Below are 72,089 nucleotides of genomic sequence, written 5' to 3'. Positions count from 1 at the left end.
TTTTTTAATACCACTTTTAGACTATGTTTTTATGATGTTATTGTTGATAGAATGAGATGGACTATTTTATTTGACATTTGGAAAAGTAGATGTTCAACCATGTTTTCTAATCATATTTCGCATTGAGAAATAGAAATTCCAAGATTCTATTCTAATATCATGCTATAGGTTTTGTCTCAACGTTTGCAATTGAAGAATGATGTCCATTATGACAAGCAATTAGAAGAAATATTAGTCTATGCATTTCTATGACAAAGGCATATGTTTTACAAGTTAGCATCAAAGACTTTTCTAGTTTAAATTGGAATAGTTTATACATTATGCATGATACTTTGACTGATTTCATTGTATGTTTGAATCAATTTTGTATTAATCCTCTAGTCCATAATAAATAGATCTATTTTTCCCATTCCTGCTATCCAATTCCATGACCATATTAGAAAAGTAGATTTCCATCCCTTCCTCAGAATGAATAATATTGACTTGACTAAACTCTAAGGTATTGTTATGTGGTCTCATTTTCCACGACACCACTCCAATTCATTTTTTAGGCACCCTCTTCAGTGCTTTCATCATCCTTTGTGAAGACCCCAATTAGACATTTGTACACATTTGTTGGTTCCCCACATTCTTCATGTACATATCCAAAAATCTTCATGTACATAACCAAAAATAGAGGGGTCTAGAAACTTTTTTGCATTGGGTGGAAGCCCAGGTCATGGGGGCCAAAACCCACTCTGAAATCTGCAATGGTTTGAGTGAGAGTTGCAGAGCGAATCTTGGGTTTTTTTCAATACCACTTTTAGATTGTTTTTATGATGTTATTCTTGATAGAATGAGATGGACTATTTTATTTAACATTTGGAAAAGTAGTGTTCATCCATGTTTTCTAATCATATTTCGCATTAAGAAATGGAAATTCTAGGATTCTATTCTAATATCATGCTATAGGTTTTGTCTCAATGTTTGCAATTGAAGAATGATGTCCATAATGAGAAGCAACCAGAAGAAATATTAGTCTATGCAATTCTATGACAAAGGCAAGTTAACTTCAAAGACTTTTCTAGTTTAAATTGGAATAGTTTATATGTTATGCATGATACTTTGACTGATCTCATTGTATATTTGAATCAATTTTGTATTAATCCTCTAATCCTTAATAAACAGATCTATTTCTTTCTAATATATATAGTAAAAGAGTGCTCAAGCATAACCAACATTTCAAAAATAAACACCAAATAATCAATGGCTGCTGAAATGGAACACTAACAACTATTACATTTCTTTTTTAATGTATGAATGCTCTTTTGTAAGGTTGATGAATACCTATTGGTATTTGATTGAAAAAACAAGACTGAAAGCCTCGAACCCTGTTTAAGAAACAGCCCATGAGAGATTTCTTTATGGTCTGCTTACCAATTCAAATATTAAAAGGAAAAAGTTTCATCTTTTCACACCGCACGACATGATAAAGGACAATGCGAGGCAGTCACTTCTCTTTTATAAAGTAACGTTTAGATCCACTTTTGACAAAGTTCTGAACAAAAGTTTAAATTTAATGACCGTATGGACGTATACACTGTTTCTTATAATTAATTTTGAAATGTCTTCATAAAGATTTAGCTTTGCATCACATCATATATTTTATGTTAGGAGGTAATTTTATTATTATTTTATATTTTGTATGACTTTGAAGATAGGTAATATACCTGGAATTTATGCGGATAAATTGCAAGTCAAATTTTGACAAACTGGTGGCAAGTGGTTAGAGCTGCATCACATCAAGTTATATCACAATTTATGCGCACTGAGACATCAATATGAGTAGGTCTTTCTTTTCAATGAGTCAGTCTTTCATTTCAATCCAAACTCTTACCCATAAAAGCAACAACTCCAATTTGCAAAGACCAAATTTAGAAACCTACTAATTTAAAAATAATATTGTTTCGAAAATAATCAATGAGGATAATGAACAATGCTAGTTATTTGGTTTTTATTTTTTATTATTTAATAAATTTTTTTAGTTTTAATTAAAACTAATAGTTTCTATATCTTATTTTATGGTTATATAAAGGTTTACTTTATTATCTATGAACAAATGTTTGTTATATATATATATATATATATGTCACTATTTTATTACTTAAAGTCATTTTTGTGAATGCAAGATTAAATTTATGAAGTTGGATTTGATCTTCTAAATTTTTAATTACAATTACATTCATTTGTCATAATAGGGGAAAAAAAAATCATTTAGATGCAATAAGCATAGTAAAGACACTAAATTTTATGCACACAAAAAATCAAAATATGCATAATTATATTGTAAATTCACTATTAGAATTCAACAACATGATTATTTATAATAATATTTTCAAAATATTTGCATTATTAAATCTTATGTTCAATAAATAATACAATGATAATATTTGTCGTGAGGATATTAATAAATGTTGTTACCTAGATAATAGTAATTAAAGGCAAATTGAAGAAATGAGTGAAGAGGGAGACATAATGATATGATCACAAGCATAAATGCATACATGATCTAAAGGATGCAAACTAAGTACAAGTATTAAGATTCATTCTAAGTTAAAAGAAAATCATATTCAAAAAGATTATTCATTATTCAAGTAATTGAACTAATTACCCTATATGTTTGGCAAAATGACAATTTAAAATTGCATATTTTATGCTCTGTGTTTACACCATATTGGATTACCTTATCTATTTGACAAAATAATACTTAATCTTAAATTGCATGTGTTCATAGCTATCATTTAATAAGATTTAGATATTTTATGCTCGTGTGTTTACATCATTTTGCATTAGCTTAGACGTAGGAAAGCTTATTTTCTATTGCACTTTTTATAATTAGATGATAATATTAATTTTGGATTATGTTGTGTAAAGGAATTTTTTTTTAATAATTAAATAAATATAATTAGTTCAACGTAAATTTATTTCAATTATTAAAGTGAATGATAGTTGAAATATGATAAAATATATAAATTAAATTGAACTAAGAAAATAAATATGAGGGGTAAAGATATTTAGTTTTAAAATAGGGATGGGGAATAAATTTGTTAATATACTAAAAGTCACTTGTTCTAAGATTGTTAATAGATGCTATTTATTTTACCTCACATCAAAATAAATTATCTCCTACTTATCAACTGATGAGCTTAAGGGGCTTTCTAATGAATGGTTCATAACGCAAAACACTTGGTGAAGGTTTCACAAATGGGGTTGCAAGCTTTGGATTTAACCATGGAGGAAACTCTATAGTTAAGCGCACTCAGGCTGGAGTAGTACTGGGATGAGTGACCTCCCGAGAAGTCTCGGTGCTTCACCCCTGTGAGCATCACCTAGATCTAATGAGTGCTAAGTGTTTCATTTATTCTCATGAGAGATGGATTTGTGTTGAATCACTACTCATGAAACATGGGTCAATGAGTTTGACTCAAAATTACACAGTTAAATCTTGATAGCAATATCACAATTTGACTTGCTGTGGAAATTATCTCCTACTTATCAACTGATGAGCTTAAGGGGCTTTCTAATGAATGGTTCATAACGTACAACACTTGGTGAAGGTTTTGCAAATGGGGTTGCAAGCTTTGGATTTAACCATGGAGGAAACTCTATAGTTAAGCGCACTCAGGCTGGAGTAGTACTAGGATGGGTGACCTCCCGAGAAGTCCCGGTGCTTCACCCTTGTGAGCATCACCTAGATCCAATGAGTGCTAAGTGTTTCATTTATTCTCACGAGAGATGGATTCGTGTTGAATCACTACTCATGAAACATGGGTCAATGAGTTTGACTCAAAATTACACAGTTAAATCCGGATAGCAATATCACAATTTGACTTGCTGTGGAAATTATCTCCTACTTATCAACTGATGAGCTTAAGGGGCTTTCTAATGAATGGTTCATAAGGCACAACACTTGGTGAAGGTTTTGCAAATGGGGTTGCAAGCTTTGGATTTAACCATGGAGGAAACTCTATAGTTAAGCGCACTCAGGCTGGTGTAGTACTGGGATGGGTGACCTCCCGAGAAGTCCCAGTGCTTCACCCCTGTGAGCATCACCTAGATCCAATGAATGCTAAGTGTTTCATTTATTCTCACAAGAGATGGATTCGTGTTGAATCACTACTCATGAAACATGGGTCAATGAGTTTGACTCAAAATTACACAGTTAAATCTTGATAGCAATATCACAATTTGACTTGCTGTGGAAATTATCTCCTACTTATCATATCTTTGATTATGTTATGAGATGGATTTTATACTATGGTGATTTACTTCATTCTTGTTTCATTATGCCTTATGCAAACATGAGTGATGTAAATGGATTGTTTAGGTATAAATTATATAAATGGTTAAATTAGTTATTTAATGTATTTATTACTTCGGCTATGATATTTCATGCAATTGCACTTGATCATGTGTTTTAGTGTGCAAGAATTATATCCTTGGTAGTGGCACATGGAGTTAGTGATTTAGCTATTCATACTTTACCAATGTCATCATTGTATGGTCGACATATCCTTATTTTCATTTTTTAATTAAATCTTTCAGTGATTATTAAATTGGAACTCATCTGCATTTTGTGATTAGACTAGTGAGCATGTCTGTGCATTTAGAGGTTCTTATTGTCTCGAAAGTTGTTAAGGAAATTTTTGTGATTTTGGGTTTTTAGGCTTTAATTTTTATTGAATTTAATTTCTGGCATCTTTCCCTTAGGTGAATTCCTATTGCAATGGATAACCTATTTTCGTTTGGGTCGATTTGGAGTCTAGCTAGTCTAACTAGATATTTACCCTAGTCGATTATTCACTTGAAAAGTGAATAAGTATTGAAAACGGATTTGTTTTCTCACTTCTCACTTTTGAAAAACACAAATTTGAGATCTTTTTTTAGAATCCTCTTCTAGAGGATCATGTCTTTGTTCATTGAGTGAGCTGTGGTCGTGGAATCTTTATGAGGTTAGTCTTATTGGATCTATCTTGGGTAGACCTTACTTTGTAGCAGTTTCAACAAGCAATTTATTTTGTTGTGTTCTTTTCGGTTTCAGCTCCTTTTGTTGTCAGGGAGGGCTCTCCTATTTTCTTGTTTTAGCCCAGATATTGTATCTATTTTTGGTAGTTGTTAGTCTAGAGGCTGAGAACTAGTGTTCCCCTCTATTTCTGTTTGTTGGTTCTACCTAGTTGGTTGGGTACAAACATTTTCCCTATTTTTAGGATAAGGGTTTAGGGTTTCATACTGTTATGCTGGCCATTTTTGCATATGGTGTCCCAACCCAAATTTTATTAGGTTTTTGAGGCTTTTGTGCCCAAAGACCAAATGGGTTTTAATTTCAAAATTTTCCAATTTTTGGGGTTTCTACCTCGTTTTACATGCCACCCTATTTTTTTAGGTTTTCTCAGCATTAATTTAGTCATGGACCTAGATCATCCATTTGGATGTCAGTCTGACCATTATGGAACTTTTATATTGCATTGGGATGTGTGCCACATATATTTTTCTAAGCTATTTGGTTGAGTGTTAATTGTGTATTCATCCATTCCTTCTGTTATGATCTTTGTGATGGTGGTGCAACACACACAAGTATGTGTGTATACATTTGTCAGGTGACTTGTGAGGCTTGATCTTTTGTGGTACTTTCAAAAGTTATGATCATTAGGATTGGGTTAGGAATATGCATGTGTACGAGCACTCATTGTTGGATGAGCATGGGTAAGGTAGGGTAGCATATGGAGGGGGCTTCTATCTCATAGCTTGGTGATCATTGTACCTAGACGTTGGCAGAGGAAGTTTTAATTAAGAGATAACTAAATAAAAATACTGGGTGGTAATAAATTTAAGATAATTAAAACTAGACTATGTGCCTTCTGTTGAGGAGAGCAATTGCCAAAACTAGCTTGGGCTTGTCGATGCCAAGCGACTCTCCATGATATCAGCCCCTACTTAATAGCCCATTGATTGTCTAACCAAGACCTGTAGTTTATGCATTATCTTTGATCTAGGTTTTAGTCATCATACTATCTGACATGAGTGTTAGCCATGGACATTGTGCTTTAAGTGTGTTTGTGGTTTGATCATTATCTTCATTAGCACAATGGGAGTGGACCCACGGGTTTCATGTGGTTGGGAGGCATAGCTACCTATACCACTGTTGGGGACCAATGTACAAAGATGGTCTATTATCCTAGTGTGACCATTGGTGGATGTTTTCACTTGGTACTTTGGGTTGTGGAGTATGCTTTCTTATGATTTATGAGCTTTCATTGGAATGCTTATATATCATGTTTAGATTATGCTAGTTTTGATGCATTTCCTAATGATGATGTTTGGCATATGTTTAGATGTTGTATCTGCTTAGTTGGAGTATCTATTTCTTTTAGTTTAGCATGTTAGATTTTTAGTTCTTATGATTTATTACGCTTTAGTAGTGATGTCCTTATAAGACAACTTTGACTATCTAGTTGGCGGTTTGGGATGTTATGCATGGGGGATGGCTAGGACCTTCAAGGTCTCATGATGCTATTATGGTTGGGAGGAATTAGGCACTTATTTTGTTGTTTCAGCTCATTGCAATGTTGTTTCTATACACTGCAATATCGCTTTCAGTTATTTTTCTTTACTACGATGTTTACATGTTTAGTTTTAGATTTTGGCTTCCCATCTTTTGGTTATTTGATTGAGTGTCCTTGCCTCGATGTGTGGATTTGGTACTCCCCATGTGTGGAGGAATTTTCTTTTCCTTAATTTTTACCTTTTTGTTTTTTGGCATGTTGTTTTGGATTCTCATGTGAAATTATATATTCTCGTGTGAGAATGCAAAATCTTGCATGGTGTTAGGTCTTCTAGCATGGCTTTTGACACTTTCTCACATGAAATCCCACACCAATGTTGGGATACTTTGGCTATTGCACCAAGTACTTCCTTGTGCCCTTTATTGAATTTCCTCTCATGAAAGTCAATTTCTCGCATGGCATCATGTACTTACTCGCATGAGATTTCTGTCTACTGTTGGTCCTTGCACAGAAAATAGGGGACATCTTTGTTGGTCTTTGGGAAATGCAATTTGGTGTTTCTAGTAACCTTTGGGTTTGCTAGTATTTCCTTGTCTGTACAGTTTAGAGATTTTAGGTTCTAATTGTTGGATACAATTGTTCAATTGTGTGTTGTCTTTGATGTTACACAAATGTCATATCAATTAGTAGACAGAGTCTACTGAGCTCAGTTGGTCAACAAAGTGAATTACAATTTCTACTGAGATCACTTGGGCATCAAAGGTTTTTGTGGTAGAAGTCAATTTCTACCGAGTTCACAAGGTCAGTGAAGGAAAGTTAGTGTCTATCAAGTTCACTCGGTCTCTAAAGGATTTTGTAGAGTTCACAGTGTTTATTGAGCTTTAGTTGGTTAACACTAGAAACTATTTTTGGAGTAGCGTTTACCAAGCAGGGTCGGCCAATGAAGGATTTCATTGTTTTGGGAAATTAAGTTTAATTACTTCATGTAATGATTGTAGCCGACTGATGTAATGATTGTTGGTAATTGTAACTTGTAAATGAGCTAACTTAACAATTTGTAAGGTATAAATAAAAGGTCAAGTTGTGGATTCTAATTGTAATGAGTGAGCATGCAAGTGAGATGATTGTGTGAAGAGGAAAGTGTGAGTGAATTTTGAAGAAGGATCAAATATCCTTGAGGAGTAGCAAAGATGTATTCGATCAGAGAGGATCTAGTGAAGCAGAATAGAGATCTGTATCGGCAAAGTTCAGTTGCATCTCATTCAGGTCAGCTCATTGTTACTTTCTCACAATTGTAGTAGTGATTTCTAAATATCTTAATAGAGTTGGTCTAATAGCCATTTTGTAAATCCTCTAACAAGGTGGATAGTTCTATTGAATTTTTCTAAAGTCCTCTAGCAAGGCCACTCCTAGCAGGGTGATTAAATCCTCTAACAAGGTCACACCTAACAATGTGTTTTGTAACCTTTAATAGGGGTGGCTCCTAACAGGGCTCACTTTAGAAGAGTGAAAATTAGTAGCTAGTTACTTGTTGGTTTTTCCCATATTGGGTTTCCACGTTAAATCTAGTGTCTCTTGTGTTGATGTTATTTCTTTTATGCATGCATGTTAAATCTTTGTGAATGCTTAAATATCAGTAATAAGTTAACATACATCTATCGAGTTACAACATTTATCTGTGTGGCTACTAAGTGATAGCAGTAACTAAGTTTATAAGACCTCTAAGGGATCTGTGGATTTGTTTTTGTGGTAACTAATTCACCCTAGCGCTCCCCTCCCCTTAGTTACTCCATCTATATTTCCAACAATTGGTATCAGAGCTTTGGGTGCTTGTAGGAAGGATTTCAAGGATCTAAGCTAAAGATCAAGATGTCTTACAAGAGGGAAATTCCAAGACTTATCAAGGATAACTTTTCAACATGGCAAGGTCTCATGAGACTTCATTTGGCTTCCATTAGAGATATAGGATTGAAATATCTTGATGAAGCATATGTAACTCCTTTTGGTACACTATCTATCAATGACATTGCTAAGAAGAAGACTCATAACACCATGATGATAGACATTGCACCTACCCTAAGCTATGAAGAATTTGATGATGTCAAGGACTGCAAAATTGCCTTTGAAATGTGGAACAAGCTGAAGGATATCTATGGAGGTGATGACAATGTGAGAAGAACCAAAGCAAAAAGTCTAAGAGAAAAATTTGACCAAATGAGGATGAGAGAGGATGAAACATTGCCAAATATGTTCAAAGAGTCAAAGTAGTCATTAGTGCAATTAAGGCTTCTGGAGGAGATATCGAGGAGGAAATAGTTGTAAGTAAAGATCTTAGAACATTACTTCCCATTTATGCAATTAGAGTTTCTACAATTCAAGAAAGATGTGAAGCAAATCATAAGATACATTTAGAGGCCAAAGTAGGAAGATTGACTGTAGTTGAGCTAGATAACTATGACAACTATGTTCCAACTTCTAAGAACATTGAATCAGCATTTGAAGCCAAGCTTTCACTTAAAGAAAAAGGAAAGAAGATAAAGGATTCTCGGTCAGAAAGTGAAAAAGAATCAGAATAGAGTTATGACAATGATCTTGAGGTAGTTGAAGCTCTACTAGCAAGGAAATATTCTAGAGGCAAAGGAAAATACAAAGGTAAAATTCCTTTAATCTATTTTTCATGTGAGAAAATTGGTCATATTGCTGCTAGGTGTCCAAACAAGTAATTTAACAAGGATGAGAAGAAAGGTTACAAGTGCAATGGTAAGAAAGATTTCAAATCATTCAAAGACAAAGGTAAGAAAACATGTTTCATGGCTAAGGATTCTAATGATTTTGATGATGGTGAAGATGAAATTGTTTACATTGCTATGAAAGATGAATCTGACAATGATGAGGAAGATAAAAATGGCACTTATCTCTCATCTAAGAAAAAATGATACACGGATCATAGACAGTGGTTGTTCACATCATATGACTGGTGACAAAACAAAGTTTGAATATTTTGAAGAATATGATGGTCGTAGTGTGAAGTTTGGTAATAATGAACCTTGTTGCATGAAAGGAAGAGGAAGAATCTCACTAACCAAAGAGCTTATATGTGATAATGCCTATTGGGTTGAAGGACTAAAACATAATTTGTTGAGTGTGGCACAACTAATCAATATTGGATTCAAGGTGGAATTCATGCATGAAAAAGAAAGACTGCTGGATGACAAAGGAAAGATGATTCGATTTGGCATACAAAAAAAAGGTAACTTGTTCTATCTTGAACTTGGTGAATGTTCATGTTTTATTGCTCAAGTTGAAGAAAGTTGGTTATGGCATAGAAGGTTATGTCATGTGAACTTTGATAACTTGGTGAAAATAAGAAATTTCAGAAAAGTAAGAGGCATTCCTAGTATAAAGAAACCTGATGTTGGTCTATGCAAGAATTGTGAGATTGGTAAGATGGGAAAGACTAGCTTTAAAAGTAAGAACTATCAGTTTGAAGAAGTTTTGGAAATTGTACATACTGATTTTTGTGGACCTATTGGAATTGAGAGCTCTACTGAAGAAAAGTTCTTTATTCTTTTTGTTGATGATTACTCTAGAATGATGACTGTCATGTATCTAAGAGAGAAATCAGAAGCATTTGAGAAGTTCAAATGGCATTTTGCTAGAGTAGAGAAGGAAACAGGGAAAAGACTAAAATGCTTGAGGTTAGACAGAGGTGGTGAATTCATCTCCCATGAATTCAATAACTTTTGCATTGAAAGGGGAATTAAAAGATAGGTATAAGCCCCTGGAACTCCCAAGAAAAATGGAATAGCTGAAAGGAGGAACAAATCTATCATGGACTATGCAAGAACTTTAATGATTGAAAAGAACATTGCTATCAAATACTGGAAGGAAGCTATCAACACTATAGTTCATACCTTGAACCAAGTACAGTTGAAGAAGGACTCAATCAAAACCCCCTATGAGTTATGGTATGGCTATAAACCCAATGTAAGTTACCTAAGAGTATTTGGAAGTAAATGTTACATTTTGAAAGAATCTAGAAAAGGTAAAGTTGATGTGAAGGGTGATGAAGGCATATTTTTGGGATATTCTTGCAAGAGTAAAGCATATAGATGTTTGAATTTGTCTACTCACAAAGTCACAGAAAGTGCACATGTGAAAGTTGATGAGTTTGCAAAAAGGACTAAAGAAGAAAGCAAAAAGGAACTAGAAGATTACAAGAGATTTTTTTTTATTGAACTTGATACAGTGCTAGATACATCTATCAATCAGGAATCTTCAACTCTCGAGTCTTCAATCACCAAGTTGCAAGAAGTTCAAACCTAGTCACAGGAACCCAAGTCACATTTAGATGCTATCGAGTCAATGCCTACCAAGTTTGAAGGACCCAAGCAATAGTCAGATCAACTAGAGCCAAAAATTAAAATTCAAAATGAAGACAATAGAACTTAGTCAAAAGGAAAGGAACTTGTATTAGCCAAGTATGTCAAGAGACATCATGCACCAGATCAGATTATTGGAGATAAATCTAAAGGTACTATGACAAGAAGTAAGTTAAAAGGTACTTGTTTACTTGCTGATTTTGAACTTAGAAATGTCAAAGATGCATTAGAAAATGATAGTTGGATTGAAGCTATGAATGAAGAGATAGAGAAAATAGAGAAGAGTAAAACATGGACTCTTGTACCTAGGCCTAAAGATAAGAATGTGATTGGAACTAAGTGGGTATTTAGGAATAAGTTGAATGAAGATGGTAAGGTATAAATAAACAAAGCTAGACAGGTATGTAAAGGCTACTCTCAAGAAGAAGGAATAGACTATGGAGAGACTTTTGCTCCTATTGAAAGATTGGAAGGTGTTAGGACCCTACTTGCATATGCTGCATACAAAGAATTTAAAGTTTATCAGATGGATGTCAAATCAAAATTTCTCAATGGTATTCTAGATAAAGAAGTCTACATTGAGAAACTTGAAGGTTTTCTTGATCTAGACAAGAAGGACATGGTCTGCAAATTACACAAAGTATTGTATGGTCTGAAACAAGCCCCTAGAGCATGGTATGAAAGATTGCATAACTATCTTATTCAGATTGGTTTTTAGAAAACTAATGATAACAATAGCTTGTATATCAAGGAAGGACTAGATAACAAGATTTTTTTGGTAGAAATATTTGTGGATGACACTTTGTTTACAGGAAATGATGATCTATGCAAAGAATTTTTAAGGAATTTGAGATGTCAATATTTGGAGAGATTAAATTCTTCGTTGGTCTTCAAATTTAGCAAAGAAAGAATGGTATTTACATCACTCAATCTAAATACATTAAGGAGATACTCAAAAGGTTTGGTATGGAAAATTGTAAACCAATTGGAACTCCTATGTGCACTAAACTAAAGCTTACCAAGGATGATGAATCAAAAGAAGTAGATTAGACATTATATAGATCAATGATTGGAAAGTTGCAGTATGTAGTTCATACAAGGCTAGATATTGCTCTTGCAGTTGGTATTGTAGCAAGATTTTCAGCAAAACCAAGAGAAAATCACATGATGGCAATCAAAAGGATCATGAGATAATTGAAAGGCACTAAAGATTATGGATTATGGTACAAATTTGGAGGCAATCTGGACTTGAAAGTGTTTACTGATGCATATTGGGTAGGAACCATTGATGACAAAAAGAGTACAAGTGGAGGAGCATTCTTTCTTGGAAAGAGGTTGGTTTCTTGGACAAGCAAAAACTAGAATTGCACATCCCAAGCCACAACAGAAGTAGAGTATGTTGTAGTAGCAGTAAACTATTCTAATATTGTTTGGTTTAAGAAGTTGTTGGAAGGCATGAAGGTGGAAATCAAAGAACTAGTTGTTATGTTTTGTGACAATACAAGTTCAATCGACATATCTAAAATTCTAGCGATGCATTCAAAAACCAAGAAAATTGCAATAAAATATCATTTTGTTAGAGAATTGGTGCAAGATAAGGAGATCAAATTGGAATATGTCCATACAAAAGAACAAATTTTTGACATATTCACTAAGCTATTACCTAAGGATGCATTCTTGTATCTAAGAGGTAAGTTAGGGGTCATTCCCCTATCTAAAGCTCACTAAAATGAAGTTTTAGTGATGCATCAATAGGTACCAAGTTGAAGATCTATCAGTTGATGTAGCATAATCATGAGAACATTGCATATGAATTAGTACTCAAGGTACATTGTTACTCATTTGGTTTGTGTTGTCTTTAGCATGTGTTGTCAAAGAGGGAGAGTGTACTGTCATATCCTTTTGAAATTTGAATTTGTTTGTGAAGAGTTTGTTGTTTGAAAAGAAGCTATGTAATTCCTTCACAGAGGGAGATTACTGTATTTGAGAAACTTGTGGCATAAAATCTAAGAGGGAGAAATACTCTGTCAAAAAAATACTTGTTCTCAAATTTCATTCTGCTATGACATGTTGCATTGCCATCAATGCCAAAGAGGGAGATTTTTGGATACAATTGTTCAATTGTGTGTTGTCTTTGATGTTAGACAAATGTCATATTAGTTAGTAGATAGAGTCTACCAAGCTTAGTTGGTTAGCAAAGTGAATTACAGTTTCTATTGAGTTCACTCGGGCATCAAAGGTTTTTGTGGTAGAAGTTAGTTTCTATCAAGTTCACAAGGTTAGTGAAGGAAAGTTAGTGTCTACTGAGTTCACTCGGTCTCCAAAGGATTTTGCGGAGTTTGCAGTGTTTACTGAGCTTTAGTTGGTTAACACTAGAAATCATTTTTGGAGCAGTGCTTATCAAGCAGGGTCAGCCAATGAAGGATTTCATTGTTTTAGGAAATTAAGTTTAATTACTTCATGTAATGATTATACTCGACTGATGTAATGATTGTTGGTAATTGTAACTTGTAAATGAGTTGACTTGAAAATTTTTAAGGTATAAATAAAAGGTCAAGTTGTGGATTCTAATTGTAATGAGCAAGCATGCAAGTGAGATGATTGTGTGAAGAGGAAAGTGTGAGCAAATTTTGAAGAAGGATTAGATGTCCCTGAGCAGCAGCAAAGGTGTATTAAATTAGAGAGGATCTAGTGAAGCAGAACAGAGATCTGTATCAGCAAATTTTAGTTGCATCTCATTTAGGTCAAGTCATTGTTACTTTTTGACAATTGTAGCAGTGATTTCTAAATCTCTTAACAGAGTTGGTCTAATAGCCATTTTGTAAATCCTCTAATAAGGCGGACAGTTCTATTGAATTTTTTTAAAGTCCTCTAGCAAGGCCACTCCTAGCAGGGTGATTAAATCCTCTAACAAGGTCACACCTAATAGTGTGTTTTGTAACCTTTAATAGGGTTGGATGCTAACAACACTCACTTCAGAAGAGTGAAAATTAGTAGCTAGTTACTTGGTGGGTTTTTCCATATTAGGTTTCTACGTTAAATTTAGTGTCTCTTGTGCTGATGCTATTTCTTGTATGCATGCATGTTAAATCTTTGTGAATGCTTAAAGATCAGTAATAAGTTAACATACATCTACCAAGTTACAACATTTTTCTGTGTGGCTATCGAGTGACAGTAGTAACTAAGTTTATAAGACATCTAAGGGATCTATGGATTTGTTTTTGTGGTAACTAATTCACCTCCCTTGCCCCCCCACCCCCACCCCACCTTAGTTAGTCCATCTATATTTCCAACACTAATGAAGTCTTGGGTTTTCTTCATTCTTTGGTAGGTCATGTTAGTTTGGTAGTGGCATTTGGAGGTTCGTTGGATCTGGATAGTTGGTTAGTCTTCTATTGTGATCTTTTTGACCCCTATATGATGTTGTTGTGTGTACTCATACTTGTAAAAAAAAATGATCTTGGCTTATATTTATCCTTGTTCCAAGGATCTCTAGGTGAGGCATTACAAAACTAGAAAATCTAATTAGAGGGTATACATGGTTAGGTCCTACTTATATCTTTGATGGTATTTGGAACATCTTAACAAACTAGAGAAGCTTTCTTATGTTATAGTTTTGCAGCTCTCATTGTCTTTTGTTTCATTACTTGATATTTTGTTTGGTTTAACAATATAGCTTATTAGGTAGTGAATTCTATGGACCTACCATCAACAATTAACCATTTGAAATGTTGGTTCCTAAATTTATTGGTTGGAAATCTTATGAGCTCGCCTAATCATTGCTAAGATCTTCCAACTAAATTTGATCAATTGATAGGATTGTTCCTAAAAGATCAAAATCCTCTACACTTAAGCTTTGTAGGACCTAGGAAAGTATACGTATTCCTTAACCTTCAATTTGGTTCAAGGGTTTTTCTAGAAAATAACTTCTAGAGAACTTGGTGATCTCCCTTGACTTAGCAAGAATTCTTCAAGAAATCACACCCTATAACTCTAATTTCTTTCTAAATAAGTTGTACTTTGAATCAAATGCTTTGTAGGCTTGTTTGTAAACTATGAGAATGCTTTGTGAAAAATGAAATGGGAATTATAATACTATTGCATTGATAATTTCTTATATAGGGCTTGAGCTTTGAAGAAATCAAAAATTTATCAACATTTAGAAGAAACACATACATAAGATTAGTCCCTTGTCCAATGTTGGGCCAAATATAGTTCATCTTCCTTAGATACACATGTAAACTCTTAAGACACAATAAGTTTTATCATCCACTATTATATTTCACTTGAAAGATAACTACAAATGTAAAACCTAATCTAGTTGAATTTAACTTCAAAAAGGAAGGCCTAAGTAGAAAAAGACATGCATCAATTATTATCCCCAACTAATGATGTTGTTAATGTATGCGAAAGAGTCATATCAGTTGTGATGTTTTCATTGATGTCAAGCCTTAATTGGTTAGACATTATGCTAATTCAATATAGTACCATATAATTTTATTAATGAAGACAATTTGATTGATGAAGAAGATTTGAAGAAAGTATAATGATGATGTAAGTGTTGATAAGTGTATAGTATTCAATGGGCACTCAAATGAGTTAGACTATAATAATATAATGTTGGTTTGATTATTTTACATGATTTGATTAAGTGTTGGTTTCATGTATAAGAAATAAAGATAGCTTGGTCGATGAATGAAAAACTATACTATTGACTAAGTTAAAACAACTTTCACTCAACACATGATGAAGAATGTCTAGTGTCAACTGGGAAATCACAATATTAACTGAGTTTAGTGTTGATTGAGAAAAGATGCAATGTTAACCAAGAATAAAAAGGAAGGAAAATTTAGAAAAGATTTCATTTGATGTTGACATTTGATGAAATTAAAGATTGTTTGAGAAATTTTGAAGATAATGATAAAGTTAGTTATGAGATCAATAACTACAAAAAATCAAGAAATCTATTGAAGAAGATTTAAAAATCATAATTAGAGCACAAAGTCAAGGTGGAAGTATATTTTCTTAGCATCTAGATTCAATGAATTTGAATTTGATGAAGATCTGATGATTATAATTAAGTGACAAAGCTTACAAGATTCTAGAGGGGCAACAAAAATTTTCTATTTAAGGGATGAATTCAATGTTTATTGTTGTTGTTAGAAACAATAGTCCACCAAGATAATGAGAGGGTGGGGGGGGTGAATTAGTTATCCAAAAATTAAAACATTTATCAACCTTAAATAATCGTATCCATTCAACCAAAGTAAACAAAAACCATAACAAGATGCACATAGACAATCACACTATATATGTTAACTAGAGAAACCCTTGATTAGAGGGAAAACCTTGGTGGGAATGATTCCCACAAGATGATGTACTAATATAAATATTTCTTTTTAGAAGATGGACCCTATTAGGATTCTATTACAACATTTAGTACATATGAGTCCCTGTTAGGAGACTTTGAATCCCTGTTAGAAGAGTTCAACCCCTTTAGGAGTTGTGCCAACCCTGTTAGGAATTGTAGAAGACAGAAGGACCCATTGTCCAAATAGCTTCTAGGGCAAGACCATTAAACTCACTGTCCAACTAATTGCTCAATTATTCCTTACAGAATAATTTTGTGTACTGTACTTTAACTTCTTTCCTCTATCTTATCAACTAGAACAATCATTGTCAGACCTTGTAGACCAGGTTACGAACCTCAGATCCAAGTATCAAACTTTGGATCACACAATAAAACCTTGGCAATGAAGTTTCCTTCACTTTCGCTCTGCTCTACTTAACTTCTCATTCTTCTCTTTATGTTTCTTACAATCATTTTCTTCTTCCATACACCTTTCTTCATGATAAAGGAAAATGTTTTCCTTTATATCAAATCCATAAAACAATTCATTTAGTCATCTACTACACCTTCTCAATTAATTATTGTAGGACCACATTAAGAACATGTTACACTTAGTGATAACATTAATCTTTTGCCTTGCAATTTGAATAACTTTCTATATACATAACATTATAATGAGAAATCTTAGCCATGTCATCACCAAAATGTCTTCTTCAGATCTTTAACTTCGGATTCTTAGAAAAAAAAAATCTTCTAAGAGATATAACAAGTTTACCAAAGCATGCCTCTATAAACTCTATCTCAAAGTAGTCCTCACCAAAACTTGCATGACTTCTTCCATACTTATTATCTTATGCTTCTAACCTTAGATAAATATAATAGACACATAGTATAATCTCGCTTTAACCTCACTACTAAAAGTACTCAACGATCTATCCATGCCAACTTGATCTTTACTAATGTTCTTTTGTCAGATGCCACCAAAACTTGCTATGTTAACATCAATGAAAAACATAGTCATGAATGTAACATATCATCATGATAATGATCTAATAATATTTCTACAATATTCCCCCATAGGAATATCATTAGCATTCATGCTTCCAACAATCTCCCCCTTTGGCATTGATGGCAACATAGATTAAAAACATCTAGTTCCAAGAATACAAACTACAAAAGACTGTTAACCTTTCTTTTCAAATCCTCTTCATCAATCTTTCTCTCATTGATATACCTCAATGTTCTTTACATCAAACTATCTTTCCATGTTGTACTTCTCCTACTGTACTTCTTCTGAACACACTATACTTCTATTTCATGTTATACTTCTCCCCCATTGACATCAATGCCAAAAGTTTCAACAACCATTAAACTTTGCAACAACTATTTCTGACTAGCTCAAGTATCCAAAGATACCTTTCAAAAACAACATACAACAAGATTCCTCGATGACTCTACCTATCATAGATACTCTCCCATATAGGAAGCATTAGTATTCAGTCTAGACAACCAATAGTACTCTATTACATTGGACTAATGCACTCTTGCATCATCTAATTTGATGTAGGAAGGGGCATAACCTCTAGCATACCTTGCAAATACTCAAAAGTCTCTTTGGGAAGAGGCTTAATGAGAATATTTGCAATCTACTCTTTAGTGCTCACATACTCCAATCTAATTTCCTTTTCTGCAACTTTCTCTCTCAACATGTGATACTTAATAGAAATGTGCCTAGTCTTAGAATGCAACACTAGATTCTTAGACATATTTACTATACTTTTGTTGTCACAATGTATGACAATATGTTCATTGAATTCTATCCTTATATCCTTCACCATATGCTTCATTCAAAAAACTTGATTACAATTGTTTGCTTCTGCTATACTTTGTGAGGTACAATCCTACTTTTTGCTTAGCCAAGAAATCAATCTTCCTCCCAGAAAAAAGGATCCCCCACCGGTGCTCTTTCTGTCATCCATACTACCTACCCAATCAACAACAATATAAGAATATAGAGCGAAATCATTAGATTTATCAGACCATAATCTGAACTCAGGTGTTCCTTTCAAGTATCTAAATATCCTTTTGACTATTGCATAATGTGCTTCTCTAGGACTAGCTTGGAATCTTGCAACAATTCCAACTACATTTTCTATATCCAGCCTTGTGTGAGTCAGATATTGCAATCCTCCAATCATAGATATGTACTTCTTCTGCTCAACAATAGGTGTCTCATTAGATACTGTAGGTGTTCCAATGAGTTTACATGTTTCCAAACAAAACCTTTTTAGTAAATCTTTCAAATACTTAGTTTGAGAACTAAAGATTCCTTCTTTGTCCTCGACAATTTGTAATCCTATAAAATATTTCATTTCTCCTATCATGCTCATTTCAAATTCCTTCTTCATTTCTTCTACAAACTTGTCACTTTCATCATCATTTCCTCCAAATATGATATCATCAAAAAATATTACCAAAACCATTAGTCCATCATCAATTTCTTTTCAATAGAGATTACTATCTGCCATACCTTTGCTATATCCAAGCTTTGTCAAATGCTTGTCCAACCTTGCATACCAAGTTCTGGGTGCTTGCTTCAAGTCATACAATTCTTTCTTCAATCTACATACTATGTCCTTGTCATCTATTAAAGGAAAACCTTCAGTTTGTTCTTTGTATACCTCTTCTTCAAGTTCTCCATTCAAAAATATTGACTTGACATCCATTTGATATACTTTGAATTTTTTATATCTTGTATAAGCTAAGAATAACCTTACTACTTCTATTCTTTCTATAGGAGCATAGGTTTCATCATAGTCTATTCCTTCTCACTATGAGTAACCTTTACATACCAATCTTGCCTTGTTCCTTGAAACTTTTTCTTGTTCATTCATCTTGCTCCTAAATACCCATTTAATTCCTATCACATTCTTATCTGCTAGTCCAGGGACCAATTCCTATATCTCATTCTTTACTATTTGATCCAATTCTTCTTTCATAGCTTGCTTCCAATAGTCATATTTACATGCTTCATATTCATTCTTAGGTTCAACTTGAGATATCAAACATAGTTCTTCATTGATTCTGCTTCTTGTCATCACACCTTTATCTCTGCTTTTGATTATCTACTCAGGTCGATGATTTTCTATCATATTCTTACTCGAAGTAGGAGTTGTTATCACAACTCTTAGCTCTATTGAAGGTTATGAGATTCTTTCTTGCTTTAGCTCTCTTACATTCTACAAATCATTGTTAATCTCAAGGAATACTTCATCATTCCTTTGTTTAGTAACAAAATCATCATCTGCATTGCAATCAACCACTCTTTCTTGTATCCTAAATTTCTCATCAACTCTTACATTTGCAATTTCCATAATAGTCTTAGTTCTCAAATTATAACATCTATAATCTTTTCTTTTCAATGAATAACCAAGAAATATACCTTTATGACTTCTAGCATCAAACTTACCGATGTCATTGTCTATTTTGATATAACACTTACTACAAAAAATTCTAAAATATTTAACTATAGGTGAGTGACCAAACCATAGTTCATAAGGGGTCTTGTTTATGTCTTTCCTAACTTTTACTTTGTTCATAGTATAAACTATTGTATTCATAGCTTCTCTCCAAAATATCTTGGATACATCATTCTTAGCTAACATAGCTCGTGTTGCTTCTGTTACTAACCTATTTCTTCTTTCTACTATACCATTTTGTTCAGGGGTTCTTGCAAATGATAACTATTTTTTGATTCCATTAGCTTCACAAAAGATGTTAAACCCATTTGAAGTAAACTCTCCTCCTCTATCTGTTCTTAAACATTTAATCTTCATATCAAATTCATTCTCAACTCTATTCTTGAATATCTTGAAATTATCAAATGCCTTAAATTTTTCTTTAGGAAATGCAACCCACATCATTCTAGAAAAGTCATCAACTAAAATTATGAAATACCTTTCGCCATATAATCCTTTAGTCTTTTGTAGGACTTCTGAGATCTGTATGTATAATCTCTAATTTTGTTATAGTAGTAAACTTCTTGCTGGGAAAAGAAGTAAACTTTTGAAGTCAACAAACTTGTTCATATCACTAGTCATATGATGTGAACAATCATTGTCAATTATCCAATCAAATTTCTTTTCAACATGTAATATCAAAGCTACTTTCTTTGGACTTTCTTCTTTAATTTCTACAAATCTCATTTTATCATCACTAGCACTTATTTCTTGTTCATCAAAATCATCTTCTTCATTTGCATACAGACACTCTCTATCGCTTCTAGGTTTAAAACTTCCTTTATAATTTTTCTCTCTTTTAGGACACTTAGATGCATAATGACCAAATTCATTGCAAGTCCAACATTTTAATATTTTCTTACCATCCTTTTCTCTTCTTACCAGAAGGGTGACTCCTTCTTCAATCTTTCTATCCTCGTCAGATCTACTATTGCTAGCAAAGTCTCCTTTAGCACTTGTGCTCCTTAATAAACTAGGTCAAATATTCAAGTTACCGAAAGCTATTTCTATTCTGGTCAATTTTCTAGACTATCTAAGCTCATTCTCAACTACTTCAAGTCTCCCAAGCAATGTCTCCTTTGTGAAATCTTTGGTACAAGATATCAACAACCGTATCATTTGAATTGATGACTTAAATAGTGGTGTTAATCTCTTCAATATCTTCCATATAACATCATCATCTTCTTTGCTTCCTCCTTGAGCTTTGATACCTTCAATAATTTCTGATATTCTTCCTACATATGTTCTTATCAATTCATCTTCCATCATTTTAGCATCTTGAAATGCACAAATCAAACTTTGCAGCTTCAATTTCTTAGAATGTTCATCATCTTCAAAACTATTTTCCAAATCTTTCCAAATCAAATGTGAAGTACCAAGTGATTTTACCTAGTTATATTCAATTTCTGGAAGTGCAAACAATAGTGCTTCTAGCTCTCATGTTACACATGAAAATATATCTTTCTTCCTTGGTACAAGTTTCCAAATCACTTTTAGCAATGATTGTCTATGATGATTTTTTCAAGATCCAATATCCTAGACCCATACACAATAGATGTGTCTTGATCTTTTTCTTCCAGCTATCATAATTTGTTCCATCAAACTTTAGACTATCTTTCTAAAACATGTTTTCCATGGATCTCTCAAAGTTGTTAAACTTAATCTTCAAGGACCTAACACTCTGATACCAATTGTTAGAAATAATAGATCAATTAGTTATCCAATAATTAAAACATTTATCAACCTTAAACAATCTTATCCATTCAACCAAAGTAAATAGAAACTATAACAAGATGCACATAGACAATTACACCATAGATGTTAACTAGGTAAACCCTTGATCAGAGGGAAAACCTCAGTGGGAATGATGCCCACAAGATGATGTACTAATATAAATATTACTTGTTAGAGGATGGACCCTGTTAGGAGTCTATTACAACATTTAGTACATATGAGTCCCTATTAGGAGACTTTGAATCCTTGGTAGAAGACTCCAACCATTTTAGGAGTCATAGAAGATAGAATGACCCACTTTCCAAATAGCTTCTGGAGCAAGACCACTGAACTCAGTTTCCAAATGATCTCAATGGTTCCTTGTAGAATAATTGTGTGTACTATAATTTAAGTTCTTTCCTCTATCCAGTCAACTAGACTAATCACTTTCAGGCCTTGTAGTCCAGGTCATGAACCTCAGATCCAAGTATCAAACTTTAGATCACACAATAAAAGCTTGGCAATGAAGTTTCGTTTACTTCTAATCTACTTTGCTTAACTTCACATTCCACTCTTTGTGCTTCTTACATTCATTCACTTCTTCCATACACCTTTCTTCATGATAAAGGTAAATGTCCTTCCTTTATATTGAATCCATAAAAAAATTCCTTGAGTTAGCTATTACACCTCAATTAATTATTATAGAACCACATTAAGAACATGCTACACTTAGCAATAACATTAATCTTTCACCTTGAAACTTGAATAACTTTTCATATATGTAACATTATGACAAGCGAGCTTAGCCAAATCATTACCAACATGTTATCTTCACATAGTTAACTTTGTCTTTTTAGAATAACAAATCTTCTAAGAGATATAACAAGTTTACCAGAACATGCCTTTGTAAACTCTATCTTAGAACAATCTTAACTAAAACTTGCATAAATTATTCTAGACTTAATATCTTATACTTTTGAGGTTATCTATGTATACTAGATATATATTATAATCTCCCTTTAACCTTACTACTGAAAGTACTCAACGATTTGTGTATACCAACTTGATCTTTACTGCTATTCTTTTGTTAGATACCACAAAAACCTACTATGTTGACATCAATAACAAACACAGTCATGAATGTAACATATCATCATGATAATGATCTAATCATGTTTCTACAATTCTCCCCCATAGGAATACCATCAGCATTCATGCTTCCAACAGTTACTAATATTGAAAATATTGTTGATGTTTTTAATGTTGATGAATTTGAAGAAGTGATATCCAAGACAATAACTAAGCAAAATTGCATTGTAAAGATCAAGCAAGAGAATTGCTATGTTGATGTGTGAAGTGAGTGAATTAGCCAAAATTTGAAAGAGGAAAGAGGTTGTGTGACATAGAGATCTAAACAAATAAGGTAGTGCTAAAACATAACACATTATTTTACTATTACTCTCTAACCATTATAGAAAAAATCTCTTAACTAAGTGGACCTAATAGTCTTATTGAAATCCTATATGGTGACATTTTGTTGAATATTTTGTAAGCCCTTTGGAGCAGGCCACTCTTTAGATGTTCCAAGGAGTGAATAAGGTCTAAATGATATTTGGTAAAAATCCTCTAACAAGGTCACATTAAAAATATGTATGTAACTTTTAACAAGGTTGGCTCCTAACAAAGCTCACTTTAAAAGATAATTTTTTTTGGGTTGTCGATTCCAAGTGGTTTTTCCCTTTATAGGATTTTCACATTAAATACATGTGGCAAAATTGTGTGAATGCTTATTATGTTGCAAGTTGATTTCATGTTAATTTTTTATTATTGCAACTTGTTATAAGTTGGAAGTCCAATTTGATACTCAATATAGTAAGTTGATAGTTTAATACAAAGTTTATATCAGCTTATATTTTGATGTTATATTTAGTTACTAAGTTAATGGTATGAAAGATTAAAGATTTTAAGTTGGTGAAAAGTATTTTAAGGCTCGTAGGATAGTTGGTTATAACATACTCACACCCTTCCCCCCTCTCAATTATTAAACAATCAATATCAGAGTTGAGTGCTTGAAGGAAAATTTTGAAGGGACTTAAGATAAATATTTGAAGATGTATAAGAGAGAGCTATCAAAGATGAACACGAAGAACTTCTCTACATGGAAAAGTGGGATGAGGTTGCATCTATCTTGGATTAGAGATAATGTAAATTATTGTATGAATTAGTATTATACCCCTCCAAACCCTCCTATGACAGTTGAGGAGATGAACTAGAATAAAGAACACAATAGTATGATTGTAGATTGCTTCTGCACTGAATGATGTCAAGTTTGATGATTTAAATAATTGTGCTACTAGTTAATAAATGTGGCTCAAGCTACTAATTGTACATGGTGGGGATCAAAGTGTATTGAGAGCCAAAGATGAAATTCTAAGAGGTAAGTATGATAACATGAGGATGAAAGAAAGAGAAAACATCATTAAATCTAATAACCAAATAAAAGAAGTTGTGAGTACCCTCAAAGCTGCTAGAGGAGCCATCAATAATGAAGAAGTTGTAAGTGAACTTCTCAGAACCTTATTTCCTACCTATTTTATAAGAGTATCTTTTATTCATGAATTTAGAGCTATGCCTGGTAATAATCTTACTCTTGATTCCTTGGTCAAAAGATTGACTACATATGAGTAAGTAACTTTGATAATAGTGTGCCTAAGATTGAGAATGCTTTTAATATATCACTAACCATTGGAAGTTAAAAGAAAAAAAAGAGTAGCAAGGATGAGAGTGTTTCAGAATCAAAAGAAAAAGATATATTTTAAATGCAATGAAGTTGCTCATATTTTTGCTAGATGTCCTAACTAGAACATGAGTCACAAAAATGAAAGAAGGAGAAAAAATCTTGGAAGAGCAACGAGTGCAAGGAAAAATGAAATAAGTCTTTCTATATTGTTGAGGAGTACACTGAGATAGATTTTGATATGAGAATAAAGGTGAGGAAGTGGTGTATGTTACTATTGAAGAAGACCTAGAAGAGGAAAGGTATGAACAAGGAAAATCCCTTATTTTTCATGTTAATAAAAATTATACATGGATTGTTGATAGTAGATGTTTACATCACATGACTGGTGATATTAATAATTTTGATAAGCTAGAAGAATATGATGGAGGAACTGTTGAACTTGGAAATGATGTTACATTTCATATGAAAGATAGAGGTTCATTGATGCTAAATGATAAACTCAGATGTAATTATGCTTAGTGGGTTCAAGGACTAAAGTGCAATTCATTTAGTATTGCACAACTAAATAATATAGGTCACAAATTAGAGTTTTAGAACAAAAAGGTGAAGATCTATCATGGTGATGATGTGAATGTTAGTGTAAATAATTAATTATTATTACACTTTAATTAAGTTTACTTAGGTTAAATGCATTATTTTATTATTTGTTAGTTAGACACCTAGGAGTATGCATACTCATATGAGTTGTCTTGTTGAAAACACATGAGTTAGTGACTCTAATTTAGCACATGGTGTCTACAACATAGGAGTTTACATAATCAACTCAGTTGTCATGTAGACAACACAATTATTCACACTCTAATTAAGCACATGGTATCTAAAACATCTTTTTATGTGACATACCTATGTAAGCTTATCCTGTCATCATCATACAAACTTCTATGCTCAATGGAGGATAATCCACTCTTGCTGGACATGTGCTTAGTTGAGAGGCTTATCATTTTGCTAACTCCTTGTCATTCTAGAGGCCTTTATATACAAGAACTTCTAGTGTGTATGTACATCAATTATTGAATGATTTGATATCCAAAGATTCAAACATCAATTCATTCTCATATTGTTATTATGATCATACATCATTCAATCAATATTTTTCTTGTTCTTGAGCTTCTTGATCTTGGTGTTATTTTTTCCTAAGGAAAATTCTTACATGGTATCAGAGCTATACCAAATTCTTACATGGTATCAGAGCCATAGGAGCATCATTTCATAGCCATTGGAGACCATTATTGCTTCACCTCTTGAAGGACTTCAATTAAGATCTAGAGCATCCACAACTATTGGGAGCATCTAGAGCCAAAGCAGACCTCACTATTGGACCTGTAGCACTGATTCGATAAATTTTGACTATAAATTTTCCTACCCTAGGCCATAGTCAAAATTGAGGCAAATTTTATTTCCAAACTAACACTTGAAGGCCCAATTTGCAGAATTTGGTATGATCTTTCAGATCTATTCATTTGATTTTCGGATCCATATTTATTTTAATTTGCATCTTTGCAATTCCAATTTTTTTGCAATTATTTTTTGGATTTGTATTATTTTTCCAAAATTCTACAAAAAAAATTTGGCCATTAGGCCTGTAGAGGCAAATTTATTTTAAGAAACCGAGTGATAAATCCTAGCTCCTATGGCCAAAATTTCCAGAACCAATGGACTTCATTCACCATTTTGACAGATTTCACAATACCAATAGATTCAACGATGCACAATAGTCACATTCATGATGGACTTCATAATATCTGGTAGCTTCAAGCCGATTTAATCATCCATGGCCATTTGTTTTTAAATGTCTTTGTACCTACAAATAGGGTGCATGTGGGACTAAAACCCACTGCCCCTAACTGCTAGTTGTTACCTTTTGCAACTTTGGTGGCACTATCTATTTTGTCAACAATTTGCTACCCTACCCTCCTGATGCTAATTTCTCCAAACACTGGTGTTGTCCACCACCACCGACATCTTTTGGCAACCTTGCACCCCACTCTGGTGACCATAATCTTTCTCCCTGCATTATCGATCCTTCTTGTGATAGCTCCAATTCATCTGTGTAGACACGTCAGTGCCCTTAGCCACATCAACTACCGCTGAGGAGCCATGTTGACAACCAATCACATCACTCCTTTGCTAAATCACCTGACATGTGGCAACTCTTCTCCATTCATGTGGACAAGCAGCACCATGTCACACAAACTCAGCCATGGTGACACATCAACACTATACCTCTTGCCATGTCATCTACCAACTCGACTATCCATACAAATCCATATAGTCTATATAGCCACGTCAACCAAGTAGGCCACTTTTTTTGTTGATGTCAGCATTTCATGTGCCTAAATTTGATCATCATCTGACTGTCACCAACAAGTAGATTGCACTACCACAATGGCCATTTGGACATCAATTTTAACCTTGTAGTTTCCTAAGAAAACCCCTCTCCATATGCAATTTTGATTTAACAATCCAACTTTGGGAGGCCATATCTCAGTCATTCAGACTCCAAATTAGGTGTAATTTTTTTTGATTTTGGCTAAAATTTCCTAAACATTTTAGTGGTGCAATTATTCTCTAGTTTTGGTGCACATATTTATCAAAAATTTCAGTTTTTGGTGACTATATCTATCCAATCCTACATTTTGCAACTTCAAATGCTTTGTACGAGCTCATCTAGACACATTTTCAAGTTCCATTTTTTTTGAAAGTGAATATTTTTTCATCTACTTTCTAGATCTATAATCAGATTATAGGCTTGTGTGGATAGAAATACTACTTTCAGAAATAGGTCATTTTTTGCATTGTATTGCTTTGATCAAATTTCAAAATTGTTGTACATCTGAGCTACAATGCTTAGTACCAGATTTGAACTCCAAGAGGAGGTTGTAAATAGAAAAATTAGAAGTCTACTTAGGCCTAAAATGGCAAGTGGCTATTGTAAATGCACTAAGTGCCAAAATCATTCATTTTGGAGGGGTTCTTTGATTATTTTTGCATTTTGAAGGGGTGGATATATTTATTGATCTCATGGAGTCATGTCACAAGTGTCAGTTTGGTTTAAAATTGAAGTTGAAAAAAAGGAACTATCACAGATGGAGTGCTTTGATGATTGATCATCTAAGAGAGCATAAGGAAGTATTTCCTTTTCTATGTTCCAAAGAACTACCCTCTTACACTGATTTGTTACCTATTAGCATAATTGTGCAAGCCATTTTTTACAATATCAGTTATGATTGCTTCGATGTCCTTAGAAAGGTAAGTGAACCTCATGACTTTTGGATGGCTCTTTGGAAAGCATATGGAGATCCAATAGTCCCTCCATTCCCAGACAATATTCTACCTATAGTCACTGCAATGATCATACCTACAACTCCAGTTGAGATCATACCTCTTGATGTTATTGATCCAGTTCTAGCCATAGATGGTCCTAATTCAGTGCAATAGGAAACACCATGTCTTCCTATTTTAGCTTCATGGGATGACTTTCTTCTAGACACTGCAGTGTTATTTGTGGAGTCTTACATTGAAGATGTGGGAGACATTATTGATGACATCCACCTTCTCTTTGTTGAAGAGACTTCTTCTTCAATTGTTGCAAGGGATCACTCTAACCATCACCCACTTGATCTTTCCTTTGAGATTGACATGATTGTGGACACTTCTTTATAGTAGTTGGAGAAGGACTCTTTTACTTCAGAGGAGACATATTTGTCTTTGGAGATTGTATTCTAGTTTCCTCAGACATCATATCTTCTGAGGATTCTTCTTCCTATTTGGGGAGCATTCTCTACTAACCTATGTCACCACTTCTTCCTACAAGGAGGAACTTCATTTAGCTTTCATGGTGCAACTTCTTTAGTCATTAAGGAGCTTCTTTCATGGGTGTACATTCATCAATGAGTTGGCATTGGATTTTCTTGTCTTCAAGCACTCATCATTAGGAGATCTTTTAGTAAGGGGGGGATTACATTTCTCTGTATTTCCTTCTTATGGAGTGATTCTCTATTGTATATGCATGATGTAATGGGGGGGTCTAGATTACTCTATCCATAAATACATCTTTCCTTATTGTACTTATCTCTCTTCTGGGGGGAGCATTTTTCCCATGAGGTTTTCCTTCTTTCTCCATTTTCAGAGAGATTACATTTTTTGCATTGCATTGTACATGGGTACCTAACATGGCCTAGTAGCCAGGACCCATTATGCATTTTAATCATAGCTTGTGTGAGCTTAAGTGCATTCCCCTAAGTTGCACTTAAGGGGGGATGTTAAGGTAAATAACTAATTATTATTACACTTTACTTAAGTTTACTTAGGTTAAATGTATTATTTTATTTAGTTAGATACCTAGGAGTATGCGTACTCATATGAATTGTCTTATTGATAACACAAGAGTTAGCAACTCTAATTTAGCACATGGTGTTTACAACATAGGAGTTTGCATAATCAACTGAGTTTTCATGTAGATAATAAAGTTTTTCACACTCTAATTAAGCACATGGTGTCTGATGGGGACACAACAGAAGAACAGAATGGACACAATAGAAAAGGGAAATTATATTAACTGAGAAAATAAGCTAGTACAAATAGTACAGAGAAAATAAACTTCAGAACATGCCCTAAGGGCTTACAATAGCATAAATCTGGAGAATATTTCTCCTTTTAGCACCTCCTCTCCAACTCCACTCCGAACTGCCTTTTACAATGCCAGAAATCTCCTTAAATAGACCCCGGAGGGTTAAGGACTAGGAGTACATTCTAGAAAGTGCTAGTAGGCATCCACTGATGAAATAGAAGGTTCTGAAAGCTGCGTTAGAAGTCGGTGCAAATCTAGAAGAATCCAGAAATGGTAATCGAACTTCTGGGAGGCATAACTTTTGAACCGTAGCTATGATTGATGAATTGTTTACCTTTTCGGAAAGCTCTTGAAGCGCTCTATAGCCCTATGGATAAGCTTCGCTCATCCCCCATTTTTTGACCCTTTTCAAGGTCATTTAATGCCCCAAACCTGACTTTGAAGCATTCTTAGGAGGTCTCCAAAACCCGAAAAACTGCAATAACTTTCAAACCGTGGGGCCTATTGACCTGATTCTTTTTCTGGAATGCTATAAATCATGATTACATTCATCTGGCCAATTCACACCTTCTAGTTTACCGAAATGATGGCCCAAATACATGCTCCTATTTTTTTGAGATTTTCAAACGCACTGATAGTTGAACTATGAGAGTTGGAACCTTTATTTGAGCCAAATGGGTATCCAAAAATGTAAAGAAATGAAACAGAAACTAAGTCTAAGTACTTTTTTTGGGTGACACAGGATTGCCCTTATACCTCTGGATGCTCCTACATTAGACACCCAGGGTAGATTGAAAAGTGACCCTGTCACTTTATGGATGGTAGAGGAAATCCCAAATGGGAAACCTCAGATGCTGAAATCCAAGTTGAGTCCTCGATCGGCCGTCCTTTCCATTTGACCAAATACTCTTCATACTGCCTGTTTCTGGTAGTCCTACCCACACGATGATCTAGAATGTCTTCTATCTCCTCCTTCTTAGAAGTAGGAATTGGACATGGCTCTAAAACCAGCTCCTCATCTGCACCATCATCATGATACTCTTTTAAATCTGCAATGTTGAAAATGGGAGAAATGTGAATACCATCTGGCAGCTCCATCTCATATGCATTTCCTGAGTCATGTTTCTTAAAAACTTTGCAAGGGCCAAATTTCTTCATTTTCAGCTTGTTGTAAGTACCAACTGGAAATCTTTCTTTTCGTAAGTGCACCATGACTAGATCCCCTACTTGGAATTCCTTATATCTTCTCCTTTGATCAGCCCTAGCTTTATACTCTTGATTCATCTTGATAATGTGTGCTTGAAGCTCCTCATGTAGACGCTTGATGTGTTCAACAATTTCCTCAGCTTCAGCACTTGTCCTCTCCCCTTGTTCTATCTTCCTCAATTTTGGTGCAATCCTTGGGCTATTTCGATATACAATTTGAAATGGTGATTTTCCAGTACTCCTATTTACAAAGTTATTATAAGAAAACTCTGCCTGTGGTAGAATCAAATCCCATCGCTTGGGCTTATCTCCAACTAAACATCTCAGCAAATTGCCCAGAATTCTATTTACCACTTCTATTTGGCCATCAGTCTGTGGGTGATGCGTGGAACTAAATTTCAAGTCTGTTCTCAACTTCTTCCACAATGTCCTCCAGAAATACCCCACAAATTTAGTATCTCTGTCAGAAACTATACTCCTTGGAAGACCATGTAGTCTTACCACCTCTTTGAAAAACAAGTCTGCAATATGGACAACATCATGAGTTTTGTGGCATGGAATGAAATGTTCCATTTTGGAGAACCTATCAACCACCACGAATACTGAGTCATTACCCCTTTGTGTCCTTGGAAATCCAAGAACAAAATCCATACTTATGTCCTCCCATGGCCTTGATGGAATAGGAAATGGCTGATATAGGCTAGTATTTTGACTAAACCCCTTGGCAACTTGACAAACCTGGCAACTCTGTACAAACTTCTTAATATCCTGTGTAATTTGAGGCCAAAAATAATGTTCTCTAAGAATGGAAATGGTCTTATCCCAACCAAAATGTCCTGCCATCCCTCCACTGTGTTTCTCCTTAATTAGATTTTCCCTCATGGAACTCCTTGGAATGCACAATTGACTACCTTTGAACAACATGCCATCCTGAATCAAATAGTCTAACCACTTGGTTCTATCTATAGGAACAAGTTCTTTACAAGCTTTCCATGCTTCAGCAAAATCAGGATCCTCAGGGTACAAATTCTTGAGTTCATCAAACCCAACTACTTCAACCTGCATTGTTGTAAGCAACAACTGTCTCCTACTTAGTGCATCTGCAACCCTGTTAGATTTTCCACTTCTATGCTTCAACACAAATGTATAACTCTGCAAGAATTCTACCCACTTCATATGCCTCTGATTCAATTTACCTTGGCTATTTAGGTACTGTAATGCCTGATGATCAGTATACCAAACAAATTCCTCTGGCAATAAATAATGCCTCCATTTCTTTAAGTTTTGAACTATTGCATAGAACTCTTGATCATAAACAGAATACTTCTTCTTTGCATCATTCAATTTTTCACTAAAATATGCAATAGGCTTACCTTCTTGGCTTAATACAACCCCAATAGCGCTACCACTAGCATCACAATCCACCTGGAATACTTTTCTAAAATTTGGAAGTGCCAACACAGGCTGTTCATTCACCTTCTTCTTCAACAATTCAAAACTTCTCACAGCTGCTGTAGTCCATTTGAACTCTTTTCTATCCCCTCTTATAGTATCAGTTAGGGGTGCACATATGCCACTGAAATTCTTAATAAACTTCCTGTAAAAACTAACCAGACCATGAAATGATCTTACCTCAGTAGCAGACCTTGGAGTAGGCCATTCCAAGATGGCTTTTACCTTCTCTGGATCCATTTTGAGACCTTCAGGTGATATAACAAATCCTAAATAGACTAACTCCCTTTTTGCAAAGACACACTTCTTTAGATTAATTAACAGTTTCTCTTCCCTTAGCCTTTCAAGGACACTACGAATATGCAGTAAATGTTCTTCCAAAGTCTTTCTGAAAATTAAAATATCATCCAAATAGACAATAACAAATATTCCCAAGAAATTCTTAAGTACCTCATTCATGAGCCACATGAAGGTGCTTGGGGCATTCGTCAATCCAAAGGGCATGACTAACCACTCATAAAGACTCTCCTTGGTCTTGAAGGCTATTTTCCACTCATCTCCTTCTCGAATCTGTATCTGATGATAGCCACTCTTTAGATCTATCTTTGTGAAGTACTGAGCTCCACTCAAGCAGTCCATAAGATCATCCATCCTTGGGAAAGGAAATCGGTACTTGATGGTTATTCTATTTATAGCTCGAGAATCTGTACACATCCTCCAATCTCCATCCTTCTTTGGTGCAAGTATTGTAGGTACTGAACATGGACTCAGGCTCTCTCGAATCAAGCCCTTCCTCAACAACTCCTGAACCTGTCTATTTAGCTCCTTTGTTTCAGTAGGAGTCATCCTGTGAGCAGCCTTGTTAGGAAAACTAGCTCCTGGAATCAGATCTATCTGATGACTAATTTACCTTACTGGTGGCAATCCATCTAGAACATTATCAGAGATAATATCTCCAAATTCTCCTAGTAAATCTAAAACTTCAAATGGTATTTCACTACTACCTTCTTTATCTTTCCTAGGAATCAAAGCATAGCACATATGCTGATGTTTCATGTCATCTAAAAACTTCCTTCCATCAACAAGACAAATCTTAGCACTGCTACATACCTTTTCACCTTCCTTTTTCATGGGCTTCAATTTTTGGCAAACTCCATCCTTTGTTAGAGAGTATGTGTTTGCATGCCCATCATGTATTGCATGTCTATCAAACTTCCATGGTCTACCCAACAATAGATGGAAAACATCCATCGAAATAACATCACAGAGAACTTCATCATGGTAACTCCCAATTTTTAATTTTACTAAACATTGTTCACTTACCAGAACCTTATGATCATCTTTTACCCAAGAAATCCGATAGGGTTGGGGATGTTTTTCCCTCTTGAGCTTTAGCTTAGAGACCATCTCTTCTGATACCAGGTTATCAGTGCTACCACCATCAATGATCATGTCTCAACATTTATCCTCACACTTGCATCTGGTATGAAACAACCTCCTTCGTTGTCCTAGTTCATTCTCACCACTTAGTAGGACTCTTTCATTTACCAAGGTCTCTCCTCTTTCTGCATCCTCTGAATGTGATGATTGTGCATCCTCATCCACATGAGCAACCCTAGCTTGGCCCTCAGCTCTCCTATCTGTCCTTCCTTGTCGTTGAGGGCATTCAAAGGCATGATGACCTTCTTGATTGTAATGGAAACAGGTACCACAAAAGCCTCCTCTTCCTTGTCCATGTCCTCTACCTCTTCCTCTTTGATTTCCAAAGTCTTGATCATGGGAGCGGTTGAAACCCTCATTCCTTTGGTTTTTGCTAGTACCCACACCTTCATTTTTCTTTTGGGTTTCATTGCGGCCTCCAGATGATCTACCGCTTCCCCTTCCTCCTTGACTGCACCCTCTTTGTCTTCCTTCAAACCTTTTATTCAACTTCTCTTCAACTCGTAGGGCAAACTGGTATGCCTCTTCAACGCTAGTCATTCTTACCAGACTTAATTCCTCCTAGATGCTAGGTCGCAACCCACTGATATAACGAGCAACCTTCTCCTTATTTGCTTCTGCATGCCCCACTCTAATCAAGAGTCAGTAAAACTCCTCTGTATATTCTTGGACTTATCTTCTTACTTTCTTTAACCCATGCATCTTCTTAAACAGATCAAGCTCGTAGTCTACAGGAATGAACTGCTTCTTCAATTTGTCCACCATGCGATCCCATCTTGTGATCTTCTCCTTTCCTCTTCTAAGTCTTTCTAGTTGAACCTCTTGCCACCAAATTTTGGCATGGCCTTTCAGTTTGGCCTTTGCAAACTTAACCCTATCTGGGTCCCTTATATCCTCATACTCAAAGTATTCTTCCAGTTCATTGATCCAATTGATCAACTCATCTGGTTTCAGATTTCCTGAAAATATACCCACTTCAATTGTAGGTCTTTTCCAAAACTTAGTAATGGCCCTAAAAATCCTTTCCTCTACAGGATTCAGAACTTCCTCGTCAACTTCCTCTTCTGGTCCCATTACTTCATCTTCATTGTCATCCTCACTATTGTCACCTGCGGCAACATTTTCTCCTCTACGAAGCTCCTCTTGCAATGCTTGTACCTGCCTCTGGAGGGCTCTAACCTCCTCAAGATCAATAGCTCTAGCCCTTCTGCCACGCTCTCTTTGTGGAGGCATCTTCTAACTCAAACCCACAACCACACAGTCCTGGTGCAAACTGCCTCACAGTCAGCGCTCTGTCTACAAACTTAGGAAAACTAGGCTCTGATACCACTTAATGGGGACACAACAGAAGAACAGAATGGACACAACAGAAAAGGGAAATTATATTAACTAAGAAAATAAGCTAGTACAAATAGTATAGAGAAAATAAACTTCAGAACATGCCCTAAGGGCTTACAATAGCATAAATCTAGAGAATATTTCTCCTTTTAGCACCTCCTCTCCAACTCCACTTCGAACTGCCTTTTACAATGCCAGAAATCTCCTTAAATAGACCCCAGAGGGTTAAGGACTAGGAGTACATTCTAGAAATTTCTAGTAGGCATCCACCGACGAAATAGAAGGTTCTAGAAGCTATGTTAGAAGTCGGTGCAAATCTAGAAGAATCCAAAAACGGTAACCGAACTTCCGAGAGGCATAACTTTTGAGCCGTAGCTCCGATTGATGAACCGTTTACATTTTTGAAAATCTCTCGAAGCGCTCTATAGCCCTATGGACAAGCTTTTCTCGTCCCCCATTTTTTGACCCTTTTCAAGGTCATTTAATGCCCCATACCTGACTTTGAAGCATTCTTAGGAGGTCTCCAAAAGCCGAAAAACTGCAATAACTTTCAAACTGTGGGGCCTATTGACCTGATTTTTTTTTTGGAATACTCTAAATCATGATTACATTCATCTGGCCAATTCACACCTTCTAGTTTACCGAAATGATGGCCCAAATACATGCTCCTATTTTTTTGGGATTTTCAAACGCACTGATAGTTGAACTATGAGAGTTGGAACCTTTATTTGAGCCAAATGGGTATCCAAAAATGTAAAGACATGAAACAGAAACTAAGTCTAAGTACATTTTTTTGGGTGACATAGGATTGCCCTTATACCTTTGGATGCTCCTGCATCAGTGTCTAGAACATATTTTTACGTGGAACACCTATGTAAGATTATCCTCTCATCATCATACAAACTTCTATACTCAATGGAGGATAATCCACTCTTGGTGGACATGTGCTTAGTTGTGAGGCTTATCATTTTGCTAACTCCTAGTCATTCTAGAGGCCTTTATATATAAACACTTCTAGTGTGTATGTACATCAATTATTGAATGATCTAATATCCAAAGATTCAGGTATCAATTCATTCTCATATTATTATTATGATCATGCATCATTTGCTCAATATTGTGCTTGTTCTTGAGCTTCTTGATCTTGGTGTCATTTTTCCATAAAGAAAATTCTTACATGGCATCAGAGCTATACCAAATTCTTACAGGGAAATTGAATCATACTAGAGAGAAAAAAAGAAATTATCTATTTTACCTAGATCGTACTATTAGTATATCCCTATTTTCTAGTATTGAAGATGTATGGTTTAGCATGTCTTGTAAATTTTGAGAGTCTGGTCAAAGTGAGTAGAAAGAAGAAAGTGAAAGAGTTATCAAACCTGATAATGCTATTTGTAAGAAATGTAAACATGGTAAGATGACTAAGTCTAGTTATTCAAGTAAGTCACATTAATCTAAGGATATTATACAATTGATACATAGTGATTTTGTGGTCATATGAAAGTTGAGAGGTACTATGGAGATATATATTTCATACTGTTTATTGATTATTATTCTAGAATGATGACAATTATGTTTCTAAAGTTAAAATATGATGATTTTCAAATGTTCAAGGGGTATAAGGATAGAGTTGAAAAATAAAATGGAAAACATCTAAAATGGTCGATATCTGATAGAGGTGGTGAGTTTATGTCTAATGAATTCACTAACAATTGTATTGAGTATGGAATTAAGAGACAATGTTCCGCACCAAGGATGCCACAATAGAATAAAATTATAGAGAGAAGAAATAAATCCATTATTTTTGTTCAAGAATACTTTTCATTGAAAAAGAGAGTTCACAAATGTTCTGGAGGAAAGCTGTAAGTAGAGTTGTTTACACCCTTAATTGAGTCCACTTGAAGAATGGAATAGATAAGACACCATATGACCTCTGGTATGGTCATACACTAAATGTAAGTTATTTCAAAACATTTGGAAGTAGATTTCATATTCATAAAGATGAAAGGAATGAGAAGTTTGACTAAAAATTTGATGAAGGTATATTCCTAGGTTACTCTACTAGGAGAAAGGATTATAAATGTTTGAATAAAGTGATTGACACAATGATTGTGAGTGTAAACTTTAGAATTGAAAAGTTTACAGATAAGAACAATTAAGAGAGTAAGAAAGAACCTAAGAATCACAAAAAAAAAAAATTATGTTCAAGATGATACACTTACTACTATACCCAAGCATCAATCTAAGTAATTAAAATTGACACACCAAAAAAAAACCTGCATTACTTGATCTATAGATAGAACATCTTGACAAGAGCACTAAGCGCCAACTGAGTAAAGATAATTTTGGAGATCATAAAGTTGAGATTTTCTTAGCAAAGTATGTGAGAAGAATCATTCACAAGATCAAATAATTTGAGACAAGAGTGTTGAACTCATGACCAAAGTAAGGTGAAGACAATACATGTTTGATTGTTGAATACGAGCCTAGAATTGTGAAATATGTACTTCTTGATGATGAGTGGATTGATGTTATGAATGAGGAAATATATCAAATATATAAGAATAACACATGGACACTAGTATCAACCCAAAGACAAAAAAATTGATTGGAACCAAGTGGGTATTCAACAACAAATTTAATGAGAAAGGAGAAGTTGTGAGAAGCAAAACCAGACTTGTTTGTAAAGGTTATACCCAAGAAGGAATTGACTATGGAGATACCTTTTTGTCTGTAGATAGATTGGAAGGAGATAGAACACTATTAGCTTCCACAACTTACAAGAGATTCAAATTCTATCAAATGGATGTTAAGTTTGCATTTTCTAAATGAAATTCTAGAGGAAGAAGTCTATATTAAAGAACTTGAAGGATTTGTGCAACCAAATTAGAAGCACCTAGTGTATAAAATGAACAAAGAACTGTATGGATTGAATCAAGCACCAAGAGCATGGTATGAAATAATTCATTCGTACCTGATCAAGATTGGATTTTAGAATAAGTGATATCAATAATTTGTACTTGAAAAGTGAAGCTGAAAACAAGGTCCTAATTGGTGGGAAATTTGTTGATTACATAATATTTTGTGGTAATAATTTGTTGTGCAAATTATTTCTTGATCAGATGATAAAAGGATTTGAGATACCTATGTTTGGTGAGATTAAGTTTTTCATTGGTTTACAAGTTGATCAAACAAAAGATGGTATATATGTGACTCGGTCTAACTACATAAAGGAGATATTAAATAAATTTGGTATGGAAGATTCAAGGCTAGTTGGAACCCTTGTGGTCACTATATTCAAATTATCTAAGGAAGATAATAGTGTTGAAGTGAATGAGACATGGTATAGATAAATGATTGTAAACTTAGAATGTTGAGTATACAACTGACCTAATATTGTACATTCAGCTGGTATAGTTGCAAGATTTTCATATAATCCTAAGGAGACACATATGACTGCAGTGAAAAGGATTTTCAAATATTTGAAAGAAATAGAAGACTATTGACTATGGTACAAGAATGAAGGTGATTTTGAGATTAGATTTTATAATAATGTTGATTGAGGAAGAAATGTTAATGATAGAAAGAGCATTAGTGGTGGAGATTTTTTTTTAGGAGAAAGGTTGATTACATAGTTGAACAAGAAATAGAGTTATATATCATAGTCTATAAATGAAGCTGAGTGTTTTTTTGTTGATATTATGTTATCATGAATTTTGATGGTACTAATTTGAGGGAGTATCCTAATTATTGGAGAGTATTGACATGCTGCATTTATGATTGTGTTTGTCATTGATGTCAACATAACAATAAGTCTGTGAAGACTAGCATAATAGAAGACATAGATCTTAGTTGTACAGACAATGTTATGATTTTTTGGTGATGCACATTCATGGACATGTTTAGTACAATGTCTTAATGTGAAGATTAAATGCACAACACATAACTCAAAAACATAGGTAAGTTGTACTTGATTTATAGATAATAGTATAGAGATAGAGTACCTGAGAAGCAATTTCTAATGTTTGCATTATATCCTAGGATAGTAATATAATCTATTGATGTGTGATTAGCTAGTGACTTATGAAAAAATGATGATGATGTCAGCAGATGTACAAGCCCTAGTATCACACATGTGAGAAGTTGTATAGACTATTAGCCAATAGTATTATTGTAAATGTAAATTAATTAATTATCTTGTTATAATTAATTGGAAAAGCCTCAAGGCCAACTCAAGGAATTATTTTGAAGATATGGTATAAAGGAAATATTTTTTCCTTGTTTGTAAAGTGGTTGTGATCATTGTATTGAGTGTGAAGTGTGAAAAGGAGCAGAGTGTTTACTGAATGTGACTAAGTGATCCAAAGGATTATTGGATGTGAGATTTGTGATTTGGTTATAAGATCAAAAGGAGTAGAAGTTTGGTTGACAGGACATGAAGAGGAAGTTGCAGTACTATTAGTATTCATTTCTATTATTCTGTAAGAAATAATACATAGATCATTTGGATAGTGGCTTCATTGATCTTTCCCCTAATATTTTTGGGCAGTGGGTCTAGCTGTCTTCCACAACTCTTAATAGGGACTAATATGTACTAAATATTGTTATAGAATCCTAACAAGGTCCATCCTCTAAAAATGAATATTTATATTAGTACATCATCTTGTGGGTAACATCTCCACCAAGGTTTATTCTCTAATAAGGGGCTTTCCCTAGCTAACATATCTAGTGTTATTTTGCATGAGTATCTTGTTGTGGTTTTTGATTATATTGCTCATATGGTTACAATTTAATAAGAAAGATAATTGTGATACTACTTTGATTACTGATTCACTCCCCCTCCCCACTGTTGGACCCTGATTTAATAGTTTTACAAACAACTGAGAAACCAGACAAATGCATCTAAGGCTAGAAAATTCCTATGATGGATACACTTGACTACAATCTTGGGCCAACTATAAGGCATAACTCCTTCTTCACTTTAGGCTCTGCAAGACCTAGGTGGGTTAACCTTGAGGTTCTAAGATATGGTACCAGTACATTTAAAACATAAATCTGAACCTATTTACTGTAGATGTAAACCCCTTATAGCTCCTAATAACTCATGAAATGATACAGATCTATAGTAGCTAAATGCAAATCTATGAAATTCATAAGTTGAGTGAGGGTTAATTCCTTTCATCCCACTCGCATAAAATCAAAATAAAAATCTCCTTTAACCCTCACTCAACTTATGAATTTCATAGATTTGCATTTAGCTACTGTAGATCTGTGTCATTTCATTTATTAGGAGATATAAGGGGTTTAAATTTGCAGTAAATAGGTTTAGATTTATTTTTTAAATGCATTGGTACCATATCTTAGAACCTCAAGGTTAACCCACCTAGGTCTTTTAGAGCCTAAAGTGAAGGAGTTATGCCTTATAGTTGGCCCAAGACTGTAGTCAAGTGTATCCGTCATAGGAATTTGCTAGCCTTAAATGCATTTGTCTGGTTTCTTAGTTGTTTGTAAAACTGTTAAATCAAGAGCCAACACCCCCAACCCAATTATATTGGTGGACCATATGTTCTAACAATTGGTATCAAAGCATCAAGTCCTTATGGATAAGCTTAATAGCTTTGGGAGATCGATGGCGTATATTTTTAGAAAGGATAGTCTTAGACTTGATGGGGCCAACTATGATAGTTGGAAGGAGAAGATGAAGACTCATCTACTATGTATGGGTCCAGTTTATTGGCTCTTTATAAAGAGTTAAAAGACAATTGTCAACAAAGGGAAACTTGAAGAATGTAGTGAAGTAGAGAGAGATATGTTCATGTCTAACGTTAGAGCTAGAGAAGCTTTACTATTAGCTCTTTCGAAGAATGAATATTGTTAGGTAAAATCACTAGAAACATCTCATAAGATTTGGAAAACATTAGAATCTATTTTTAAAGGTGATACACATACAAAAAGAGTAATATTACAAAATTGGATATGTGCATTACAAGATGGTAACATTATGGAAGATGAATCAATAAGAAGCTATATTGGTAGGTTATTAGAGATTGTTGTAGGAATCAAGACATATGGTGGGAAAAAGGAAGAAGATGAGGTTGTTTAGGAGATATTGAAGACTTTGACATGACCTTTCAGGTAATTAGCTCACATGATTCAACTACTTATACCCTATACTAAGGAGTTTACTAGGGAAATGTTTCTTGGAAGCAACAGAAGTAGGTCTAAGATAATTAGGAGAACTAACAAAAGTGGAGATAGCTTTCAGTGCCTTGAGTATTTGGCCAAATCTATCTAGAAGTGCAAGTACACATGAAGATTTTGCTATTAGCAATAGAACCAAATTTTATGAAGACAAGAAGACTAAAGAAGGTAAAATACTTCTTGTGAGAAGAGAAATATATGGTAAGACTATCTTTAAATGTTGGACTTATAATAACTTTGGTTATCATGCATCTAAGTGCCCTAAAAGGGAGAAAAAGTATAAAGGAAAGTTCAATCCTAGGAGACCTAGAAATTTCTTGTGTGCTAATGAAGAAGAATAATCTGATGAAAAAGGTTAGAGTGAAAGTGTTGATGAACTATAATTTGTAGCTATTAAGGAAGATGATCTTGATAGAGAAATTAGAGAAGAAAATTTTCTAGTTTTCCAAGTCAAAAATAAATCTAATTGGATAATAGACAATGGATGTTCACATCTAATCAAGGATGCTCCCCTTAATACCATAAAACACATAACATAAATAAAGAAACCACAACAAATGCGAGAAAAAAATATGGTATCCTTATTATCACCAAAAATGCAAAATTATACAATTCACAAGTACAATATGCTAACCCACATGGGTGCCTTCATTACAGTAATTTGCAAGACTAAGATGTGAACTACCACATAGAGTTGTTCTAGACAATATTTGGGCCTTTCTTAAATAGGCAATTTTATGCCACCTAGGAAGGTTCTACACATTGAAACCTAGTACCTAGGGCCAATAGACCCTAACAATACATATAGAGTTGACCAAATACATCTTTGACATTTATTTTACAAATTTCAGGTAGCCCAACTTCAGAAGGTCATAACTCTCAAATTATTGCTCTAATTGACTATTATAACCACTTTTCAGAAACATGAGCTCATAATCTATAGGAATGGTACTACGCAGGTGCCCTTCTATCAAGTTTTTAGACCTCATCCAAGCACTCTTAGGCCTCCAATGGTGAGCCTAAAGATTTTTCTACAAAATTTTCCACTAAAAATCCAAAATAACTTCTTTGATACTCAAGTTGGAGTAGTGAGATTTTTATGGTAGGCTTATAATTTTGAGATGAACCTTCATGTAGAAAATGAGAACATTCCAAGCTCGTATGAAAAACTTACTAAAAATAGTAAGTTCCCTTAAATAGCAACACCCTGTTTACTAGTCCTTATTAAAATAGAAAAGACTGAAAAATAAAAATATTTTTGGGTAATGCAAGATTTCTCTTACACCTAGGATTCTCTTGCATTAGACACCTAGAGTAATTTGAGAAGTGACTCTATCAGGTCTTAGGTATTCAGAGGAAAACCAAGATAGTTAACCTTCTTCCTTGCTAGCCATGATGAATCCTCTACTACTCTCCCTTCCCTTTGACTAGGTATTCCTCATAAATTTTGTTCCTCGTACTCTTGCCAATATGACCATCTAGTATCTCCTCAATCTCCTTTGTAGCTAAACTAGTTGCTGGAATACTCCACTATGCTTCTATAACTACATCTCCATCACCTTTTTCATAATACTCTATCAAATCTAAAATGTTGAATACTAGTGAAATATTCAATTCCGTAGGCAACTCCACTTCATAGGCATTTCCAAAATCATGCCTTTTCACTATCTTACATGATCCAAACTTCTTCATCTTTAACTTATTATATGTACCCACTAGAAAATGCTCCTTTCTCAAATGAACCATGACTTCAGCTCTAATCTAAAATTCCTTATATCTCATTTTTACATCTTCCTTAGCCTTGTACTGTGTATTCATCTTTATAATGTGCTTCCTCAGCTCCTCGTGGATGTTCTTCAAATGTTCAGCAAATTCTTCTACTTTAGCTCTACTTATCTCTCCTTTATCCAACTGTCACAATCCAAAAGCATATTTGGGACTTCTCCTATATACAATCTTGAATTGGTGATTTATGAGTACTCTTCTTGACAAAATTATTATATGAAAATTCTGCCTATGGTAAAATCAAATCCCAAACCTTTGGCTTGTCTCCAACCAAACATCTCAGTTAATTTCCCAAACTCCTATTCACCACTTTTGCCTATCCATTAGTGTGTAGATGATGTGATCAATTGAACTTAAACTATATCTTCAACTTCTTTGACAATGTATGCTAGAAATACCCAACAAATTTGGTATCTCAATCTAAAACTATACTCTTTGGCAAACCATGTAGCCTCTCTAGTTCTTTGAAAAGCAACTCTATCACATGAACAACATCACTAGTCTTCTTGCAAGGAATAAAATTTACCATCTTTGAAAACCTATCAACCACCACAAAAATAGAATCATGCCCTTGCTATGTCCTTAGTAATCCAAGAACAAAATCCATGTTGACATCCTCCCATGACTTCTCTAGTATAGGGAATGGCTGATACAACCTTGAATATTGCTTCACTCCTTTTTCGATCTAACATAGTCTGCAACTCTATACAAACTTCTTCAAATCTTGCTATAACTGTGGCCAATAATAATTCTTAGCAACCAAAGATATGGTTCTATCTCTACTAAAATGTCCAGCCAATCCTCCAGTATGCTTCTCCTTGATGAGATTCTCTCTCATTGAACTTCTGAGAATGCACAACTAGCTTCCTCTGAACAACATACTATCCTAGATCATGAAATCCAACCACTTTTTCATGTCAAGTGTAATAGGTTATTTACAAGCCTTCCACACTTCACCAAAATCATGATCATCTGGATACAAAGTACTAAGTTCCTTGAACCCAACCACCTCAATTTGCATTTCTATTAGAAAAAAATGTCTTCTACTAAGAACATTTGCAACTTTGTTAGACTTCCCACTCTTGTGTTTCAAAAAAAATGTATAACTCTACAAAAACTCAACCCACTTCAAATGCCTTTGGTTTAATTTCCCTTGACTATTCAAATATTGCAAAGCTTGACGATTAGTATACAAAACAAACTCCTTAGGAAGAAGATAGTGTTTCCACTTCTTCAAGGCTTGAACTATATCATAAAATTTCTAATCATAAACAAAATATTTTTTTTTTTCATCATTCAACTTCTTACTAAAATAAGCAACAGGTCTACCTTCTTGGCTCAAAATGACTCCTATTTTAGAACCACTAGCATCACAGTCTACTTGAAACACCTTATTAAAATTAGAAGTGCTAAAATAGGTTTCTTAGTAACTTTATATTTCAATAGATTAAAACTCTTATATGCTCCTACAATCCACTTAAATTATTTCCTATCCCCTCTTATTGTGTCATATAAGGGTCCACAATTACTACTAAAACCTCTTATGAACTTTTTGTAAAAACTAGCCAGTCCATGAAAAGATCTTACATTTGTTGCACTTCTTGGAGTAGGTCATTCAAGGATACCCTTCACTTTCTTTAGGTCCATTTTCAGACCTTCTATTGAGACTACAAATCCAAGGTACACCAACTTTGTCTTTACAAAAAATGCACTTCTTTAGGTTTATCAACAACTTTTCTTCCCTCAACTTATTAAACACCTTGCAAATATGGATCAAATGATCTTCCAATGTCTTACTAAATATCAAAATACTATCTAGGTAAACAATGATGAACTTACCTAAAAACTCCTTCAGTACCTCATTCATTAGCCTCATGAAAGTACTTGGTGTAGACACCTAAATTTGATTACACTATTTTAGTAATCCTATTTAGTTATCTAAAAAGGCATTATTAATTAAATTTCTATTTAATTAATCCTTTGTCATCCCCTAGTTGATTAATTTAATTAATCATCTATAGTCCTAATTGATAAATCAAATAATCTATTATTTATCAATTAAATCCTTTTCTCCTATCTAATTCCAAAAATCCCCATTTATTAAATAAATCTATTTGATAAATGAAATCCTCAAATTCAAAAACCCCTAACCTATCTCTAAACCTCCATTTAGCCTAATCCACCCCATCCACCCATACTAACCAAGCTTAGCCACTAACTCACCCACCTTCATTAATGCCATCCACTTGCACATCTCTAACATCCCTAATCTAATCCTAAACCCAAGCCTAATCCACCCTCTAATGTTGTCACATTCCTTAAACAAGTTTAAGACTTTCCTAATCCAAACCAAAGTCTCCCCTCAAAAAACCCAACCACTAAGTCATGAGTGCTCTTACAAAACATAAAAGACTCTTACAAGCCCACTCATGACTCTTACACCCATCTTCCACACTCTTCCCTCTTCCACACTCATTCCTCTTACATCCCTCTTACATACTCAACTCCACTCATCATGCCTTTAACCAACCCTTTACCCTACCCTCTCACACTCATCCTCCTTGTGACAAGTGTCACCTTCCCATTAGTGCTAAACAAGCACAATCCATGTGCTCTCCTTTGAGTGCATCCTAGCCCTCCTTAAGCCTTCATCCACCCTTGCATCTAAGCCCTCCATCCCTCTACCCCTTAGCCTATAAATTGAATCCCATCCCAAGCCATTTCATCAACAATCTTTGAGCTAAAGTTACCATGCTATTTTGAGAACCAAAGCCATCAACCATACCCTTATAATGCCAAATTGAGAGCTCACAAAGCTACCAATTTGCCATTACCCATCTCCATTGAAGCATCTTTTGAGCATCTTGAGCATACATCCACAGCAAAAGGACACATCTACAGAATCAAGAAAGCATGGAGTGCTTTTTCTTGTGAGGTTTGCACTTCTTGTTTTCTTTCTTTGTCTAAGCATATATGTGAATTTAGTTTTTGGTTTGTGAATGTTTACTTTATTTGTTAATGTTCTTTGCATACTAATTCTTGTTCTACACTTGGTACATTAGTTAGCCCAAAAGGCATGACTAACCACTCATACAGTCCTTCTTTTGTCTTGAATGAAGTCTTCCACTCATCACCTTCTCTGATATGAATCTGATGGTACCCACTCTTCATATCTATCTTTGTGAAATACTCAACCCCACTCAAATAGTCCATAATATCATCCATCCTTGGGAATGGAAATTTTTACTTGATTGCAATCTTGTTGATAATGTGAGAATCTGTACACATCCTCCATTCTCTATTCTTCTTTGTTGCTAATACGGCTATTAGAAAACATGGACTTAGACTCTCTCGAATCTACCCCTTCTACAACAACTCATGAACTTGTCTATTCAACTCTTCACTTTCTACTAGTGTTATTCTATATGATACCTAGTTTGAAAAACTAGCTCCTGGAACCAAATCCATCTAGTGACTGATCTTCCTCATTGGGGGCAATCCATCAGGTACATTATCTAGTACAATATCAAAAAACTCTCCCAACATACCTAAAACTTTTGTAGGTAACTCCTCTACTTCTTCTTTACTATCTTTTGGAATTATAGAAAAACACATATGCTCACACTTCATACCTTTGAGAAACTCTTTTCCATCAACAAAACATATTCTGGCAGCACTACATACCTTTTCTTCTTTTCCTTTTAATGACTTCAACTTATGTTTCACTACATCCTTGTTCAAAGTGTAGGTATTTGCTCACCCATCATGTACAACATTTCTTTCAAACTATCATGGCCTACTTAGCAACATATGACATATGTCCATAGGTATGATATCAACAAGTACCTCATCTCGATAGCTTCTAATCTTGAACTTCACTGAGCATTACTCATTCACCATGACCTTATGGTCATCTTGCACTTAAGCAATATGAGATGAGCATGGGTATTTCAGCCTTATCAGCTTCAACTTTGTGACCATTATTTTTTATAACAAATTTTTAGTACTTCCACCATCAATGATCATATAACAATACTTATCTTCACATCTACAACTTGTGTGAAACAAGTTCCTTCTTTGATTAGGTTCATTCTCACCACTTAGCAAGACTCTTTTTTTAAATAAGACTTCTCCTCTTTCAACATGTTTAGAATTTCATGATCTAGCATCTTCATCAACATGTGCAACTCTATCCTAGCCTTCTATTTTACAATTTGTCTTTCCTTGGCACTGGTCACATTCAAACTCTCTATGCCTTTCTTCTTTGTAGTGAAAATATTTCCCATAGAAACCTCCTCTTCCAGATCCTTGTCCTCTACCTCTTCCTCACTAATCTTGATTGTTTTGATCATGTAAATGATTGGAATTGTTTCCCCTCTTGTTTTGACTACTACTTCTATCGTCATCCTTTTTCTTCTGATCATCATTATGGCCTCTATAATATTGTCTAATAGATCTTCCACTATGACCTCTTCCACTATTCTTGTTATCAAACTTCTTTCTTAGTTTCTCCTCAACTCTTAGGGAAACATGGTATGCCTCCTTAATATTGACCATTCAAACTAGACTCAACTCATCTTGAATACTTGGCCTTAACCCATTAAGATAATGGGCCACTTTCTCCATATCATCTTCTACATGGTAAATTCTAATGAGAACTTAGTAGAACTCTTTGATATACTCGTGAATAGATTTTCTCGCTTGCTTCAGCCCTTTCATTTTCTTTAATGGATCAAGTTCATAATCCATAGGAATGAATTGTTTCTTTAGTTTAGCTATCATCTGATCCCATTTGGTAATTTTGTCCTTTCCTTTTTTATTTTGCTCCAATTGAACCTCTTGCCACCAGATCTTTGCATGTCCCTTTAGTTTTTTCTTCACAAATTTAACCCTATTAGGATCCTTAATATCTTCATACTCAAAGTACTCCTCCAAATCATTGATCCAATTGATCAACTCCTCTGGGTTACAATTTTTCAAAAATGTGGAAACCTCAAACTTAGGTCTTTTCCCAATCTTGGAGATGGCCTTAAAAAGCCTCTCTTCCTTTAGGTTTAGAACTGCCTCTCGTTTAACATTTTCTTCTTTTTCATCCTTGTCCTCACTTTCATCTCTTATGACAAGATTTATTCCTTTGTGCATTTTTTCTTCTAATGCTTGTGTTTTTCTTTGTAGGCCTCTAAAACCCTTAGGTGTAACACCTACAACTCTTCCACCATGCTCTCTTTATGGAGGCATTTTTGTGCTTTTGTTGAAACGCTAGTGCAAACAACCTCACAATTAGCAATTTGTCTACACACTTAGCCCAAACCTTGGTCCTAGTATAAATTACCTCACACTCAGTGATCTATCCACACACTCAAGAACTCTAGCTCTAATACCAATTGATCAAGGATGCTCCTCTTAAAACAATAAACACATAACGGAAACAAAAAAACCACAAACAAGAGCAAAATATGGACTTCTTATTATTACTGTAAATGCAAAATTACAGAATTCACAAGTATAATATATTAACCCACATGGGCACCTTTATTACAGTAGTATGCAAGACTAAGCTGTGAACTACCACCCAAAGTTGTTATAGAGAATGTTTGGGCCTTTCTTAAATAGGCAATTTAATGCTATCTAGGAAGGTTATAGACATTGAAACCTAATACCTAGGGCTGAAAGACCCTAACAATACATATAGAGACAGCCAAATACATCTGTGGCACTTGTTTTGGTAATTTTGGGTAGCCCAACTTCAGAAGGTCATAACTCTCAAACTATTGCTCTGATATGCTATTATAACCACTTTCTAAAATACTAGCTCCTGGTCTATAGGGTCAAAATTGGGCAAGCACCCTTCCGTTGAGTTTTTGGACCTCATCTGGGAACCTTAAGGCCACTAACAGTGAACTTGAAGATTTTTCTGTAAATTTTTTCACCAAAAATCCATAATAACTTCTTTGATACTTAAGCTGGAGCAATGATATTTTTATGGTAGGCTTATAATTCTGAAATGAAGCTTCATGTAGAAAATTAGAAAATTTTGAGCTCATATGACAAACTTACTAAAAATAGCAAGTTTCCAGAAATAGCAACCCCATATCTACTAGTCCTTATTAAAATAGAAAAGATTGAAAATAAAAATATTTTTGGGTCATGAAAGATTTCTCTTACACCCAGGATGGTCCTACATCAACATCACATGACTACTAATATGAATAAGTTTTTTAAAATTAGAAACTATGATGGACGTATTGGTAGAGTTGGTAATAATGTAGCTTGTGATATTACATGGATTGGACCCATTACTTTAGATGGAACAACTAACAATGATGATGTTTACTTTTTTAATGGATTAAATCACTATTTGATGAGTGTTGGAAAGTTGATGGACAAAGGTTATTAATTGCAATCAACATAAAAGAGTTGCACTATCAAGGATAAAGCTGGTAAGATGATTGGAACTGGAACTAGGTCCAAAGGTAATGCATTTTAGTTGAATCCCACTGAAATAACATGTTTGATTGTTAAAATGGATAAAAATTGGTTATGGCATAGGAGATTTTGTCATATAAATTTTGATAATATTGTAATAGTAACATGTTTGCAGTTAGAGATTTTCTTAAGATAATAAAGCCTACTGATGTTGTTTGCAAAGAATGTATTTTGGCTAAGCAGAAGAAGGTATCATTTCCTAGTAAGAAGTTCACAACTAGAGAGAAGCTAGAGATTGGTCACACAGATCTAAGTGGTCCCTCTAGAACAAGGGGATTCTATGGTAAAAGGTATTCATGATTTTTGTTGATGATTTTACTAGAATGATGTGGGTCTAGCATTTCTTAAAGGAAATTCTGAAGATTTTGAGAACTTTAAGATATTTAAGAATAGAGTTAAGAATGAATCTAGTGTTAAGATAAAATGTTTGAGATCATATAGAGGAGGAGAATTCATCTAGAGAGTTTAATATGTTTTATGAAGACAATTTAATCAAGAGATAATTATCTTCACCTAAGACACCTGAATAGAATGGGATTGTGGAAAGAAGAAATAGATTAGTAGCAGAGGCAACAAGAGCAATGTTGTTTGAGAATGATGTATCTAAGACATGTTGGAGAGAAGTATTCAATACAATAGTGTACACTATGAATAGAGTATAGATAAGAACAGGTAGGTGCAAGACCCATTATGAATTATTTTTTGGTCATTCACCATTAGTTAAGTATTTCAAAATATTTGGAAGGAATTGTTACATTAAAAGAGATGATGATATTGGTAAGTTTGATCTAAGAAGTGATGAAGGTATGTTTCTTGGCTATTTATTGAAAAGTAAGGCATATAGATGTTTTAATCGTAGAACCTAGACAATAGTTGAGTGTGCAAATGTATAGATTGATGAAAAGTTTAGAACTAAGGAAAAGGTGCTAGATTATAATATAGATGAAGAAGAAGTTAATTTTGTAGTTGTTAGACAGAATGTGGAAATTTTCTTTGAGACTAACAATGATCTTCAAAATGATGTGCAAACTATTAAGCAAAGAGAAGAGCAGAGGTCTAAACCTAGAGATCAGATAAGAGTTGAGATGTTAACTCCTACCTCTAATAGGAACATGACAAAGAATCACCCTCCAGAGAAGATAATTGGAAGTAAAGACAAAGGTGTGATGACAAGAAACAGAGTTAATGAAGAGATATATTTGATTTCTTAAGTTGAACCTAAAAGTGAAGATGAAGCCTATAAAGATGATTATTGGAATCAAGCAATGAAGGAAGAACTAGATCAGATTGTGAAGAATCAAATATGGGAGTTAATTGCTAGACCTAAAGACATGAATATGATAGGAACCCAATGGGTATTCAGAAATAAGATGAATGAACAAGGTGAAGTTGTGAGAAACAAGGCTAGACTTATATGAAAGGGTTACTCATAGTAAAAAGACATAGACTATGAGGAGACATATGCCCCTATACCTAGAATGGAAGTAGTAAGAATTTTCTTGGCTTATGCAGTGAATAAGATGTTCAAATTATATTATATGGATGTTAAATCAGCCTTCCTAAATGGAGAACTTGAAGAATAGGTATACATTAGATAGCTTGAAGGTTTTCCTCTGACAAAAGGCAAAGATATGGTATGTAGACTAAAGAAATCTCTATATGGATTGAAATGAGCACCTAGAACCTAGTATGCAAGGTTGGACAATTATTTGGCAAAACTTGGATTTGCTAAAAGTGTGACACATTGTAACTTGTATTTTAAAGAAATTAAGAATGATTTTAAAATAATAGTAATATTTGTTGATGATATTATATTTGGAGGTAATGATGAAGCAAGTGATAAGTCTTCTAAAGAGATCAAGAATGAATTTGGGATAAGCATGATAGGAGAAATGAAGTTTTTCTTAGACTTTCATATTGTGTAGAATAGTGATGGTATTTTTATTTCACAAGCTAAGTACTTGAAAGACTTTTTGAAGGTATTTGGATTGGAAAGTTGTAACCTATTGGTACACCTATGATAACTAGTCACAAGTTATATAGTAAAGATGAGATACCTACAATTGAGAAAAGGAAGTATAGATCCATGATTAGAGGTTTGCAATATCTGACTCACACCAGACTAGATATACAAAATGTAGTTGGGATTGTAGCTAGATTTCAAGTTGATCCTAAAGAGTATCATTATGTAGTAGTGAAGATGATATTTAGATATTTGAAAGGAACATCTAACTATGGAATTTGGCATGATAGATCAAGTGATTTCACTCTATGTGCATATACTAATGCAGATTAGGTAGGTAGTATGGATGATAGAAGGAGCACCAATGGTGGAGAATTTTTTCTTGGAGGTAGATTGGTTTCTTGGCTAAGAAAGAAAAAAGATTTTATTTCACAAAGTATGGCTAAGGCAAAGTATGTTGTAGCAGCAAACAATTGTAATCAAGTGATGTGGATGAAATAGATGACAAACGATATCAAGATTGAGCTTGCAAAACCTTTGATCATTTACTGTGATAACACAAGTATAATAAGTATGTCTAAGAATCTTGTATTACATTCTAAGACTAAACACACACACACACACACACACACACACACACACACACACACACATATATATATATATATATATATATATCATATGTTGAGAGAGAAGGTAGTAGAAAAAGAGATTACATTGGAATATGTGACTACTAAAGATCAAATTGTAGATATCTTTACGAAGTCCTTATCTAAAGATACATTTGAATACTTGAGAGGTATGCTTGGGGTTATGCCTCTACCTACTTCTAAGTAAATGATGTAGCAAGTGCATCATTTTAGTGGTACAAAGCACTATTGTTGGACTAGACTGAATGTTGATGCTTTCTATATGGGGTAGTATCTATGATGAGTAGAGTCATTGAGAACTCTTGGTATTTTGCCTTGAATAGTGTCTTTGGACACTTGAGCTGGTTGAAGAATTGGAATAGTAAATTGACATAATGAGGCCTTTGCCATTGATGTCAATGGCAGAGAATATACATGAAAAACATCTCCTAAGTATGTATGGAGAGAAGAGTGCATGAAAATCTCTACTTTATTAGGGATATTTAGAAAGATTCATGTAAAGAAGAAGGAGGAGTATCTCTATGGGGGAGATATGCAGCATAAGGAATTCTTATGTATTGCAAGTTGTTTAGTGAAAACAACTATTGTTGATCCTAAAGAAGAAGAAGAACAAAGTAGTGTTCCAAAGGTTTTTAGGTTTGATTGATGAAGAGGATTTAAAAGATGAGAACAACAATAACACTAACATAGTATTATTTGGTATTCTTAAAACTTAGATATTTTTCATCTATGTTGCCATCAATTCCAAAAGGGGAGATTGTTAGCATCAATATTGATGATGCTACTTTGGGAGAATATCCTAAGTATTGGAGAGTATTGACATTTTGCATTCATGACTGTGTTTTTCATTAATGTCAACATAGTAGTAAGTCTATGAAGATTAGTAGAATAGCACATAGAGATCTTAGTTGTATGGACAATGTTTTGATTGTCTAGTGATGTGCATTCATGGACATGTTCATTATAGTGTCCTAATGTGAAGGTTTAATGCACAACATGTAAGTCTAAGATGTATAGAAGTTATACCTTATTTACAAAGAGCTATACAAAGATAGAGTACCTAAGAAGCAATTTTTAAAGTTCACATTATATCCTTGGACATTAATATAATCTATTGATGTACAACTAACAAGTGACTTATGACAATTTTATGATGATGTCAACAAATGTCCAAGCCCTAGTGTTGTATGTGTGAGAAGTTGTATACACTATGAGTCGATAGTATTATTGTAAATGTAAATTAATTAATTATCTTATTATAATTAATTGGGAAAGCCTCAAGGCTGACTCAAGGAGTTATTTTGAAGATACGGTATAAAGGAAAGATGTTTTCCTTGTTTATAAAGCAGTTGTGATCATTTTATTGAGTGTGAAAAGAAGTAGAGTGTTTACTAAATGCAAGTTAGCAATCCAAGGGATTATTGGATGCTAGATTTGTGATCTAGTTACAAGATCTAAAGGGGTAGAAGTCTGGTTGATAGGACAAAAAGAGGAAGGATAATTACTATTCATTTCAATTATTCTATAAGCAATAATATAGAGACCATCTGGATAGTGGTTTTGTAACGCTCTGCCAAAGGATCCAAAAGAATTAACCTAAAGTTTTACTAAGTTTGCCAAATAAATTTTTTTTTTAATCAAGAAAAACAATCATACACATCAAACACATAGTAGTGGAAGCAATAACATGTAATCATCTAAAAGCATACATAACAGGTTACATTCCTTAAGAATCCCAAGACATTGAGTCACATTTAATTTAGTTAAAACTAAAACTAACAACTACCACATCCACATGAAAGAATAATTAGAAAGTCAAATGTCCATATTATATATTTGTTCGAAATGCCTTTTGGAAAATTAAATTCAGAATGCTCAATCATCCACTATACATGCCACAAGGTATGAAAGGCTAAAAGAATATACATATGTAAAAATAAAGGTACATCATCCTCATCAAACCCATGATACAAGTGCAATAAAATAAATGAAACTATTAACATACATGATACATTAGTCCATCAATAAAGGTATAACAACCATCATAAATGATAACCATCCATCATAAAACACAACTAATCTGAGTGTGTGGTTCCTCCCAACCGTCAATAGCATCATTAGACCATCGTAGGCCCTAGCCATCCCCCGTGCATAACATCCCAAGCCACTGAAGAGATCATCAGTACTATAGTAATAGGGATGTCACTCCTAAAACATGCTACAACATATGCATAAAGAAATCTAACATGCAAGAATAAAGCATAAGATGTCCTACAAAGTAGATAACATCTATCACATGCTACTCATCAATATAAAGAAACATACTAGTAAATAACATCCATCATAATGATCCAAGAACAAAATGAAGGTAAATGCCAACAAAGAATGCTCTAGCCACAGTGTCTATGGATGGATCTCAAATGGTAAGAGTGAAAAAGCACTACCACCTAACTGCATGGAACCTAAATGGCCCACTCCCACCCTGTTGAGGAGATAGTCTCAATTCCCAAACAGGATATCAAATCACATAACACAAGATAAAAAATCACAAACACAAGTACTATCTAAGTCCAGGAATCCTAGAAGTATACTAACTCAAAGGTTCTAGTAAGAATGACATCTAATCCTAGAGGCACAAAAAAGACACATAGGGAATCTACTATGTAAGCAAGAAAGTGTCATCACACGAATCATGCTAGAGTTACCTTGGTAGTCTCTCAATAGACCCCAGCCCCCTAGTGATCCATATGTGGCCACTAGTATCATCTCATACTGACAAAGCATACTATGAAATGTAAGGTCACAACCAAGAGTTCTCTCTACTCCCATCCTAGTTTGTACTAGCACTCGAGGCATGGGTGAGAACGTACAATTATCTTATTAGGTTAATTTTAATCTCCATTTAGTATAAATATTTTCTCTTATTAAATAACTTACAATGAGTTAGCCTAGTAGCCACTTACGGCCCCGGCCACCACTGCAAGCCACTTCCCAACACTACAAGTAGATAATCTACCCTAGGCTCATGAAATCATAAATCACAAAATCACCTCAATCCTATACAAGTGACTAGAAAAAATTAAAAGATAATCAAAATAATCACATTAGTTCTCTACAAGCAACTGAAAAACATCAAATGATAGATCACAATATCCATCGGTTCTCAACGAGCAACTACAAAATATCTCAAAATAATACTACTCAAGTACTCCAAAATAGTTAAGCCAAACATGTCACAACATGACATCATCAAGGTCAAAATAAACACTTTGGTCCCATCAAGATGACTGGAAAGTAATCCAAGTATAACTGATCGATGACTCAAAAAATGGTTAAGTCAAGTATCACAAATACATACACCTCAGCTTCACACAAGAAGATTGGAAAGCAATAAAAATTAGTAAATACAAACATCTCATAGAGCATACCATCACATTTCCATGGTTGGGTTTTAAAAAAATTTAAATCAACATCAACATGACATCGCAAACACATAACCCCAGAGCCTCTGGTAACAATCTAAGACTGGTTAAAGCTAGGACAAACCCCAAAACCCCAAAACACATATAACATAGAGAAACAAGATACAAACACATGTTTTGGTTTGCTTTTGCAATCACATGGTTAAGTCAAATATGAGTTTTTAGATTTGTTTCAAGTATATTTCAAGAGTATAAGATTCTCCTACAAGTCAACCCATTTATTTTTTGAATAATGCATAGAATTATCCCTCCATTAATTTAAACAATTTTCTAAAATAATTAGAAGATAATTATTTACTTATTTAAATCATTGAACTAGTTCCCATTGACTTTTAGATAAAATCATTCACATTATTCAAAACATTAGAATAATACTTATCAACTTTCAAATAATTAGTTTATAATTTCCTTAAAACACTTCAAGGACAATCATTTATTTAAAATAATCTTCATTGATTTTAAGTAAAATCAATCTCATTAATTAATTAATTCCACTAAACACTTATTAATATCTCTTTTCTTTTAATTTGCCTTCATTTAAAAATTCGTATACTTAAATTGACTAATAATTAATTACACTTCTTCTACTATTAACTAATCTTAATTAAATTTAATTTAATTAGATTAGTTAATAAATCATATAAAACTAATGCATAATAATAAGATTCTATTTTAATTCAAACCCAAACCTGAATCAATTTCCAAATCTTGATTCTCTAAGGGAAGATTGCAATAATATTTTAATTCCCATAACTGGATGAAATAATATGCATGCCCAAATTCCAAATTACAAAATTGAAGATTCATTCATAGAGAATTATTCAGACACACATAATAGACACGATGAAGATAGGAAGAGAAAGAGCATAATAAAATATATAAAATAATCACGAGTGCCTACCTAGACACTGACGCTAATTTGCTACGCCTTAGAAATTGTAGAAAAGCTCCTCCTCTTAGAACCTTCTCCTTTCCAAAAATTCCTTCCTTCTGCAACATTCACAATTCCTCCAAGAACTGAACCCCCCCCAAGTGACTAGGAGTGCTTGTAGAAGCATATGAGGATGTCCATACACACTAGGAGAGCCTATATATAAAGGCCTCTAAGATGCATCTAGAATGTGTCTAGAAAGAACTAAGAGATAAGCATGACAACTAAGCACATATCTTCCATGATAAGAAGATAAACATGATTAAGTGTCTAGAATGTTGTAGACACCATGTGCTCAAATAATGTGCTAACTCCTAAGCGTAGACACCACATGCATAATTAGAGTGCAAACTCCTATGTTGTCAACATGACAACTCACAAGAGTTTGCATACTCCTATGTGAATAAGTATTAAAGTAATGCACATTACTTTATTTAATACTCACTTTATTTATTGATTTATTTTTAAATTAATTTATTAATTTTAAATCTCATGCACTTATCATGAAATTAATTTCTTTTCCACTTTTAAATTTATTTTTGAAACTTAATTGATAAAATATTTATTAACTTAAATAATAATATTATTTAGCATTTACTTAAAAAAGAACTCTAAATATATTATTATTAAATTAAATAAATATTATCACGTTCCAAATTTAAACTTATGACTTTAATCTTCAAATTTAATTCTTTTTATTTAATTAATTTCTCAATTAATAAAATAAAATAAAATATTAAAATATCATATTAATTTTCCATTAAATTAAATCATTAATTAAATCTTTTAATTAGACTTAATTAATAGAAAATACACCAAGAACTCATAAAGTAAAATACAAAAAACCCATCATAGTAAAACACATACAAAATCAAACCAAGGGTTAATATCATGAATTACATCATCCAACACATTCAGACGGTACTAGACTTAGATACTTGTCCTAATTTTCAACTAGGACAAATTGCTTAAAGGGTTGGGATTTGGACTTGATAATTTATCTTCCTTGTCTTACCATTGAGATAATGTGATTGGGTACGCTCATCCTGGCAATTCAGGGAAGTCAATACCCGATACTTGCAACCTGCATAAAATTCATGCATGTACAAGCACAATATATACTAAGCTAAATAGACAATGGCAAGAAGTGGTGCATTGTGTAGATCCTGACTAGCAGGTGACTACGACTCCCTTCCTTAACCTCATCAGAAACACCATACATAAAGAAAACAAACATGCACACCATGCACATGCAAGTATGGGGTAAGTATCTATAAGAAAACACATATGATGATAAATCATCTAACTAATCATCATAAATAGCTGAAAACACTGAATAATCATCATGCATACATGAAATATAAAGTACCAAGTAATCTCATCATGTAATAAACTGAATGTAAAAACAATATATGATAATCTCAAAACAATACCACTAATAATCATCAACATAAACCTAATGTAAAAGAGCTCAACAATGATAACAAAATTGTAACTTTTGGGGTAGGCACTACAGGTTCATTTATCTTTCCCTTAAAGCTATTCAGGTAGTGGGTCCAACTGTCTTCCACAACTCCTAATAGGGTTGGAATCTCCTAAGAGGGATTCAAAGTCTCATAACAGGGATTGATATATATTGAATATTGTTATAGAATCCTAATAGGGTCCATCCTCTAAAAAGGAATATTTATATTATTACATCATCCTATGGGTACCATCTCCACTAAGATTTTCCCTCTGATCAAGGGTTTCCCTAGTTAAAGTATCTGGTGTTATTATGTATGAGTTTCTTGTTCTAGTTTTTGATTATATTGCTCATATGGTCAAAGTTTAATAGGGTTGATAATTGTGGTATTAGTTTGATAAGATTCATCTCACCCCCCCCCCCCCCCCCCCCCCCCCCCCCCCCCCTAGTTATATTGGCAGACCATATATTATAACATATTAATCATTCAAATGTTGTATGGATCAAGCAATTGTTGGAGGGTATGCAAGAGTAAGTCACAAAACTTGTTACTATTTATTGTTAGAGAAAAAAAATGTTTAATATATCAAATAATCTTGTAATTCATCCAAAAACCAAGAACATATCTATCAAGTATCACTACTTGAGGGAGCAAGTTCAAGAGAAACAAGTAATATTGGAGTATGTGAAGTCTAAAGAGAGAATTGCAAATATAATCACAAAGTCATTTCCTAAGGATACTTTTGAGTATCAAAGAGGTAAGTTAGGTTTCCTTCCCCTATCCAAGATTCACTAAGTGAAGATGAATGTTGCATGAATTCATTGATTATTAGAATATCTTTATGGAGTGTATGCAAGAGTTAACTCTTTAGGGATTATTTCCTGAAGTTGTAAAAGTGATTCTAGTGAAGCATATGTAATCAATACATGCAAGGTAAAAGGTATACCTACAATTTTTTATATGATTTAATATGAAACTTATATTTCCCTTTGGCATATTTTCAAAGTTAGAGAGGATCTATACAAAGATATGAAATAACAAGTGTTGTATAGTCATAGGGATAGACATATGAAAGGTGGAGAAGTAGAGTTAGAGAGAGATTGTGTAGAAGGAGAGAATGTGTAAAGGGAGAGATAAGTAATAATGATTATGAAGCAATATTTTTATCAAAAGGAGAGATATTTTTGAATAGGGAAGTGCACCTAAAGGGGGTGAGATTTTCCAAGTGGAGCATACAATTTTGTAAACCAAGTTTAAGAACTTGATTAAGAGATCATGAAGATTATAGAGAAACTAAATGAAGTCAAAAAGTTAAGGATGTTTTTGCATTTTATGTTTATTGTTCCATAATGTAATGTAATAATATTTTATATTTTTCCATCAATGCCAAAGGGGGAGATTGTTAGCCCCAATTGATAGTGTTGTTAATCAATGTGAAAGATTCATATCAGTTGTGATGTTGTCATTAATGTCAAGCTTTAAATGATTGAGTGTCATATTATTTGATTGATGAAGAGAATTTGATTTCTTGAGAGGATTTAAAGAAAGCATAATGATGATGTAATTGTTGATAAGTGTATCCAGTATTTAATGGGCACTTGAATGTGTTAGTTTCTAATATTATAATGTTTGTTTGATTATTTTACATGATTTGATTAGGTTTTGAGATCATGTATGAGTAAGATAGATTGGTCAGTGAATGAAGAACCATAATATTAACTGAGTTTAGTGTTGATTGAGAAAAGATGTCATGTTAATTGAGCATAAAAAGAAAGAATGGTTTAGAATAGATTTAATCTAAGGCTGACATTTGATGAAAATAAATATTGTTTGATAAGTTTTGAAGATAATGACAAAGTTAGTTATGAGATCAACGACTATAGAAATTCAAAGAAGATATGATGAAGGAGATTTAACAATTTGAATTGAAGCACAAAGTGCAAGGTGGAAGTATATTTCTTGAGCATTAACAATTAATGAATCTAAACTTTATGAAGATCTTATGATTGCAATTAAGTGGCAAAACCTAGAAGACTTTAGAGGATCAAAAAAAAATTCTATTTTAGAGATGAACTCAATGTTCAATGATTTTGATATTGCTAACATTTTTTATTGTGGTGAAGTTGAAGAAATAAGTGATATCTAGGACGAGAACTGAGCAAAACTACATTATGAAGATCAAGCAAGAGAAGTGCTAAGTTGATGTGTGAAGTGAGTGAATCAACATAAGTTGATAGAGGAAAGAGACTAAGTGACACATATATCTAAATAAGAACGGTAGTTCTATAACCTAATAGATCATTTCATTGTTACTCTCTAACCATTTTAGCATAAAACACATTAACCATGTGGACCTAACAATCTTATCTAAATCCTATATGGTGACATTCTATTGAATTTTTTGTAAGTCCTATAGAGGAGGCCACTCTTTATATTTTTCAAGGAGTAATCAAGGTCTAGATGATCTTTGGTGAAAACCCTCTAACAAGGTCACATTAAAAATGTGTATGTAACCTTTAATAAGATTGGATCCTAATAGAGCTTACTTTAGAAGGGTGAGATTTTTGCATTGTAGGTTCCCAAGTGGTTTTCCCCTTTACATGCTTTCCATGTTAAATACTTGAGTCAAAATTGTGAGAATTCTTATTGTGTTGCGAGTTTATTTCATGTTTACTATTTATTGCTACAACTCTATATATGTTGGAAGTTTACTCTAATAATTTGTATATTAAGTTTAAAGTTTAATTCAAATATTATATTAGTTTATATTTTGATGCTAGATTTGGTTACCAATTTAATGATATGAAAGATTAAAGAGTTTAAGTTGGTGAAAAGTATTTTAAGGCTTGTAGGATAACTAGCTATAATTGATTCTCCCCCCTCTCAGTTATCCAACACTAATAAGTGCATCTTTGATATTTAGGGTTTCATACCAAATTCAAATCCTTCAAATACCAATAATTGATGTAAATGATCAATAAATTCCTTGAGGATGATCTTGTGAATACCTTGATCACTATTTTCATGATTAAAATAGAAAAGATAGATTTTCTATTGATTATCAAAATGGAAGTACATTTGATCATGTGAACAGTTACATAATACTACTAATATCGTATCAAAATAGAGTATATATTGCTATTATATGTATATATATCTTGTCATTGTTCGATCTTAAGGTCTTGGTACCCTTTCTTATAGAAGATGAAAGGGTGCAATAGATATTTAGACCTTTTCATATCTTTAACTAACTATAAACTAAGTGCAATTGTTCATAAATATTTACAATCAAAGAAAAATGAAAATCAACACATTCCTCAAGTCATTTTGATTGCTTGTAGAAGAAATAGCACCTAGTTCCTACCATCATGATTCCCTCCACCCAACACATTGACCATTTCATGAAACTCAACTCTATCCTCTTCCTTCTTGATCTCCATGTAGTAACTATGGTACTTGGCATATCTCCTGAATTACTCTTGAGATGTTTCATATAAGTTGTTTGTTATATCAAGATGATCATCCTATGTGTCTGTCAGGTCTAGTTATGTCATTGGTTGGGGATTTTCAGTCCTCCCATTATTGCTAAAAGGTAGCCTCATTTTCTTTGGTAATCATAATGCGAAAATGATGATATGATTTTAATTAGTCACCTTAAAGCATCATTTAAATTACACATTTAAAGCTCATTTAATTCCAAATTCTTTTCCAAGATGTTTTGAGCATGTGAGATATTGAAGTATGCAATTGTTTTTCACATTCAATTCTCCCACATTATCAAAAACTATTCATTTTAATCCTTTTTTCTACCTAGTAACTAATCAAAACTTGTGATTTGTGAAATAGTAGAAGAAAATAATCTTCATGTTTCATTGTCAAAGATCAATTTTATTTTGAATCACATATTTCCATCCTTTGTGATCTTGTTAAATATCATTATTTCATAGTTCCCTAGGATCAAGACTATGAAATTGTAATTTTCCAACCTTATTTTCAATTGTGTATGATCTAGAAATTTTCTCCATTTCACAGCCTTATTTATCATCTAAAATCTAATATCTTTTTTTGACACTTTATTGATTCCTATACTACTTCCTATAGAATAGAGAAATTTTTCCATTTTGCGAGTTATCATTTCATTATCTATGAAATGACAAAAAAATCCCTTTCTAGTGAGTTATTTCAAAATGATGTAGAAAGGATTTTGAGTATTCTATCAGTGGCTCTATTTGGGGATACATATTTCTTGCAAATATGTTAATTGTCTAGCTATCTCTAGAAAAGAAAAGAAAACATCAAAAAATAAAATAAAAAACCTAGTTAACTATATACAAAAATATGCTTCCTACTTAATTTAAGAGAAAAGAAGCCTTAGATATTGTCCATGCACTAGGAACTCTTGAATGTGCCCATCAGTATCCTACAAATAATAAGAATGTTTTCCTTCCTTTTCTAAAATTATGAATGGTCCTAACAAAAAAACCTCAAATCTACCATGGCTTCCCTTTTTATTATCATTGAAATTCCACTTCAAGACCCTATCCCCTGTGCTGAAAGACCTTTCCTTAGATTTCTTATCATGAAGGAACTTGACTTGTTTTTGTTTAGTAATATTCAGCTCTTGTGCCATTCTTCTAATCTTATCAAGTTATAGAATTAAATTTAACCTTTCTTCCATGAAGTCTATATCCTCAAAATAATCCTCAATCATAAATTTCTATACTAGAAATAGTTTGTTGAAATGAAGCCTTTCTATTTACCATAGACCAAGTTAAAAGGGGAGAAACCTTTAGACTTTTTCATTACTATTCTATCTTCCCATAATGACAAATTCAATTTTGAAAGCCAAGCCTTTTTATTGATATTTAACATTCTTCTAATGATCTTCAATATTTTCTTGTTGCTTGGTTCTTCTTGTTCATTCCCCTTGGGTGATATGGAAATGAATATGAAACAATTATGCCATATTTTTCACATAAATCAGAAAAAAATTGATCTAAAGCACATACCATTAACTTCAATAATCTTTTGGCATACTCCAAATTTGGCTAAAATATTTTCCATTAGGAACTTAATCACAACTTTAGTATATTATATGGTAGGAATAACTTTACCCATTTGGTGAAATAATTAGTAGCCACCAAGATCCAAATGTCTTGCACTTGACTTGACATGTATTTCTCATGTGAAGTCTATCTCCCATATCTTAAAATGTTCCTCTATCTATAATGATCTTAGGGAAAGTGCTCAATCATATTTTAACTTTCCATAAAATTTTTGGCAAGATTCACATTTCCTTACACAAACATGATAGTCTTAAAAGCAATGGGGTTAATAGTAACCTATGTGTACTAGCTTACATGTTGTAGTTCTAGCCAAAAAGTGATCACCAGAGACCCCTTGATGGAGTTCCTTAAGGATAGACTCTACCGATTATGTGTCCAAACAAAAGAGAAAAAATCTATCACTTTTATTCCAATAGATATAATATTGAATCAAGACATATTTTGATGCTTGGAGCTTAGTATTTCTCTTCTTATTTTCATCTCAATCATCATGGTACTTCATATGCCTCAAATAATATAGAACTTCACTATACCAAGGGGACCTCTCTATACTAATTTTTGTGTGCTCAAGATCCATATGGTTCACTTGGATTGCCTCCAAATTTGCATTTTCTATGAGTTTAGCCAAACCTTGCCCTCTCATTAATTTTATTAGTGCATATCAATATAATATTATTGGACATTATCTATCCTTTTGCACTACCTTCTAGTAGTTTTTGTTTTCCTAAAGATATCCTTGATTGTTGCATTGGGAAGTTATGCAATTACTTATTCTTGCACCAAGTATGATCTAAATGATTTGACTATCTTAACCAAAACATAAGCCTACTTCTCATAATATCATAATTAATATTAGTTTCTTGTAAACTCTTACGAAAAATATGCAATTGGTTACTCATACTATGCTCCATTTTTCTTCAATGTGGCAACCACTATAGTGTGATAAGATGCAAAAGAGAAAATTTAGAATGGCTTCTTGAAATCAAGTGCCTTAAGCATTGGTACCTCTTTAATTGTCTTATTTATTATGGTGAAGTTTTTAAGGCTTCATCATTCCACATTATTATTATTTTGTTTTCTCAACATTTTAGCAATTAGTTTTATATTTTTTTCAAAATTAGAAACAAATCTTCTTACAAAGTTTATCTAGCCAAAGAATGATTAGATTATCTTTATTGTTTTAGGTACCTAGATGTTATCAATTACTGCTACTCTCTCTAGTTTAATTCTTACTCTCTCTTTATATAAAACAAGAACCTTAAGTTTTCCTTCAGTGACAAAATGGAACTTCTTGGGGTTGAGTGGTATTCCATATTTAAGATCCCTCTAAAAAATCTTTTCTAAGTGCTTGCAATGATCTTCTATCATTTTGGAGTAGGAAATAAGGTCATCCTAATAAATAACCAAAATAAAATCTATTAGGTCTTCAAAGGAAACATCCATTGATCTTTGAAAAGTGGCACCCACATTACTTAGTCCAAAAGGCATCCTAGTATATGCATAAGTTTCCCATGGAGTAGTAAATGCTATTTTTATATTTCTTTGACTCTTTGACCTTTTCTTGATTATATCCTGATAAAAAATGTCCATCCTAGAGAGAAATTCATTTCTTATCACCTTTTTTAATAATGATTCGATGTTGGGTAATGCATAACTGTCTTTCAAAGATGATATTTTTCAATTTCTAAAATTTGCACATAGTCTTATATCTCCATTCTTTTTTCCTACTGGGACAAATTTAGATACCCAGGTGGAGTGTCTGATAGGATTTATAATTCCAGAATCTCTTATTTTAATCAACTCCTCTTTCATTTTAGGAGCTAAAATTAGGTTAATAGGCCTTTGTCTTTCCTGAAAGGTTAATTTGCATTGGATTTCAATGAGATTTCATGTTAAAATAGATCCTCTATATATGATTCAAGGTCATTATAAGACCAAAAAAATGCATGCATGTATTTTATTAGTAGATTAACAAGATTAGACCTTATCTTGGGAGTAATATTATTTCATATGAAAGCTTCCTTTGAAGAAAATTTATTTCCAAGGCTTACCTTTTTTACATCATTAAAGTTGGTTGAGTTCATCTTTATAGTTGAACCCTCTTAATTCTCAAATACCCTTTCTAGAGCTACCAATCCTTTTGGAATCTTGTTTTTGTTTGATTGGACTATCTCTTTACCAAAAATTATTTTCTCTCTAACATGTCCTAAAAATGCATTCCAATCAATTTGGTGATTTTTCATACTAATATTCATTTGGGGGTAACTTTAGCAGGTCTTTATCATCTTCAAAGATTTACCAATTTTGGATGTATCAAGTATAGGTAGCTTGGATTTGACTCAGATTTGAATCATTTCTTCAAAAGGAATATCATTATGTTTAATAGAAAGGTTAGCCATAAAATAAATAGTAAAATTCTTTGACTTATCAATCCATTTGATTAAGAATGCATTGAAAAATTCAATAGTGTCCCATTTTATATTTTTATATTGTTTCAACTTGTAATTCTTAATAGAAAACTTGTCTCTTACCCAAGATACTATTAATTCATAATCTCCATGATCATAGATCATTTAAACTCCATGTTTAATAGCAATATTCATTCCTAATATAAGTGCTTCATATTGAGCAATTTTGTTAGTACAATCAAAGGTTAGCAAAAAGGAATATTTGAATTTTTTTCCTGTGAGGAGACATTAATAATACTCTTGCCCTCATTTCCTGCTTTTCTATAGGCCCTATCAAAATACATATTCCACACCTCTTTAGGATTATATTTTTTCTTATATGTTCTTCAATAGGATCAATCCCATTTGGATTAGCTTTAGTGATACCTAAAAATTATCCATGTCTAAATGGCATAAGTTGATACTCCTCTATGAATATATTTCTTCAATAATTTAGGGCAACCTTGGTTTTGTATTGATTATAATCTCCTTTCCATTCATGGGAGCTATTACAAATGATAAGTCTAACTAGACATTCCCACACACCAAATCTAACCACTATCTAGAAAGAAACATGCCATAATAAGTTGGAACGTCCACCATAGTCACATCAATTTTGTATGACACATATAGATGACTAGGGAATCTAAAGTCTACACTTTTCATTATCCCTACCATAGGAACTAATTTGTTGTCCATTGAATAAAACTTCCCAAATGGTGTGTCTACTAACAATCCAAGTTTCCTCATGACATCTATTGGCATGATATAAATAATTGCTACTAAATAAGTAATGGAATTTCTAACCAATTTGTAGTTAATGAACAAAGCCAAAAAAAAGGATCAACCTATGATGATTTTTTAGTAACATTTGTCCCCATATAAAAAATGGATGACTCATTAGCATTTTTTTTTCTATATACCTTCCCTTGGCTTCATCACTAATTGTAGATAGGATTCCCATCACTTCCTTTCAATGTTTAGGAATTTTCACAATTTTAAGGAATAGAACTTGAATCTTAACCTAAGATTAAACATTTGACATGAAAGAATTATTAGTTGTAATTTTCTTACATTTTGGTGGTTTATCAGTGGACATAGTTAACCTTGGAAGAATTGGTTGTTCTAGGACTAGCTGATTGTTAGATGTTTCTTCCTCTATATCCTTCCTCTCTAAGCTAAGCAGTGGTACCTTAGTGAGAATTCCTTTAGGTTTTCTCATGTTTGTGTTGATAGCTTTATTTCTTGATTTCTCAATACTCTTGGCTTTCTCAAAATTTTCTATAGTACAAGCTCTCTTGATGAAGGGCCACACCAGCCTTACCAACTCACAACCAAGATCACAACAACATGAAGACAAAGAGATGACAAAATGCTTCATAAAACATCCATTAATACTTGAAATTCATTACAATATTCTCCAAATGAAAGAACTCCAAATTCTTACAATATAAGAGAGATTGCTCACTAAGAGCTTCTACAAGAAGAGCCTATCCTTCAAGAGGTTATACTCAAAGAGCTTCTACTTCCCAAACTTCTACTTCTCAAGCTTCTACTTGAAGAGCTACACCTTGAGAGCTTGCTCACAAATGTTCCTATGGCTTGCTTAAATAGGCACTTGACACCCAATGCAGGACTCATCCACAACCTTCTAGAATTCCACCTACACAATATCCACAACCTTCTACAATATCTACAACTTTCTAGAATTTTCACCTAAATACAACTAAGCATCACCATGTGGCCCAACTAGAAAATTACATTTCCTTTATGGATCACAACAAATATTAACTGCATGATTTAAGGAACTTTCCACAAACTTCTAAGATGCCACGTACACACTTCGATAAATGGAATGAGAACTATTTTTCTATTTATGCCACCCATGCACCTAAAAAATAGAAATTCCTTTTTTTATTCTTCTTTTCTCCTTTTTCCCTTATTTTATTTTTAAAATTACTTTTCCTTCTATTTTTGTCACTTTCTCTCTCCTCCACAACAATTTTTTTAATTTTTATTTATTTTTATTTATTTATTTATTAATAATTTAATTTTACCATGCAAGATGCTCCTGCATCAATCTTCCACCTCAATAGGGACAAGAAAACCAACATGCAAATCTTCCACATTTAATACTTGCAATTCATTACAATATTCTCCAAATGGAATAACTCCAAACTCTTATAATATAAGAGAGCTTCCTCACTAAGGGCTTCCAACTAGAAGAGCTTACAACAAAAGAGCTTGTTCGCTACACCTTGAGAGCTTGCTCACAAATGTTCTTATGGCTTACTTAAATAGGCACTTGACACCCAATGCATGACTCATCCACAACATTCTAGAATTCCACCTACACAATATCCACAACCTCATCCATTCTTGGTAAAGGAAACTGATACTTGATGGTTATCCTATTTATAGCTCAAGAGTCCATGCACATTCTCCACTCTCCATCCTTCTGTGGTGCTAGTACTGTAGGTACTGCACATGGACTCAGGCTCTCTTGAATCAAACCCTTCCTCAATAGCTATTGAACCTGTTTGTTTAGCTCCTTAGTTTCAGTAGGAGTCCGAAAAGCTCTCAGAGTGCTCTATATCCCTATGGACAAGCTTCACTCATCCCCCATTTTTCAGCCTTGTATGAGGTCATTTAATGCCTCGAACCTAACTTTGAATCATTCTTAGGAGGTCTCCAAAAATTGAAAAATTGCGATAACTTTCAAACAGTGCAACCTTTTGACCTGATTCTTTTTTTGGAATGTTCTAAATTACAATTTTAATCGTCCATCTAATTTACACCTTCTAATTCACCATAATTATAGCTCAATTACATAGTCCTATTTTTTTGGCATTTACACATATCCCAAGGTGCTCAAATACTCTAACCTAGAACACTGATAGTGGAATTGTGAGAGTTGGAACCTTTATTTGACCCAAATGGGTATCCATAAATGAAAACACATGAAACAAAAATGGAAGGCCACAACCCAAGCACAGAATAGACACAACAGAAAAGGGAAAACTTTATTAACTATGAAAATATGCTAGTACACTTAGTGCAAAGAAAATAGACTCCAAAACATGCCCTATGGAGTTACAATAGCATAAATCTAGAGATAATTTCTTCTCCCAGTACCTTATCTCAAACTCCACTCCAAACTACCTTTTACAATGCCAAAAATGTCCTTAAATAGACCCCAAAGGGTTAAGGATTAGGAATACATTCTAGAAAGTGCTAGTTGGCATCCACCACCAAAATGGAAGGCTCCAAAAGTCACTTTAGAAGTCATTACAAAAGTAGAAGAACCCAAAAATGGTAGCCAAACTTCTGGGAGGCATAACTTTTGAACCATAGCTCTGATCGACGAATCGTTTACATTTTCAAAAAGCTCTCAGAGTGCTCTACCCACTTCTTATGCCTCTAGTTCAATTTACCTTGGCTATTTAGATACTATAATTCCTAGTGATCAGTATATATAAAAAATTCCTTTGGCAATAAATAATGCCTCCATTTTTTTAAGGCCTAAACTATTGCATAGAACTCTTGATCATAAACAGAATACTTATTTTTTGCATCATTCAGTTTTTCACTAAAATATGCAATAGGCTTACCTTCTTGGCTTAATACAGCTCCAATAGCACTGCCACTAGCAACACAATCCACCTAGAACACATTGCTAAAATTAGGAAGTGCCAACACAAGTTGTTTTGTCACCCTCTTCTTCAGCAATTCAAAACTTCTCGTAGCTACCACAGTCCATTTGAATTCTTTTCTATCCCCTTTTATTGTGTTACTTAAGAGTGCACATATGCCACTAAAATTCTTAATGAACTTCCTGTAGAAACTAACCAGACCATGAAATGATCTCACCTTAGTAGCAAACCTTGGAGTAGGCCATTTCAAGATGGCTTTTACCTTCTCTGGATCCATTCTGAGACCTTCAGGTGATACAACAAACCCCAGGTAGACTAACTCTTTTTTAGCAAAGCTACACTTCTTCAAATTAATTAATAGTTTCTCTTCCCTTAACCATTTAAGGACACTATGAATATGCAATAAATGTTCTTCCAAAGTCTTGCTAAAAATTAAAATATCATCCAAATAGACAATAACAAATTTTCCCAAGAACTTCTTAAGTACCTCATTCATAAGCTACATGAAGGTGCTTGGGGCATTTCTCAATCCAAAGGGCATGACTAGCCACTCATAAAGACCCTCCTTGGTCTTGAAGGCATTTTTCCACTCATCTCCTTCTCATATCTGTATCTAGTGATAGCCACTCTTAAGATCTATCTTTGTGAAGTACTGAGCTCCACTCAAGCAGTCCATAAGATCATCCATTCTTGGCAAAGGAAACTGATACTTGATAGTTATCCTATTTATAGCTTGAGAGACTGTACACATTCTCCACTCTCCATCCTTCTTTGGTGCCAGTACTGTAGGTACTACACATGGACTCAGGCTCTCTTCAATCAAACCCTTCCTCAATAGCTCCTGAACCTGTCTGTTTAGCTCCTCAGTTTAAGTAGGAGTCATCCTATGAGTAGCCTTGTTAGGCAAACTAGCTCTAGGGATTAAATCTATCTGATGATTGATTTTCCTTACTGGTGGCTATCCTTCTGGAACATTATCAGAAATAATATCTCCAAACTCACTTAATAAATCTGAAATATAAAGTGGTATTTCACTACTACCTTCCTTATCTTTTCTAGGAATCAAAGCATAGCACATACGTTGATGTTTCATGCTATCTAAAACTTTCTTCCATCAACAAGAAAAATCATAGCATTGTTGCATACTTTTCACCTTCCTTTACCATGGGCTTCAGTTTGTGGTGAACTCCATCCTTTGTCAGAAAGTATGTGTTTGCATGACCATCATGTACTACAGTTTTTCCTGAGTGTGTAAACAGAGTGTCGACTATGAGGCAGTTTGCACTAGGACTATGTGGTTGTGGGTTTGAGTTAAGAAGATTCCTCCACAAAGAGAGTGTGGTGGAAGGGTTGGAGCTATTAATCCTGAGGAGGTTAGAGCCCTCCAAAGGCAGGTTCAAGCATTACAAGAGGAGCTCCATAGAGGAACAAATGTTCATGATCTTCCCAACAATAGATGGCAAACATCCATTGGAATAATATCAAAGAGAACTTCATCATGGTAACTCCCAATTTTGAACTTCACTAAACATTGTTCACTTACCAGGACCTTATGATCATCCTTCACCCAAGCGATCTGATAGGGCTAGGGGTGTTTCTCCCTCTTGAGCTTTAGCTTAGAGACCATCTCTTCTAACACCAAGTTTTCAGTGCTACCACCATCAATGATCACATCAGGGCATGCAAAAGAAAATAAGGAGAAGGTTGCTCATTATATTAGTGGGTTACGACCTAGCATCCAGGAGGAATTAAGTCTGGTAAGAATGACCAGCATTGAAGAGGCATACCAGTTTGCCCTAAGAGTTGAAGAGAAGCTAAATAAAAGGTTTGAAGGGAGACAAAGAGGGCACGGTCAAGGAGGAAGGGGTAGTGGTAGGTCATCTAAAGATCAAAATGAGATGCAGAAGCATCATGCATCATCTCCTTTCTTCATTAGTTAATCTCCTTATCAATCTCCTTATCCTATGGGTTTCATCCTCATTAGAGAATTTTTTTTGTAAACCTTGTTACCTTGTTCTCATCATGTTTATATGAAGAATGTGCTCATCCTCGTAAGAATCCTTTTAAAAATATTTAAGTTTGGTTACTCAACATCTAATTGGTTTTCTTGTTCCAATATGCTTTGTGCAATTAGGAATTGGTCAAGTGCATAAGGTAACCTACTGATCTCACATGAAGGAATATCCTTGAAACATAGTGGGTTCTCTTCTTTAGAGGATCAGGAGTTTTTCAATTCATCATTGGTTTGCCATATTTCCAAGTTGTATTATTTGTTATATCTTCCAACTTGAACTTATCTACTTTGAAATAAGGTCAATCATTTCAATTTGATTAGAATATTTCATTTTTATTCTATTTGATATGCAATTCCTTAATCATTTTTAGTAACTTTTCAATATTGTCTTCATCCTTACTTTTTTTGGGTACACTTGGATTGGACAACCTTGGATCCTCTCTTTTTCCAATCTTACTAGTAGCTTTCCTATAATTTTTAGTTGTCATTGCTACCTTGAATTCTTTTTGTAATGTATTCGGTCTATGAGACCTTATTCATAATGTGGTTTTCTATCAAAGGAACTCAGATAGAAATGTATTAGGAATGAGTCCACTAGTTTTATGTCTCTTGGTATTCCATTTAAGACTTTATTAAGCCTTTTATTGAATTTTGCAATAGATTTATTGGGATTTTTCTTGATAGTATTTAATTCATGTGAGGAAAAAGATGTATCACTATGATCTCCAAATTGCTCAACAAATCACTCTATAAACTCCTACCAACTAGATATTGATCTATTAGGAAGTCCCCTATACCACTCAATGACATCATTATTTAAGGATTGAACAAACACCTTCATGAATACATCTTCATATTTTTCCTCCAACTCTTTAATTGTATTCTTTAAATTGACAACATGTACTTACGTAGACTGTACCTCATTTCTATAAAACTTAGGGATAGTAGTCCTTAATTCATATGAAATTGGGTTGGGGTACCCCATAGTTGCTATGAAATAAAGCTACCTATAATTCTCAATCATCATTAGGGCCCTCATTCCTTGACCTACAATTTTTTGTTGAAGGTTATGCCCCCTATGATTATTACCCATATTTTGTTATTTATTTTGACAATCATTTCTCAAGTTATTTCCATTTCTACTTTCTCCATTCTAATTTTCATTACTATGATATCCTTCACCTCTATTTTCATTATGTCTCCATCAACCATTAATTTATTCCTTTCTATTTGCCTTAGTATAAAGGGTTCTTATGTTTGGTATTGGAAATAGATTCACTAGTTTGTTGATGAGGAGGATTGTACTTTGATGGCTTATTTTCTTCTTTATATCTATTATCCTCAGCCCCTTTAGGAGTGACAAACTCATCTCTTCTAATGCTTAATGTTTCATCTAGGACCCTTATTAGGAGTTTAGTTTCCTTTGTAGGTGAAATGCTACATAACATCTACAATAAAACATCCAAATTTAGTCTTCTTGAATGTTATCATCATCCTCTTCTTCTCTTTGCTCATCTTCTACTTGAAACTTTTTTGGTCAATCCTCATTAATTGAGCCCCTAAAGATCAAGAATGGATTTATCTCCTACTTTGGAGTCTTATTATTTACTTAACCATCAATTTTCAATATAGGG

The sequence above is a fragment of the Cupressus sempervirens genome, chromosome 9 (genome assembly GCF_028749045.1).
Source record: "Cupressus sempervirens isolate cs-2001-9-10 chromosome 9, ASM2874904v1, whole genome shotgun sequence".
Lineage (NCBI taxonomy): Eukaryota > Viridiplantae > Streptophyta > Pinopsida > Cupressales > Cupressaceae > Cupressus > Cupressus sempervirens.
The sequence above is the reverse complement of the archived record's forward strand: the minus strand, read 5'-3'. Positions refer to the sequence as shown.